Genomic DNA, 72,089 nt, shown 5'->3' with positions numbered 1-72,089 from the left:
GTTTTCCAACATGATGACAATACCACAAATGTCTAGTGCAAAAATAATTCAATATATTGTAAATCTTGTAAATCTATCATTTGAACCATTAGACTTGTGTAAATTTTTGTAACTTCGGATGAAAATGGAAAACCACAAAAAAGAAAGAAAGAGAAAAAGAAAATAAGCATAATTAACATGCCAGATATGCTGAAACAATATCTAAAATACTAACCGAGTCCCCAATCGCCTTGTTCGTAGTCCTAAAAATACAGATCTGATGAGCTTCCCAAATGAGGCTGGGTTCATTGGGTCAAGATTTTGTTCCTGACAATGCCTTAAATAATGGTTATATAGTGTACTCCGTGGTAAACTAACACCTTCTGCCGTCTCATAATTGTCAATCAGCCACTGAACCTACAACGGCAAGTAAAACAATGAATTCTCTATTATCAGTTTACTTGATGCATGCAATTATAAAACTTTAAAGGACAACTTTTAAACATTTCAAAATAATGCATCCAACAGATAATACAAATTTCTCAATCACTTCCTCTTTGTATATGAATGCTTGCAGTGAAATCTAATTCCATTGCAGTAAATCAGATATCTTATTTATGGTTCAATGTGTATTGCAAATGAAGAGGTTCTGAGAAATAAAAAATGATCAAATGTATTGCAAGTTTAATACAAATGTTAGTAATTCAGTGATGTATTTTGTTACAAAAATTAGGCAAACATGAAAAATTCTCAATATTGATTCTCAATAAAATATGTTGAAATGAAATGAAAAGAAAAATAGCATGATTTTTTTAAGGAATGAAGTTCAATTCTTAGATTTAAAGTTGTTCATAGAACAAGTGTTACATGTGAAAGAAAAAGAAAACCTTAAAACCCAATACAGTTTGGTAAAAGATCTTTATATGACACTCCTCAATCAATGGCAGTAGTATGATTATTGAACCTCTTAAGTTGCAACAAATGGATTAAATAAAATGGCAGTAAAATATATGAATTTTAATCATTTTAACACTTAATGAATCCTATTAAATCCCTTCATAACAGCAGCAAATCCCCTACATCAAAAATTCCCTTTATTTACAAAAAAAAAATTTAACAGATCAAAATTCATGTTATTTTACTGCATTTCATTTGTTACATGCAAAGAAAAACTACTTCGCTCAGAAGCAGTGAGGAGTAAACCACGTACAGCACTTACAGTAGCAGGTGAGGCCCGGGTTGTGTGAGTCAAGGGCGTGCCCTCTCCGTCCATGGTTCCCCCTTGTATGAGGTAGGTGCCACTCTGGTGTTGCAGTATCTGCCCCTGAACAGTTTGTACAGTACCAACCTGGGCTAGTCCTGTCGCAGCCACCTGACACAACAGCGGGAACATGCATTCAAATCTAACACATAGCTCTACTTCTCTGACCCAGAACTCATGCTGTCACAAACTGCTAAAGCCACAATAAATAAAACAAAAATCAAACAGTTTTTGAGCACTTTTTAAGCAAAACAAAAAATCTGTGTTGATATTTGCAATATTTGGCTAAACAATTTGAGAGGGTCAGAATGAGCACCGAGAAAATAATACCAAGTTAAGACAGGGGATTTACTTTTCATGTTTATCATACTGCTCTTGTGTATTTCTAAAACATTTAGCAGTCATCTTAGAAATAGGGTCAATATAACAAACATGCAAAGAGGACACCACACAAAGCAGACACTTTTACCAATGTAGATAGATGTAAAATACTATTAGAATAAATCATTCATGCAGAAAAAAATTGATGATGATCTGGTAGGACCATTTATTCTGTCTGCGATGATTCCTTGGCTGAAGGGGCTGTTGAAATAACCTACCTGTGCCCCGCCAGGTGTCTGGTAATATGTACCAGAAACTGGTGTATACATGGTCTGGCCATAGTCTGTTTGGTATGTTGTTTGCCTGAAGAAAGAAAATACGAGCATATACAATGACACCTAAATGATTATGATTTTTTTCTGATTCAATGAAATTTCGAACTTATGTACTGCGGTACTTTCCATTATTTACGACAAATCTAAATTTCAATATTTTCCAAGACAATGTAGCAAAGGTACCATTTTTTTCTCACAAATTTTTAAAATGATAAACCATACATTATCTTTACTTTCTACATAAAGAAAAAAAATTTCATCATGCAATAAAAACTTTTGACATAATTTTGAGTATTAGTTAAAATTAACATAAATCAAAAGAACTAGTGGTTCTAATTTAAACAATAATGAAAATTACATAAAATTTCAACACTTCATGCAAGAATTAAAATATTTGTGTTGCATTGAATATACATGATATCAATAACATTGTCTTTGAATGCAAAATAAAACTGAATCTTGGAAAGAAAAAAAAGAGAAAAACTATCATCAAAACAAACAAAAACCTCAATAAAAACAAGAGACTTGATAGTTTTACCATGGCCTGTTAACCATTTGTACTCTGCAGAAAAATAAAGAGCATTTTGAAGTAGTTAAATTCTGCTTGAAATCATCTTTTAAATACACATGGTATTTTACTTTTGTTTTTCAAATAAAGAGTGGGTGCAGTGCACAAATTGAAATAATAATGTTCCCCTTGTCACATTACTAAATTGTTAAATCAATCTTAACTACACTACCCATTTCATTCTTTTAAACACATTTTTGAACTCTGGACTTCAAATTAAATTTACTTAACATTTTCTCACAACATCCTTGAAATAAAAGTATTTTAACATATGCTGTGCATTTTGATACTTTGGAATGAAATTTACCAGTATAAAGTACTAATATCTAGCTATAAATACACTTTAAATTTAGATTTTATAAACACCAGCACAAGGATGTGAAATGTGCAATTACAAACAACACAAAACATGCAGGCACAAAAGTAAAATGACTACATAATATACACATATATCTTACCTGTTGGTAGATATGTAGGTATATGATACAGTAAATGCATAAATACACATTTAAATTAGTGATGTAATACTTAAGTTGTAAATAGAAATTATAAAACTACTCTATAAATAGATTATCCAGAAAAGAAAATAACTAACTAAATGGTGTGTGCACTAATAATATAGTCATAGAGTTCTATATGGTCAAGGCAAATGTACATCTTTTATGGCAATGATTTATCTCGGGCAATTTTGAATGGTTTTTTTTAAATTCCATTTTTCATTCTTTTTAATACAAAAATAACAATGCATGTTTTCACTGCGGCCTTTATACCTACAATATTTTGGGAACTAACATATGTTAAACTGATTTAAGATAAATAATGAACTATATATAAGTTTTAACATCATAAATCAGGATATTACCTAGGGGTTAAAAACTGCATATATTTTTCAACTTTACACAACACTACATCAATTTACAAGGTTAGACTTGGATTTCATAAATATACCTGAAATGCAGAAAAGGATACAAGCAAGGATGCTTCTGATCCTTGCCTCATTAAGAATTGGTATCTTGATGCAATTCCAAACAAAACAAAGCAAGATCAATTTTCTTTTATAGAGATAAGGCTTCATGCAAATCTACAAAATGGTTTTGCTTTCTTCTCTTTTGTCACTGGTAAAAACTTTTTTTTTATGTAAGACTGCAGATGATCGAAATGTAGGCCTCAGAAAACATGCAATTGCAGAAAAATATGGTATACATTAAAGAATTAGTGCATGGGAAAGCCACTTCACACAATGAGTTCAACCAGTGCGGCACAGATCACATCACTGCACGTCGCCAACACTTTATTATAATAGTCGTACATTTGCCCATTCGTAGATGCGTAGAGAGCAGGGTCATTGCTGTCTACGTACTGAACATGTGTTGGATAAACTGTCTGTCCTCCTTGCTGAAGGGTCACGGTGTCTTGTCCATGGTTTTGTTCATTTAGCTGCTGATCTGGAACCGAGGCTTTGAAAAAATCACATGTATTATAAACAACAACAAGAGTTTGTAATGTTTACTGTGCAGTGCTGGTCTTTGAAGAGTTGGTGGCTGTACTTCCATTTTCAGAAAATTTGAGATCATTTGAACCTGTTCTTTTAAAAGTAAAGTAAATATAAGTTTGTAAAGCAAACTTCATTTCTGTTTAGATACAATTATCCAAATTTCAATGCTTAAACAAGTGAAAGTTGTAACTATCAATTTTTTTTTTTAATGAGTTTATCTATGGTTAGGGAACTTACTGGTGACAATAAACTGCTGTGTAGTATGTGCCTGTGATGGTTGAATTATAGTTGTAGTTTGGGACTTCTGTCCTTGAGAATGCATAGTCTGGCCACTGGATTGGGTCTTCTACAAAAGCAAATAACATGAAAAAGCTGGACCAAAATGTGTAGATAGGGAAAAGATTGTTATGACAGCTTTTTTTTATAGTAATTATACATCAAAATGTTCAAATTTGTCTTGAAAATACTAATATCTATATATAAAGCAAAAGTATTTAAAAAAAATACTGAAATAATTGAGCACAGTTCAACAAACCTGTTGGACATTTAGCAGTGTAGTCGGATTCATGGCCTGAAGGTCAGTAACATAAGTCTGGGTTGCCATTTTTCAGCTGCCCCAGGGCTAAAAGAGGAAGAACAAATTTTATTGAATAAGAAAAACTGCTGATATCAAACCTCCATGTCTCCCTTAGCTAAATCTAACCTCCATGTCTCCCATGGCCTTAGCTAAATCTACAACCTCCATGTCTCCCATGGCCTTAGCTAAATCTACAACCTCCATGTCTCCGTAAGCTAAATATACAACCTCCGTGTCTTTGAATCATGAGGATAATAACATTATATATTACAATACATCATTCTCCACATACATTAACTAAGAGTTAAGATATAAATTTGATAAGAAACTGTAATAAATATTTCATTCACCCGTAGATGTTCCCATCTTTTCATAAATTAGAGAGAAAAAATACACTAACATCATCATGGCCAATAACGGTAAGGGCAAGTAATGGTGTTATTGTACCATATTGTAAGTTCTCACTCTCCTATATCAATACTTTGCCTTGAACACTAGTACTGAACACTAAAACAATGTTCTTACCAAACTTTAAAGATATGTTTACATTTACAGTCAATAATAAATCAGTATTGGGGTGGTATACAGAATCCCATCAGTCTGCCACAGAATGTTTAGTAAATGGCCAATTGCAAATTAAATACATATATATGTAAATTTATTAATATAGGTCAAGTACAGGAGAAGCTGTGTATATTTCTTTAATCACATTTGTAAACCAGGGATTGTTTGAACCAGATTTTCTGTTTCAATTGATAATGTATGTGTGCTAATGATCAGCCATTTGTATTATTTTCATGGGTATAGACAGGTAATCAGTACATTCCATTAATTCACAGGACAACAATACACCAATACCCAGAACTAGTCAGGATCACAAATGATACATTGATGCTGACTGAGAACATGCCAACACTTCCAATATGATTTTAGCTGTGTAATTTCCTTAATGACTTCATATCTTTTATGTTAACATGCAAAATTAGACTTCTAGTGAAATCAATAGAAACCTACATTTTGTAACATTTCAGTACAGTAATTCATTCACGTTGTTGGGTACATATTACACTGACTTCATTTTGTTACGCGAGGCATCTCCAACTATGATGATGTACAGGCTACAGGTAAAATCAATGCTGAGATATGTTTGGACATTTGTGTTTTGCTGAATTATATCAAAATTAAAGACAAACCTCAAAATCAGATAATATGTTCAAGTTATTGTGGAGCAACTGAATTATCTAAATGTGATGCTCCAAGTATCATCATTCACAGGAATTTTTTTTTATCAGAACATCAATTAAAACAAGAGGCCCAGAGGGCCTGTATCGCTCACCTGGATTTCATGAGATATGAAACAAGAATGATGATTAAGTATATTGTCACTGGTATTGCTATGTCAATATATCATAGGCATTTTATATGGGTACGTGAGGTTTTTATGCCAAAAATGCATTAATCCATGAAATGAAATTGACTTTTGGTGCAACCCCTGATGCTACCACACAAATGAGAGCGATATCCATTGCTTAGTTTCAGAAAAGAAGTTGTTTAAACCAATTGACCCCTTTTGACCCCGCCCTCTGCACCCTGGGGTCAGTTCCTTCCGTTATAAAATTTTGAATCCCTAACCAAAAGGATGCTACCAGTCAAATATGAGCTGTTTCATAGAAATTGTTCATATCAATTTAGCCAAATTGACCCTTTTTGGCCCCACCCCTAAGTCCCCGGGGGGGGGGGGGGGGGGGGGGGGGGGGGGGGGGGGGGGGGTGTCAACCCCAAAATTTGTACAATTTTGAATCCCCACCACATGACCATGCTACCATACAAATGTGAGTGATATATCCATTGCTTAATTTCAGAGAAGAAGTTGTTTATATCAATTCTGCCAAAATGACCCCTTTTGGCCCCGCCTCTTAGCTCCCCGGGGGTCAGCTCTGTCATTTATACAGTTTTGAATCCCTACCCCGGGGGTTGAAGCAGGCAAATATGAGCGATATCCATAGCTTAGTTTCAGAGAAGAAGTTGTTTATATCAATTTAGCCAAATTGACCCCTTTTGGCCCCGCCCCTCAGGCCCCAGGTAGGTCGGCCCCACCATTTGTACAATTTTGAATCCTGGCCCCAAAGGGATGCTCACAGTCAAATACGAGCAATATCTATTGCTTGATTTCAGAGGAGAAGTTGTTCATATCAATATAGCCAAATTGACCCTTCTTGGCCCCGCCCCTCAGGCCCCCGTGGGGTCAGCCTTACCATTTGTACAATTTTGAATCCCCACCCCATACTGATGCTACCAGGCAAATGTGAGTGATATATCCATTGCTTAGTTTCAGAGAAGAAGTTGTTTATATCAATTCTGCCAAAATGACCCCTTTTGGCCCCGCCTCTTAGCTCCCCGGGGGTCAGCTCTGTCATTTATACAGTTTTGAATCCCTACCCCGGGGGTTGAAGCAGGCAAATATGAGCGATATCCATAGCTTAGTTTCAGAGAAGAAGTTGTTTATATCAATTTAGCCAAATTGACCCCTTTTGGCCCCGCCCCTCAGGCCCCAGGTAGGTCGGCCCCACCATTTGTACAATTTTGAATCCTGGCCCCAAAGGGATGCTCACAGTCAAATACGAGCAATATCTATTGCTTGATTTCAGAGGAGAAGTTGTTCATATCAATATAGCCAAATTGACCCTTCTTGGCCCCGCCCCTCAGGCCCCCGTGGGGTCAGCCTTACCATTTGTACAATTTTGAATCCCCACCCCATACTGATGCTACCAGGCAAATATGAGCAATATCCATTGCTCGGTTTCAGAGGAGAAGTCGTTTATATCAATATAGCCCAATTGACCACATTTGGCCCCGCCCCTCAGGCCCCCATGGGGTCAGCCTCACCATTTGTACAATTTTGAATCCCCATCTCATAGTGATGCTACCAGGCAAATATGAGCAATATCCATTGCTTGGTTTCAGAGAAGAAGTCGTTGATATAAATATAGGTATATTGACCCATTTTGGCCCCGCCCTCAGGCCCCCAGGGGGGTCAGCCCCACCATTTGTACAATTTTGAATCCTCACCCCATAGTGATGCTACCAGGCAAATAGGAGCGATATCCTTTGCTTGGTTTCAGAGAAGAAGTCGTTTATATTAATATAGCCAAATTGACCCCTTTTGGCCCCGCCCCTCAGACCCCTGGGGGGTCAGCCCCACCATTTGTACAATTTTGAGTCCACACCCCATAGGGATGCTTCTGACAAAATTTCGTCAAATTCTGATCAGTGGTTATGAAGAAGAAGTCAATTGTTGACGGACGGACGGACGACGGACGGACGACGGACGCAACAGTATGGCATAAGCTCACCTTGGTCCTTCGGACCAGGTGAGCTAAAAAAGAAAAGAAATGAATACATAATGAAAGATAACAAGTAAAACACTGAAATCAATTAACTTACATCATGACTGTCAGAACTGCTAACATTTTCTTTCTTAGTTAAAAGTGGTGAACCAGTGATCAATCTATATATTTTCATTCATCCTTTTCATCTGTATTGCTAAGAACAATTAGTCCCACAATTTTAACTTTAACTTTAAGTATTTCAGGAAATTCTGTTGAAACTAGAGCTGAAACGAATGTTCGCGAATGAATACCAATTCCCCGAATATTCGAATAGTGGAATCGTATTCTAATATTCGGTACGATATTTACTTCACTTACTCTTTTGATCTGAAACATGTAAAAACGTTCCATTTGAGTTTGGGAGCATTTCCAGCTAAATTCCAATAATTCTTAAGCAGAATGTAAGCTATGCTTAGGGGTTTTAACGTACAAAGGTACTATACATCCAACATAGCAAATCATCTCCGGGCCAAACTCATTGAAAACGTGTTAAAACGTCAGATTTCCGTTCCAATCCAGATTTCAGTTTAACATAAAAATACATGTATACAACTATTTTGACATGAATAGGTTCCAAAACGCATGAATGAAAATATATAAACATTTTTCTGACATGACATCGTAAATAAGGTACAGTGCTGCTATCTTTCATATCTGTACTGCATACAGTACTGTCAACCATGTGGTGCGCCATATGCATTATGTCAGTGTCAATAAAACGCTTTGAAACAATAGCAACATTCCCGGTTACAAGCCCTCAACCGACAGAGAAAAATTTACCATGTGGACAGTTCGCGGTCGTTTTATTTCATGTTATTTTACATACGGACCCAATGTAGTAAACGTGGATTTTTTTTCATTATTTATTGGTCTTATAATGCAAATATTCCTTCTCTTGACATTGACAATATGACAGGTTTACACAAGCTCGTCAATCAGGTAGGCCAGCCATGTTTACGTTGTCGTCAATAGACAAATTTGGTGATTTTTTTACGATTATTCAAGTGAGCTTCCGACTTAGTTCTGGCCATTCTTCAGTTGTATACATCACTGTTACTTATTTAAAACTTTTCAGTCGTCTATCAAGCTTAGTAAATCAGAAATAATTACATTTTCTTAAGTATCGACTGTACACTACCGAATATTCGAATACTATTCGAATATACCAAACGAATATTCGAATGCCAAAATCTGGTATTCGTTTCAGCTCTAGTTGAAACAGAATTACATCACGTAATTATATACCTCGCCTGTCCTACTTTGTCAGTATAGTATGTAACCAAAGAACCTCCACTTGTATATGGAAGCATATGCATCCTGTTTACATTATAGACATCATGCATAAATATTAGGGATGGGTACTGCCACCTTTTACAGTTATCTATCCAATATTGCAGTAAAATGAGAAAGGATGAAAAGTAAACAAGGTTAACACCTGTCAACTATTAAAATTTTCATTTAATTCAGAATTATTAGGAAGGCATAAGGTCTTTCTGACCAAAACATTTGTCTGACTATCGTAATCAGGATACAGAAATGTCTCTTTCTCCAATTGATTACTCCAGCACAAATCGAGACCAATCATCATGATTTTGGTATTAGTTATTTGTGTTTCTAGAAAAATACCAGTATTTGAAAATCATATCAAATTATAATCTTGCCAAACAAAACAAACACAAAGTTCCGCAAAATCTCTGAATTCTCAATATTATCCTTAATATGTTATTTCACCTGACTGTCTGGAAAGTCAATCCTCAAATCAAGAACCATAAATTCTGCATGATATCCACTGTGTATCGGTTAAAGTTGGACTTCGTGGAAAGAAGACATGCATTATTGATGTTTACTAAATTTGTGTTGCAGACATGAGCAATCAATCACCAAAAAGGGAACTTCTCCATGTACAACCATGATATTCTAAAAAGTATTTGATGACATTATATTTTTTACTGCAAAATTTCAATTTCAATGATTTTTTACAAACATATCGATTTATTCAATCATTCCTCAAGTGATATTTGTATAACTTTCTTCTGCAGAATATAATACCACACTTTACAGTGCATAAATTTGTCTATTTCAGAAACTTAAGTGCAAGAAAAGTCTGTTAAAAAATATAAGGTGAAACTGAAACAGCGAATGATTATCTGCTAGTGTATGGATTTGAAAATCCACAGAAACCAGAAAAACATAGTCATACAAATTCATCAAAAATCTGCCAAAAAATATAAAGTATTAAAACACTTCTGGCACATCATCACTGTACTTTTGGCTACCATGCACTCTAATCTTTTATAAATATTGATTCCGGAGAGAAAAATAACTACAAAAAAAAAAAAAAAAGAGTCATATCAACTGTTTCATAAAAACACATCATGACCATTTAGAACAATTAACACCACTTAAAAACTGCTTTATAATAAGTCCAGATCCTAATTCCCTCAATGAATGCAAGATAGATTTTGTTTTAATAAATATATTTGAAAGTTAAAATAAACAATAATCATACTTCTGATCGATGTTTCATTCAGAATAAATTATTAGGATCTAGATCTACAACAAATTATTTAATTCAGAATGAAAAAAAATCACTAATGATAACTGGTTGCTAGGGAAACATTTTTGATAAAAATATTACCAATATCATATCAAAGGCTTAGGATTCGATTATAACTTATTAGCAATGCAAAAAAAATATGAGCAAAAGAAATGCATAAATCAATCCAATCAATATAAAACAAAATGAAGTATACAAGTTCAGTCACGTTATATAAATAAATCCTTGTCTGAACACGGGCAAACACTCGTTATTTACTCTTTAAATTTACTAGACCTTCCTATTTACATCAAAATCAAACAAATGAAGCACCCGTGACCGGTTATCAAGCATATAAATGTCTGTAACTACGTTATCTTTCCCTTCTTCGATGTTACTTAGCAACCTCTCACTGTCCCATAGTAGCAACCACACATCCATGGCATTTCGACTGCCCTAAATAACGACCCGCATGGTACACCCCAACCAAATTTATCAAACAATGCTTTCGTCATGATCTAAATCCACTTCATAATCGAAACAATACATACTTTAATACAATATCACTTTCACAGCCACGTGATGGATGCTGATGAATTCAAAAAAGCCGCCTTTTGTCCAAAAATTTACAACAAAATTGCTTGAAACACATCAACATTCGCCATTTTAGAAACATATTTGACGATAAACAACAGACAACGTATTAGATTTAAAAGACATGTTAAGCAAAATCTACAAAATGTAATTCGCCAGAAGATGTATCATCAACACATGAAGATGTGACTAAACTAACTGACCAAATGAAAAGAAAAATCACCTTAGGTTGTTGGCGGGTAACAGTCGTCACAGCTACGGTGTCTATGGCGTTTATTCCTACGGCAACTGTTGCCAGACTCTTCGCGTCAGCAATTGCATTGATTCATACGCACATTTTTTCCGGAACTATGTTTCAACATCGCTTATATGTTCATTTCTGTACTCATAGTTTCAAAAATGATAATAAGTATATGTTTTTAAACAATACAGCAAAATAACACGAATGCAACATGGTTATTACAATAGATATAAGTATATTTAACATGCACTATTTCTGTCCTCGTAGTTTCCGGTACGGGGTAATGAGGTCTACGCTTCGATTATGAAGATGAAAGACAACATGGCGGATCCCGGTAGAATGTCTATGGCGTCTTGACAACTGCGGCATGCGTTAAATTTCGTCGTTTAATTATCAACCAAGCGACATGTTTGATTAAACACAATTATTAAAACATTTATTATTTGTTATTAGAAAATAAGCAGTATTTTATTTGACATATCAAAGACTGTAAAACTCCGAAGCGAAACAAGGAGAAATCATGGTCATGGATTGGGGCCCTCGAAGGGAGATTCTGTAAAGAGGTCACATACTTTAGTTGCCAGAAACTCCATATCTTGTGTCTAAACACGTTTATAAATCTCTAGACCCAAGTGCTCTTGGAAATGATTCATGATATTTTTCGACTTTAGTACTTATCGAGGTCCACTCCGTGATTTAAATGTCAATAAAATTTAACCATTCAAATGGAATACATTTTTTTTCAAAGCAAAATCTGTACTTCAGTTCACTCATAATAATTATGTCAAACAAAAGCTCACTGCAGGTCCTTGTTGACACATTAAATTTCATGAGCGTGGAATATTTATGATATTAAATGTTACATAATATAATTTCCAGATGTTTAATAATTAAATTCAAGAGCTGTACATGCTGTTCAAATTTGCTGCGAAAGTCTTCAGACATAGGTTTCAGGTTTTGTCAATGTTCAAACATGCAGATTTTTATTGTAGTACTTGAGATAAAAAAAAAAAACTCAACATCAATGATAATTCAATAATATACGCAAAAAAAAGTTACCATCTGCAGCATTGTACAACAGGTATATGAAATGTGTTGAATTTTCTTAAGAATATTATTTGAAGATGTTTTAATTTTGGGATTAAAAACAAATATTTATGGATCTGCTGTGGATGATGTAGATTTTAGTTCAAAATAGCAATTAACGCATATATTTACTGGTTTACATCACTATCTTTAAAGCTTCGCTGAATCTACACGATTGCAGCTGCCCCTATAATAATAAGCTATACTGATGTTGAGTTATAATTGTGATTTTAAAGCAGCAGAATCCTATAAAAGCACTGAAACTATTCAGGAAAGTGGATAAGCACTTAATCATGTTAAATTTAGCCAGTAAAATGCTGATAACCTTGGTTATTGATGTGCCAATATCCTATTCATCTTCGGTCTTTCAACCAATGTTCTTGTTGCTGGCCATATTGTATTGAGAATTTAAGAGAAATGAAATTTAAGCTCTTTCTATTTTATTTTTCAACCTGATTCCATTGATGCAACTTTTGTTTTTGTATAAGCACACACACTAGTGTTCTTATTAATTAACAAGAGGCTCAGAAGGCCTGTATTGCTCACTTGGTTTATTAGAGTAAACATCAAAACAATTATGTTCCATTTGTTAAAATAAGCGTTATTTGTTGATGTCTAACAATGCTATAATATATATGATAATGAGGTGGGGATCTCAACTGCTTCAGAGATGTAACCCAGAAACAAATTCAAGATTCAACATGGTTGTGTTTAACTGTCAGTCCCTTGGTGGGGAATTAGACCCCGAGCCCATTTTTACATCAGAAATGTGTTTATCTCTTGATGCCCAGCAATGCTATATATGGTTATGGGGTGGGCATCTGAATGGTTTCAAAGATGTTACCACTGAAATAACAATGTCATACAATGCATTGCTTATAGTTAAAGAAGTCATTAATATCAATATTGCCCAATGGACCCCTTTTGGCCCTGCCCCAACATTTGTACAATTTTGAATGCCTACCCCATAAGGATGCTACCAGTCATATATGAGCGATATCCATTGCTTAGCTTAAAAAGAAGTTGTTGAAATCAATTTATCCAAATTTAGAGAAGAATTTGTTTATATCAATTTAGCAAAATTGAATCCCCATTCCATAATGATGCTACCAGACAAATATAAGCAATATCCGTTGCTTAGTTTCAGAGAAGAAGTCGTTTATATCAATGTAGCCAAATTGACCCCTTTTGGCCCTACCCTCTGGCCCCCCAGGGGGTCAGCCTCAGGATTTGTACAATTTTTTATCCCTACCCAAAAACAATGCCTCCAGTCTAATCTCAATCCCATAATGATGCTACAAGTCAAATTTTGTTCAATTCCAATCAGCGGTTATGAAGAAGTCAATTGTTGACAGACAGACGGAAGGACGACGAACGCCACGGTATGGAATAAGCTTACATTGGTCCTTCGGACTAGGTGACCTAAAAATAATTTAATTATAAAATGATAATAAAACAGATCCCAGAGCGATCTTGGCACCCACCATTGAATGATCTTTATATGTTCCATGTCAGATTGATCTTCTCTCTATTTTTCCTTTCCTCTTAATAATCTGTGTAAATTGAGAAACATCCCTCCAGGTGACCTAAAAATAATTTAATTATAAAATGATAATAAAACAGATCCCAGAGCGATCTTGGCACCCACCATTGAATGATCTTTATATGTTCCATGTCAGATTGATCTTCTCTCTATTTTTCCTTTCCTCTTAATAATCTGTGTAAATTGAGAAACATCCCTCCAGTACTTTTCAAGCAAGGGGAACCTATATATGAAATTTGAAGTTGTCTGTTGGCCATGTTGTTTTCAGATTGGTCCCAAAATGCAATACGGAGAACCAAGGGGAACCTACATATGAAATTTGAGAAAGATCCCTTCAGTACCTTCTGTAAGATAGCGATAACAAACTTCAATTGTCAAAATCCAAGATGGCTGCCTGTCGGTCATATTGTTTTCCGACTGGTCCCAAAATGAAATTTGCATAACTAGGGACAAAGGGGAAACTACATATGAAATTTCAGAAAGATCCCTTCAGTACTTTCTGAGAAATAGCGATAACAAGTATTGTTTAAGGAGGGATGGACGGACGGAAGGTCCACAGGTGCAGGGCAATTTGAATAGCCCACCATCTGATGATGGCATGTTCGTCTATCAGTCTCCATCTGGTTCATTTGACTGAAATATCATTATAATTACCAGCATTAAACATACAACAATTATGCAAACTTAGGTATGTCAAAGGTCAATATATAGGTCAGTGACCAACTTTTGATGTACATGTATATAATAATAAATAATAAAATATTTTATTAAAGTGTCCCGCATATATACATAACACACTGCCTCATCTAGGTGAACTTTTCCCCAAAGTATGAAGTACTGCAGATAATTGGTGTAGGATCTAGAGCTTGGGCAAGCTTTTTCTTTGATGTAGGTCAAAGGTCAAAAGATAGGTCAGGTAACCTAATTTCATTACATGACACCCAACCTCACCTAGGTAAACTTGTGTCCCAGCTATGAAGTTCCAGTGAGTTGAATCAAAATATGAAAATTTTGATGAAACTTATTCACCTGTAAATTATTTTGAAAAATAGTTCTACAATATGTTATGGGTAAAAACATTTTTATGTATGCACATTTCAAAAGGGAAGTTATTCCAAAACAGGTAATCTATTTAAAAGAGCTAGATGATTGTTGTGTTAAAAATCTATCATTATTCTTGTTGCTTTATACATTACCAGCTAATCTTGATGCAATTGTATGTTTGTCACTTCTAACCTTAATGGGGTTGTATTAATGTCACCACTCACAGCTGACCTTTATAGGATTGTATTAATGTCACCATCAACAGCTGACCTTTATAGGATTGTATTAATGTCACCACTCACAACTGACCTTTATAGGATTGTATTAATGTCACCACTCACAACTGACCTTTATAGGATTGTATTAATGTCACCACTCACAACTGACCTTTTTAGGATTGTATTAATGTTAACACTCACAGCTGACCATTATAGGATTGTATTAATGTCACCACTCACAGCTGACCTTTATAGGATTGTATTAATGTTAACACTCACAGCTGACCTTTATAGGATTGTATTAATGTCACCACCCACAGCTGACCTTTATAGGATTGTATTAATGTCACCACTCACAACTGACCTTTATAGGATTGTATTCATGTTAACACTCACAGCTGACCTTTATAGGATTGTATTAATGTCACCACTCACAACTGACCTTTATAGGATTGTATTAATGTCACCACTCACAGCTGACCTTTATAGGATTGTATTAATGTCATCACTCACAGCTAACCTTTATAGGATTGTATTAATGTCACCACCAACAGCTGACCTTTATAGGATTGTATTAATGTCACCACCCACAGCTGACCTTTATAGGATTGTATTAATGTCACCACTCACAACTGACCTTCAAAGGATTGTATTAATGTCACCACTCACAACTGACCTTTATAGGATTGTATTAATGTCACCACTCACAGCTGACCTTTATAGGATTGTATTAATGTCACCACCAACAGCTGACCTTTATAGGATTGTATTAATGTCAACACTCACAGCTGACCTTTATAGGATTGTATTAATGTCACCACCAACAACTGACCTTTATAGGATTGTATTAATGTCATCACTCACAGCTGACCTTTATAGGATTGTATTAATGTCATCACCCACAGCTGACCTTTATAGGATTGTATTAATGTCATCACTCACAGCTGACCTTTATAGGATTGTATTAATGTCATCACTCACAGCTGACCTTCATAGGATTGTATTAATGTCAACACTCACAGCTGACCTTATAGGATTGTTTTAATGTCACCACTCACAGCTGACCTTTATAGGATTGTATTAATGTCACCACTCACAGCTGACCTGTTTCAAATTTAAAGTCCACAAATAATGCTCAAAAATATTATTTGGTAAAATAAACCAGAGTAAATTTTACCCCCTCCCCATGATAGCTCGAGTTTCTGAGAAACTGTTTCGTCTGTGTTGTCGTTGTTGTGTCCAAGGGCAAGAAACTTAACCCAAATTGCTCTGGATTTTATGAGGCAGGCTTCTGTTTCTTGTTCAGTGAGGTAGTCGCCAATCAACTAGTTTTGTTATGAAAGCTTCATTTCCCGCAGCATGCATGGCCAATCACATTATTTACACGATTCCAATGATATTGATACTGAATTCAGCACAAGGCAAAGAATTTGTTCAGAACATTTTTCAGGTATTGTTTGTGCCCATGTTTAAAGTTCATAATTAACAGAAATCTTGCAACTTTTAACATGCCCTTAAATGCTTTAATACTTCTTACAGGTTAAAGATAGTCCTTTTAAAGCTGTGCATGAAAAATGAAAATGACAAGGAAGAGAGTTGTTACCTGTTTTTTTAAACATATTTATTTTTGTATTTTATTGATACAGCCTGACTTTCAATATCAATTCCAATTTGTGACCATCATTGGACATTTGTCCAAAATCACATCTTTACACTTTACCAGAAAGTCGAGAATTTTTTTCTTAAAAATGGCATATTACAAGGCAGATCTTATTTACACAAACACAAACTACTACTGGTGTAATCAAATCTATTACAATGATCAAATTATGTGTAATCTTCTGTCATTCCTATAAAAGTCCAACATAGGAATATCTTACATGGATGTACGCATTGTTCAGATACTGATATCGTTTTGCTTTAAGATTTTAATATCATCAACTATCAACTCTATTATCACACACATTTGAAAGCAGCACTAGTAATGGATGCCTTTACATCTTCTCAACAATTTTTATTCAGGAGCAAGCTGGACTGTCCACACTGCCTTAATAAGAGATAACATGATTCAGCATCGAGTCATTTCCATCACAAGCACCAACTGTAAAGCTAAATGTCAGAAATATCACTGATTTGATGTCCATTGGGCAAACTATTACATTTAAGTCAAGCCTTGAACATCCCCTTACCACATAGGAAGCAAACTTGTCAATAGCACTTAGACACATAAATACAACATACATATATTATGTATTTCCATAGAACATTTGCCTTGCGAAAAACTCAATTAAAATGTTCTGAAGACACATATTTGCTACAGGCAGAGCCTTTTAAGGAAGTTTAAGTTCCAGGTTATTCCTTATAATCCATAAATAATTTCAGCTTCCTCACACATTCTGGAGAAAGATTAAGACTCCTGAAATTAAAAAGAAATAACAAAAATAATTTTCCATCTTCTGAATATAAACAAAGTAATGTAATGTTTTTTTTTTAGCTGACACTAAATCATGTATGAATTAAGCTTATTTCCATAATTATCAAATTGGATATGAATAACATAATTTTATCATTTGAATAGCAAAGTAATATAAAAACAAGAGGCCCAGAAGACCTGCATCTCTTACCTGGATATTTCAGTAATTATGGCAAAATAATCTAAATCAAAATGATATTTCAAATATTTTCCTACTTTTGAACTGCCTTTCCCAACAATGGTTCAAACTAAAGCCAAAAAAAAACAAAAAAAACAATGATATTTCCCCTTTTAGGCCCCCTTTCTCCTGCTCCAAGAGTGCCACATCCTTCATTTATACAACACTAGATTTCCTTTGCCCAATAATGCTACAGACCAAATTTCATCAAATTGCATTTAGGTGCTCAGGACTAGTAGGGATATAAAGTATTTACCTCAAGGGGAGCAACTACTTCTGTTTCTAATTGTACAACATTAGATCTCCTTTGCCAAATAATGCTCCAGACGAAAATTTCTTCAATTTCCATTCAGGTGTTCAGGACTAGTAGGGATTTATATGAAATGTTGACGGACAACGGACGCTGCACCATGGCATAAGCTTACCAGCTCCTTGGGCCAGGTGAGCTAACAAAGTTTGTCAAAATTTTAATAAAAAATGCATGAGAAAAATAAATATTGTTCATAATGTCACCATGAGTGACATCATTTATTTAACATATGAAAATGATATGAAAATAAGTCTTATTACACTGCTTCTTATCCTTAATAAATGAAAGCAGAAACAATTTTTAATTGAACATGTCTACAAATACTATAAAAAAAGTTACTGCAGTTTAATTGTATTGAGACAACTTCAACATACTTACAAAATATGTTTTCCAAAAGTGTTGACTATTTTGTACATGGAGCTTTTCAGAGTTGTCTGTAGCAGATATCCTAGCTGAGTGTCGTAATGTCCCAAGTCTTTCTGATTCCGACGACTTGTTGTTGTGGCCAGTTTGAAATGTTTTTCTACATTCTGTGAATCACAAATTAAATAATATATAAACAAGGAGCCGCAAAGCTTGGCATTATCCCCCGCGCCCCGCAGTTGGTATGAAAACCCAAATACATGTTTATATCAAGCTCAAAGTAACAGTTATTAAGGAAACAGTAATTTGGTATTTTTGATTAAGTCTCCATGGTGACAGAAAAAATACCGAAAATGGAAGGTCCGCAATAGCAAAAGGCACAACTAGGGCACTAATCTGTTATATACACAAAGTTTCAAGGAGCTGCGTTGAACGGTTATGGAGTTATAGCCCGGAAAAGAATCTCGGACGGACACACAGAGCCCAATTTAATATCCCCCGCAAACGCGTTTCACGGGGGATAACAAGAGGCTTAAGTCCCGATATATATACTGACAGATGATTTTTGCTTTTAAACTAAGATTTAACACATTTGACCCCCGTGACCTTTAAAGTAGGCCAAGGTCAATTCATTTGAATAAAATTGGTAGTCCTTCATCCCAGCATGATACTGGCCTAATATCATGACCCTAGACCTAAAATGAAAAGGGCTATAACTATTATTATCAAATTGGTCCCAATGAGAAAATTGTTCTTGATCTTATTGATACTCACCGAATATTAAATTTCATCAAAATCAATTTATATTTAATCAAATTAGCATGTCCACCAGGCCCAATTGTAACAAGAGGCCCATGGGCCTTAACGGTCACCTGATTTTTGAAATATTTCAGTAAATTTGAATGAAAGAATGAATTTCAAAACAAATAAAACAAATGATAGTCAAAAATGTGATTTCCCTATAACTATAGTAAAGTTTATCCCCTCCCATGGGGCAAACGCAAGACCCCAGGGCTAGGAAATTCACAATTATGGTAAAGCACCTTAAGACCCTTCGATCTGTGAAGAGTATTTAATTCTACCTTATTTGGGCTGTAAGAAGAAGATTTTAAAAATTTCTGTTAATTTGACCCTTTTTGGCCCCGCCCATCAGCCCCTGGGGGTCAGTCAGGGCCAACATGTACATACCATCAAACTGTCATCCCAAGCTGATAATGTTAACGAAGTTAGAATGAATTCCAATAAAAATTCAACAAATAATAGTCAAAAATGTGATTTCCCTATATAAACTATAGTGAAGTTTACCCCCTCCCCAGGGGCAAACATGAGACCCTAGGGTCATGAAATTCACAATTTTGGTAAAGCACCTTAAGATCCTTCCATCTATGTAGAGTATTTGATTCTACCATATCTGAGAGTAGAGAAGAAGATTTTTGAAATTTTAGTCAATTTGACCCTTTTTGGCCCCGCCCATCAGCCCCTGGGGGTCAACTAGGGCCAACCTGTACATACCATCAAAGTGTCATCCCATGCTGATAATTTGATACAAGTTAGAATGAATTCCAATACAAATCCAACAAATAATAGTCAAAAATGTGATTTCCCTATATAAACTATAGTAAAGTTTACCCCCTCCCCAGGGGCAAACGTGAGACCCCAGGGTCATGAAATTCACAATTTTGGTAAAGCACCTTAAGATCCTTCCATCTATGAAGAGTATTTGATTCTACCATATCTGAGAGTAGAGAAGAAGATTTTTGAAATTTTTGTAAATTTTACCCTTTTTGGCCCCGCCCACCAGCCCCTGGGGGTCAACTAGGGCCAACATGTACATACCATCAAACTGTCATCCCATGCTGATAATTTGATACAAGTTAGAATGAATTCCAATACAAATCCAACAAATAATAGTCAAAAATGTGATTTCCCTATATAAACTATAGTAAAGTTTACTCCCTCCCCAGGGGCAAACATGAGACCCCAGGGTCATGAAATTCACAATTTTGGTAAAGCACCTTAAGACCCTTCCATCTATGAAGAGTATTTGATTCTACCATATCTGAGAGTAGAGAAGAAGATTTTTGAAATTTTTGTCAATTTGACCCTTTTTGGCCCCGCCCACCAGCCCCTGGGGGTCAACTAGGGCCAACATGTACATACCATCAAACTGTCATCCCATGCTGATAATTTGATACAAGTTAGAATGAATTCCAATACAAATCCAACAAATAATAGTCAAAAATGTGATTTCCCTATATAAACTATAGTAAAGTTTACCCCCTCCCCAGGGGCAAACATGAGACCCCAGGGTCATGAAATTCACAATTTTGGTAAAGCACCTTAAGACCCTTTCATCTATGAAGAGTGTTTGATTCCACCTTATCTGAGAGTAGAGAAGAAGATTTTTGAAGTTTTAGTCAATTTGACCCTTTTTGGCCCCGCCCCTCAGGCCCCTGGGGGGTGGGGACCATATAATTCACAATTTTGGTTCACCCTCAGCCATGGAAGCTTCCTGTAAAATGTCATTGAATTTAGTTCAGCAGTTTTTAAGAAGAAGTTGAAAATGTAAATTGTTTACGACGCACGACGGACGACGCACGACGCACGACGCACACTGCACGACGCCGGACAAAAGGCGATTGCAATAGGTCAACTGAGACTTCGTCTCAGGTGACCTAATAAAACTGCAAAGGGCCATTACTCTGTAAGTTATGAAGAAATCTGTCCTATTGTTGAACTTGTCTGAGATCTGATTTCTATGAAGATTTATACAATTTTTCATCAAAATCAGTTCAAATTTACTCAAGTCCAATGGCAATAACACAACCAAGGGCTATAACTCTGTAAGTAACATTTGAATTGGCCTGCTTGTCAAACTCATCTGAGATCTTATTGATCTAAGGCTGCATGCCAATGCTATCAATGCAAATTTATTCAAGTTATGGGGTTCACAAGAAAAATTTAACTCACAACTGACGACTGACAATGCATGAGGACACATAAAAGTCTATTGCCCTCCGCTCAGGTGACCTAAAAATCTTATTCAGACAAGACCAATTCTACATAAAGACTTGCCGAACTATATTTCTAAAATGTTGTGACAGAAATTTGATATGACATCCCAAAACACTTCAAAAATCTGGTTCCAAATTGTATGATTACTAAAAGGCAAACTTTGCAAATACAGTGAAACCTGACTTCAATAACATCCTGTATCATCTGACTTTATCCTGAAGAATGGTGATATACTCCACTGACAATACAGACACTGACTTAACCGACACACTATATCAGACACATTGACTCAGTCCTATACGGTGTTGGTAAAGTATGGTTTCACTGTAATCCATAATCCCTTTATACAAACTTTGTTATCACGCCTGAACAAAGTACATGTACCATAACTGTATACTTCCACACCCTGTCATCTTGAGAAACATTTGTACAAATACATAGATATGCCCCTTATAGAGTATGGTAAAAAGAAGGCCATAATAGTAGGCCACTAATCCCAGTTCAGTCTGTAACACTCAAAACAACAACGACATCACATGAAGTATTACTCACATACATAATTAAGCTTAAGCATCTCCCCTTAAAATCCTGCTATTCAGTTCCATTTAACAAGATCAGAGTACAATATGGTCAGTGTAGTGTATTTATAAGGTATTTGTGCTGTTAGATGATATTGCTTAAGAAAAAAAAAGACCTAAAAGAAGAGTGTCTATAGAACCTCACGTACAACTACACACCTTCATAGAGGTACACCAGCAGATACGAGGAGAAGCTCTGAGTGAAGCCTCCATCATATCAAAACATTCAATAGATCTATAAGCCTTATTAACATAAAGAAATTGTTACTGTCGTAGAAATCATCTTCCAATCTTAGAACTTACCTCCTGTAAATTGACAACTGCAGTTATAATTTCTGGTAAGGATCGTTGAACAACTCCATATTTATCATCAGTATAAGAGGCTGTTGCAAAGTTGGATAAGGCTGAAAATGATCGAAAATATATGTTATCTTTATATAACAAAAAAATTGTCCCTTTATCAAACAGAATCTAAAAGCATGTGTACTGTCTCGTGGATTCCTAATTACTGTAAAACTGAGTGTACTTGTCCATCACGAGCCCATTGGCTACACAAGGTAGGATTATTATATTGTTTTTAACATAGAACATAGATGGGACCATTCCAATTTGCAAATTAGGCCTATCACTGTGTAAATATCCTGTCAATTCAATGTGTCAGATTTGAACTGTGGATTTCAATTCGAAGTTGTAATGTTGCTTTGATAAATTATAGATTTTTATTGTCTCATACCAGAGTATCCAACTACCATGCAGTCCAATTTAAAACTAAAATTTCAATTTCATTTTTTCTTCTGAAAATGAAAATTAAGAGTCGTCAGAAGACAACACAGCTTATAGAGTGGGTTGAAATTTACAAAAAGGAGGTCAAAGGTCACAGTCACAACCAAACACAAACGGTTGAATTCGCAGTCCCCTAATACCCCTATAAACAAAATTTTCATTGAAATGGAACAATATGTAAATTTCTGCTAATCAGTGGCCAGTAAATGGAAGCCATTTTCTTAAAATGTGAAACTGAGGTTACAAAAGTAACCAGTGTTCCGTGGTGAACCTAAATACAAAATTTCATCAATTTCGACCATCAGAGGCAACATTTTGTTTAATGCTATACTGAGATTAGGAAAGTGACTGGTGTCCTATGGTGTACCTACATATCAATTTTCTTTAAAATCGAACAATATTTAAATTTCACCCAAGCTAATGCATTATTGGACTAAACTTATCTTCATTGATTACAAAACAAAATTGCTTAACTACATCTTGTTTAACGTTACTTTGCATAAATGTACATGTAAACTAACTTTTAACTATTCGTAAATACATGTTTAAAGGAAAAGTACCTTCAACTGCCCAAACTTGTACTTGACATGTGGCAAAAAGCTTCCTGCTTTTAGAATCAGGCAACTCTGACAAGAAGTAACTGAAAACTGGCTTCTTCTTTAGATACATAAGTGTCTGAAAAACAATATGCAGCAATACATTATACATTACCATATAAAAGCTATACAGAGACATCTGAAATGGTCTTAACTAATTGAGGATTTATGTATTTGGTAGCGGCATGACTTCAGACAAATTACACGTAATGTAATAATATCTGTTTTAGTTCAGAAATGTATTACATTCACAAATTCAGTTCTGAATAATTACTTTACTTCAAGTCTTTTAGAACCATAATGGTACCCACAATACTAACCAAATCCTTGAAGGTCTGTAGGTTAGAGGCTGGTTTATCAACAGGTGGACTAGAGGAGTTACCATTAGTCATGGTTGTAGCTCCACGGTAGGATAAGGTTGTTGTAGTTATCTCCCCTGAAAATGATACACATGTCTATAAACATTACAGATTGTACATTATATTAAACATTTATCCAAAAAAACAACAGGCCCATCTATAATAACGGAATTATGGCTAAGCACTCTAAGTTATATTTTACATACCTTTCCCATTTTGGGACCTGCCTCTCAGTACCATGTATTTGTGTCAACATTTTCGTTTAACTAAATGTAGTGTTCTTGTTCAAAAGAAAATTCAAATCAAACTAGAACACTGACAAGTCAGAAAGGGCCCATCATGTCGCTATATCTCCTGTACAATCATCAAGAAGCCATCTGCCCTATTCAGTTTGACATTTGACATTTGGACTTCAAAAGCAATTGCAAGTAGAAAGCAAAATATACATTGATGTGACTGGTTTCCTTCCACCTCCATATACTGGTACTGGTATAATACACATTTTTAAAGATGTACTTGTTCGATCTAATCCAGGATCATTGTCAAACATCAATTTGTCCTTAACTTTAAGATCCCCGTGGCCTTGACCCAGTGACTTGATCTTTGGTCAGTTGACATCTTGTTTAATCTCAATCAACCATTTATCCAAAATTGATTCCTCTCACCAAAAGATGCTTCAGGCCAAATATGAACCAAATTACTTTCACTCATAAAGAAAGACTTCACTTTATTTCCCCTATTGATCCCATCTCTCAGGCCCCTAGGGAGCCAGATCCACCATTTATACCAAATCAGTTCCCCTTCATCCAAGGATGCTTCAGACCAAATTTGGTAAAAATTGACAGACTCATCCAAGACTAGTAGAGATTTCATTTAATAGATGGACAATGGATGCATATGGCGTACCATGCCATAAGCTCATTGGTTCAGGCCAGGTGAGCTAAAAATTGCAATATGTCATAAAGGTTACAGTGCACCAGGTGAGCTAAAAATTGTAATATGTCATAAAGGTTACAGTGTACTCTTATCACTGTGTGGTCACATAATTAAGCTGGCCTACTTAGAGCACTTGAGTGGAGAATATACATGATGTAAACTATTATTGTAACTAAATCAGAGATGTCAAAATTGGACACATTTAGACAGTGAATCTTAACAACTCTTGACAGGTAAGTCAAGTTTGAACAGAGACAGGTTTAGATACTGATTCCTAATATCAAAATAATGTTTTGTTCTAGAAACATCATTCTGGCAGTTAAGTCGAGTTTGGAGAGAGAGATTTAGACAGGGATTTTTAATTTGAGTTCTGTTTACTTGGTTCTGTGATAAGGTATGCTCATCATCAGTTCACAATTTAAGTACAATGTTTTTTATTTAGTCAACTGTTATAATAATAAATTGTTAATTTTTTTTTTCTCACAGTTTTCACATTACAGATAACTAGTTTCTGTTATAATCACCTGCTGATGCTGGAGGGATGTTTTTCTCACCAGCGGCTTGTCTTACAGGAACACTAGCAAACACCTTCCAGTTGGCTTCTTGTACTTTCTGGTTGAGGGCATTAACCTCAGCTACACAAGCTGAATATAACTTGTTCCAGTTGTGAGGATGACCACCTGAAAATGTTCACATTTAGTGTTTTACTGCTGGCAAGACTTTTATTAACTTTTTGCCAAAAACTTGTATCATCATCAATTCTAGCAATAGAACAAAACTATTTTTAGAAAGTATGTACCTTCATGATATATCATTATTATCCCCCCCCCCCCCCCCCCCCCCCCCCTCCCCTTAAATACTTTAACATCAAACGAGAAAATCTGATATAATATGATATTATAGTTGTTGTTAGGAGGTAACATTCAGTAACCTACCTGGCTGACTCAGACTGAACACAACACTCCTTCTCACACCAGACTTTCTGGACAAGTGGCACACATCATAGAATCCCAGGCACTACAAAGAGGGAGAACCACTGTCAAACAGGGCATAAGAAAAGGATCACAGGGCCTGTATCGCAAACTTGTAAAGTGTGTCAGTCAGATCTAACCATACTAGTATATCCCCTGTATCATCTGTCAGTTGTCAGACAGATCTAACCATACTAGTATACCCCCGGTATCATATGTCAGTTGTCAGTCAGATCTAACCATACTAGTATCCCCCCGGTATCATCTGTCAGTTGTCAGACAGATCTAACCATACTAGTATCCCCGGTATCATCTGTCAGTTGTCAGTCAGATCTAACCATACTAGTATACCCCCGGTATCATCTGTCAGTTGTCAGTCAGATCTAACCATACTAGTATACCCCCGGTATCATCTGTCAGACAGATCTAACCACACTAGTATAACCCCCGGTATCATCTGTCAGTTGTCAGTCAGATCTAACCATACTAGTATACCCCCGGTATCATCTGTCAGTTGTCAGTCAGATCTAACCATACTAGTATACCCCCGGTATCATCTGTCAGTTGTCAGTCAGATCTAACCATACCAGTATACCCCCGGTATCACCTGTCAGTTGTCAGTCAGATCTAACCATACTAGTATACCCCCGGTAACATCTGTCAGTTGTCAGTCAGATCTAACCATACTAGTATACCCCCGGTATCATCTGTCAGTTGTCAGTCAGATCTAACCATACTAGTATACCCCCAATATCATCTGTCAGTTGTCAGACAGATCTAACCATACTAGTATACCCCCGGTATCATATGTCAGTTGTCAGTCAGATCTAACCATACTAGTATACCCCCGGTATCATCTGTCAGTTGTCAGTCAGATCTAACCATACTAGTATACCCCCGGTATCATCTGTCAGTTGTCAGTCAGATCTAACCATACCAGTATACCCCTGGTATCACCTGTCAGTTGTCAGTCAGATCTAACCATACTAGTATACCCCCGGTATCATCTGTCAGTTGTCAGTCAGATCTAACCATACTAGTATACCCCCGGTATCACCTGTCAGTTGTCAGTCAGATCTAACCATACCAGTATATATGTTCCTGTGTTAACCAGAAGTATATCCCTGGTATCGGACTACCTGGGATAATTCTACAATCACAGTAAGGTAACTTACCTGCAGTAAACTGTTAGTTTTACAAGACAGTGCATCAACCAGGCATTTGTTTTTCTGATCATCAAAGACATCTTCCACAGGAAACGCATAATGCTACAACACAGATCTGACAGTTCACATAGAGAAGATCATAACACATTTTATACCCCAAACCCAACAGTTTTGTTTTGTTTTGCTTTTTACTTTTTTTTAGCATCCTATTTATTTGAAAACTATATGAAGACATATTTTTCAAAAGTTTAGAAACAAGAGCATCAGTGAATCTAGTGTATGCTCCCCAAAAACAACTTATTGATGGCTATTCTGTGAATTTTGTAATTGGTCATATTAATGACACATTTATGGAAAAACACGTTAAAATGGAGAGTTTGGAAAAGGTAAGAATAACTTAATGCTTTCATATATTACATACATGTATATATGTGTCAGACACGTAATTGAAGCTTGAACTATGAAAGTAAGGGCATATTTGATAGTTTGTGTACATATAAGCTAGTTATGCTCTGAAAATGAATTTTAACAAAGGAAAATAACTCTGTAATTAAGAGGTTGCAGGCCCTGACTGTGTGCACTGCACATCGTCTTAGTATGACCATGTATACACAAAGTTTCATCATCCTAGCTTAAATAAAAAGTTATACTACAGACATGAATTTTTAACAAATGGCAATAGCTCTGCAAATAAGGGCTGTGGGTCTGGAATCTAGTATTCTTCATATCACCTTAGAGTTACTGGTGTACACACCAAATTTCTTGTGTGGACAAAGTTATGCTCCAGTTTAGGCAAGAATTACATGTTCCCCCAGATATGTCAAGGAGCTTATTAAAGTGTTTTCATACACTTATGGGGAAAATGGCATCAACCTTCAATACTTGATTTCATAATATCTAAGTTTGTTGTACCGTTAGAAAACATGACATACACAGTTATGAAGATTTATACTATGACCATGCCCATCTCAGTGCCAGAATGCTTAGAAAACATTACCTAGGTATTGAGTGGAAATCATTTCCACAACTCCCACATAATAATGCCAATAAATACAATTATGGTGTTTACTTTAAATAACCTCAAGTCAAATGATTTCTTTGGAAAGAAATGAGTACCTCTGTGTTGTAGATCTTGTAGAGCACGCTACTAACAGTCCAAGTGAGGTAGAGAAATACACCACACAGGATTGTCTGGTACAGGAGAAACACATCTAAAAGGCCCCACACAGAGTTCAGAGGAATCTCAGAACTGCAACCAAACACCATCATCGCTAGCATCAGTGTTAAACACTTTATTCATATTACAGCTATCTCTTCAAAGAAGTTGAATACAAGCACTATGACAAATTTGTTTGGTATTTTCAGATAGATTTGATCAATATAAATATTTAGTGAATTACATAATTGAATACATCAACAATTTAGCATCAACTGAATTAATAATTAATGAAGGCATAATAAACCAACCGACTTCGCTACCCTGGTATATCACTGTAATTGTACCTGATTATATCACTGTAATTGTACCTGATTATATCACTCCAATTGTACCTGATTATATCACTCTAATTGTACCTGATTATATCACTCTAATTGTACCTGATTATATCACCGTAATTGTACCTGATTATATCACCGTAATTGTACCTGATTATATCACTCTAATTGTACCTGATTATATCACTCTAATTGTACCTGATTATATCACTCCAATTGTACCTGATTATATCACTCTAATTGTACGTGATTACATCACTGCAATTGTACCTGATTATATCACTCTAATTGTACCTGATTATATCACTTTAATTGTACCTGATTATATCACTCTAATTGTACCTGATTATATCACTCTAATTGTACCTGATTATATCACTCTAATTGTACCTGATTATATCACCCTAATTGTACCTGATTATATCACTCTAATTGTACCTGATTATATCACTCTAATTGTACCTGATTATATCACACTAATTGTACCTGATTATATCACTCTAATTGTACCTGATTATATCACCCTAATTGTACCTGATTATATGACTATCTGATGGGTGAGAGACCACCCCACACCCTCACACTTTATCATAGTTACTACTCTCAATAACCTCTTACCCAAGTAAGGATGTGTGTTGTAAAACAAAGTCTTTAGGGATGTGACCTGAAAGAAAACCACACCATTACACATTTAACCAAAGAGAAGGAAAATATCTATTACATCTACCAGAACTATAGGGCAGGAATCTAATATTAAACTAGAATTCTACTTGTATATAAGTAGACAAGGAGTTGGTAAAGGGACATCACAGTAAAAACAATCATTTATTGATGGCATGAGTTTTATACACTTCCAGTTACGTTTCTATGCTATCCCAAGATTCACAGCAAAGATTGAAAATTGACACAGGGTTCCTACTCATAACTGTGATCCATTTTTCCGACCCACCCTCAGGTCGGCATTTGAACAACATTTACTCCCATTCCCTTCAACCTGGCATATAAAAGGTATACATCGATTAAAAGGTAAGATAATATTTTATTAGCTTACATACATACTTTACTCACTGATCATCATTCAAACAAAATGTATCCGTCCACATTCTTTTCAATCCTGTTTTCAGCATAGTTTTGAAAAGGGCCGCCATCGCCAGGACTCAAGATCTTGCGAGATTTCAATGTACTGTAAACGTGTAAATTTACGAGAGGGGGAAATTTACACTAATTACACAGAGTCCTTTTAATCGAAAAATTTCCCCCATGCGTAATATTTTGATATCAATTTGCGCAATTTCGAACTAAAAATGAATGTGGATCAATCGTGAAAATTATCCCATCATGTATAGTTTACATATCGAAATCCTGAAATTAATCCCCGCAAAAATAACCATGTTTACACTAAACAGATCGGACAAAAGTCCCTTGCGACGAGATTTGGGTCACGTGATTAGCTATGGTGTCTTACCTTTTAATCGATGTATACATTTTATGTGTTAGGTTGAAGGGAATGGGAGTAAATGTTGTTCAACCGCCAACCTGAGGGTGGGTCGGAAAACCTGCTAATTTTTTGTATGTAAGAAGTTCTGACGTATCTACAAACTTAAGATTGTCAGGAAATTCGGACTAACTGCCTGTGTAATGAGTAATGACCCCACTGTGAAAATCATCGTTTACACTGTGTACAAAGCTAGCTGTTATCGTCTGTCATAACTGAGGAAAAATTTCCTTGTCAAAGCTGGCCAGTACAAATGCTGTACAGAATCATTGAAGGCACCCCCTCTGAGGCTGCCATTATCAAATGTTAGCTAATGATGTGCACCTTCTGTTATACATAAGTATAATCAAATCATCCAGTAGAATGGATTAAAATTGTACAGAAAGGAATTTAGAATGACAAAACCAGATAAGTGCATATCTTACCAAACATCCAGTAGAAAGGGTAGAAATATGCTGTGTGCCACAGGGAATAAGAGAGTGACTTCAAAAGTTCATTGTAGAGTCTACTTCTCACTTGGAAAAACTTGGCTTGCTGTTCAAACATAAAGGAGATCTATAAATTTTCCTCTTAGATTACAGACGACATAACTGTGAAGGATTAATTTCCACTCCAATTACATTTTAGCAATTCAGATCAGCATTGTTGCTTTGTCAATGAGGATTTCCAGTATCATTAAACTACAAATCTTAATGAAAAATCGGTATATTTAAGGGTTAAACTGCCTTCATGTAAACAGGGTCTGTTAGAGCGAGGTAACTCTGAAGTATGAACAGGGTTATCTAGATAGATTTACGTACCTCCAGGACCGTGAACTGTACGAGGTTGTTCTGATGTCTGTACATGGTGACCTAGATAGATTTACGTACCTCCAGGACCGGGAACTGTACGAGGTTGTTCTGATGTATATATGTACATGGTGAACTAGATAGATTTACGTACCTCCAGGACCGGGAACTGTACGAGGTTGTTCTGATGTATGTACATGGTGACCTAGATAGATTTACGTACCTCCAGGACAGGGAACTGTACGAGGTTGTTCTGATGTATGTACATGGTGATCTAGATAGATTTACGTACCTCCAGGACCGTGAACTGTACGAGGTTGTTCTTATGTCTGTACATGGTGATCTAGATAGATTTACGTACCTCCAGGACCGGGAACTGTACGAGGTTGTTTTGATGTATGTACATGGTGATCTAGATCGATTTACGTACCTCCAGGACCGAGAACTGTACGAGGTTGTTCTGATGTATGTACATGGTGATCTAGATAGATTTACGTACCTCCAGGACCAGGAACTGTACGAGGTTGTTCTGATGTATGTACATGGTGATCTAGATAGATTTACGTACCTCCAGGATGGGGAACTGTACGAGGTTGTTCTGATGTCTGTACATGGTGACTTAGATAGATTTACGTACCTCCAGGATGGGGAACTGTACGAGGTTGTTCTGATGTATGTACATGGTGATCTAGATAGATTTACGTACCTCCAGGACCGTGAACTGTACGAGGTTGTTCCGATGTATGTACATGGTGATCTAGATAGATTTACGTACCTCCAGGACCGGGAACTGTACGAGGTTGTTCTGATGTATGTACATGGTGACCTAGATAGATTTACGTACCTCCAGTACCGGGAACTGTACGAGGTTGTTCTGATGTATGTACATGGTGACCTAGATAAATTTACGTACCTCCAGTACCGGGAACTGTACGAGGTTGTTCTGATGTATATATGTACATGGTGAACTAGATAGATTTACGTACCTCCAGGACCGGGAACTGTACAAGGTTGTTCTGATGTATATATGTACATGGTGACCTAGATAGATTTACGTACCTCCAGGACGGAGAACTGTACGAGGTTGTTCTGATGTATGTACCTGGTGATCTAGATAGATTTACGTACCTCCAGGACCGGGAACTGTACGAGGTTGTTCTGATGTATGTACACGGTGACCTAGATAGATTTACGTACCTCCAGGACGGGGAACTGTACGAGGTTGTTCTGATGTATGTACATGGTGATGTTGTACAGGACCCCACTGTACATACCATACACAACTAAGAATAAGTGGTACTCATTCAGGTAATACACTTCTCTGAAACACAAAATGAACAGGACCTTTCAACAATTGACGGTAGTTAGTTTTCTGTTTAAAATATGATCACATAACAATAAAATCAAACTTAGAAGTGTTCTGTCCAACACAGAGAAATATTCTGTAGTGATCCTGAATTAGTAATTACCTGTCAGTACCGTCTGATTTAATGAGGGAGGTGTAGCGATCGCCTATGCAGGAGGTGCAGACCCAGGCTGTCACTGCCCCAGACACAAGATACATCAGGCACCGTAGTAGACGTGTGGGCAGTAAGAGCTGGACTAGGCCATGTAGACGAGTCAAAGGAATGTCAGGAACCACTGAAAGTAAGACTTTTTGTTAACATTTTATCTGTGTAAATATATATAGACTTACGGGGACAAAGTAAAATCATAGACATTTGTGTGAATAAGTAAAGACTAACGGGGATCACCATTAACTACTGGATCCAATAAAAGACATTTGTGTGAATTAATATAGATTAACAGTGATCACAATAACCTGAGGGGGTCCAATTAAAGTCAGTTGTTACAGGAGTTTGGATACAAAACACAGGATGGTGCTTTGGAATCATTGAAAAAAATGGCTATATGTTTTTATTAGTATATGTTTGATGTTTTAATTCCTAATAATTAGTGGTTTTATGTTAATGTTAGTACATATACGAAGAGGACTTTGATACATTTAAGCATTGATGTCAATTTTGTTTGCAAACTTCAGTAAGAATCCAAAGTGGATTCTTACAGAAGTTTGCAAACAAAATTTGTTCATACCCCTATGAAACTAAAAAATAATTGACATCAACGCTTATAATTAATTTTTGAAAATAATTTTCTAATTTAAAACATGTTTTATGTACAATTTTACTGGTTTTAGTTGGGATTCTGTTTCTCAAATCAATATGCTACGTCAATTGTCATATTGTGACGTCACATTTTTCGCGCCATTCTCTTAATTTTCTTCATAGTGATATGAAAAAAAAATCTCAACCAATCAGAAAGCCGCATTCTACGTACAAACAATGGAAAATTAATTATATAACAATGCATATTGAAACTTTTAAGAGTTACCGTTGCTAGTCACATGATGCTTATTCTATATCGTCACAATCAACAATAGAATATGGCCCACATTTTTTGTATGTTAGGGGTAAAAATTGCAACAAAAATTGTCCTGAAGAAGCCCACATGTTCGGGCAATTCGGTAGAAGCATAAAAATAAAAAAAATAACCACCAATCCTGTTGCTTGTTGCGATTGAATTCTCATCTTTATTGCCCTACTTTCTCAATCTCTGCATACTCAGAGGTATCCAAGTTGGGATTACGGAACCTACAGAACCTCAACCAGCAGTACGACGTTGGCTCTATACCCCTACGATAGTATTATGTGAAATTTAATTATGATATATAGAAAATCTCAAACTTGTACATTGTCCACTTTGATTAGAAAATTGTAATTTGCCTCGACAATGACTACCTTTAAAGTAGCTCACATTCCCATTATAAGTTACTGATCATGACAAAATAGCTCACCTGCCCATTATAAGTTACTGATGACAAACTAATTAAGTGTTTTCATACCCTGAAAAATTTACCTGTATAAGAGGATGACATCACTACACCCAGCACTCCGGACACAAGTGTAAGCACCAACATCACAAACATGTAATGTGTGGAAAACAGCATTGAAAAGGAACCTGTAATTAAGAAAACAAAGAACCAATCAAGCTTATTTCCATTACTGTCAACCTTTCTCCAGTTTACAAATTTTTACTCTTTCAGTAATCACAAGAGAACTCCAGGTCATATAATACACTGTATCTATGAAATATCCATAAGAGAAAAGCGTACCTGCTATCCATGACAGAGGGTGACAAATATCCAGTGTACAAAAGACGAGATACACAGCCAAAACACAGGGTTGTAGCAGCAGGGTCCAACCCACAGCAGCTCCTGTACGCCAACTGTACACCTAAAGAAAATATGGCATCATTTGTCTTGTTTTGAAGCCCTCAAAACTTGTTAAACATAGCTTAAACTAGAGTTGAATTTACCAAAATCACTAGATACATCAGTTTACACACTGTAAATTGTGTAACCTACCAGGTAGGAACTACTAGTGGATATAAAATTTGTGAAACAGAAGAAAAATGCTTCGATCAGACCAGGACTGGAACCTGGGACCTCCGAACTCTAGATGGACGCTCTAACCATTTGAAATACATGGCCACCAGCATTCAGCCTAGTCCAGTTCTGCTATATTCCTCCCTCCTTCAAAGTCTTTGAACCAGAGGACACACACCAGACCCAGTCAGATACCACCTCTGTAGGAATTTAGTTGGGCACTAAATGTAAAAGGAGAGGGGAAATGCAGCAACTAGACTGCTGCTTAAACTTGTCACTTCAGAACTCTAGACAGTCACTTTAACCATTTAAACCATCTTGCAACTAGCATTCAGTCAATCAAATTCTGCTATATATGTACAACCCTGGTAAATACTAGCCGCAATATACCGCTTGGCTAGAGAGATCTTCTCTTTAGCTCGATCGGTTGAGCGCAAGACTAGTAAGCCAGAGGTCCCGGGTTCGATCGCTAGCGGTGGCAGTGATTTAAATTTGATTAATCATGCGCTCTGTTACATTGGCGTAGACGACCTGGTTACCTGTGCATGGGCATTGCTGTTCAGACCAAACGTTCGTTGGTTAGTCAACTTTGCAATAAATTTCTAAAATTTTCATACATAGTTTGTTGCCAATTACTGATCAACACCAGTTATTCATTGATATCAACTAATTGTTATATACTCTTTTAGCATTTCATTATTACATTTGGTGGTATTGAATATTTTTGTGATACACCAGTACTAAAGTTTATGCTGGTGTACTATACAAACAGTAGGGAATAAGTGCCATTATCCACCTTTAATAAATATTTGAGGGTACCGGTGAGGACCCAGGATCGAGTCCCGGTCTGGTGGTCATTGCATTTTCTTCTGTCATTTCCAATAAGTTAGCGACATCTGGTGATCTCGCAGTACAATTGAATCTTCCATTGTAATCAAACTCCCCGAGTTGCTCGTTCATGGAATTGTAGGCCTATACATGGATAAACCATGTTACATGGGTCCTATAATTCTTTAAAGTGAAACCAACTGAATAAGACCATAACGACGGACGACACATTGATTAAAGCTTACATAAATCGTCAAAACATATACCTCTCGTCTATACCAACTATCCAAAGACTCCATGTGAACAAATAAGACCAGAATTCTCCAAATATCGACTCGGTTCTATTCTCACATGTTTTTCAAAGAAGCCGCCATTGACAGTAAGGTATTCTCAATTAAACGAGATGTCGAAAACTTTTAATAAAGAAGTGAACATATTTCGGTGTAAGCATAAAATGGTTTTTTTTAATTATTTTTTGAAGGTAGCATATCCTTTATCGGTTAAAATATGTCCAATTTATTTTCAAAGACAAATCTTTGTCTACTCTCGCTCAGACGTTATTTTCGATATTCAACAACAAATATGGCGGGTCATAAAGCAGGTGATCCCTTGGAATGCTACAGCGTAAGTGTTTTCTGTCGTTTTACGCTGAAATGTATTTGGTAAACATCATAAAATAAACCATTTAAACACATTTTATTTAACTCTTAAACATGTTTTAATCATTGTCGAATTTTAATATTGATATGAGTCATTTGTGCTCGGAATGTGACTGCCCTGCCCAAAAAACATCGTCTGCTAGCCTACTGTAATGTCCAAGATGCGAACGTTAGTGCAGTAGGGCACGTCGCTTGAACCCCCCTCCCCTAAAGGGCAGCTTGAAATTGATATGAAATATGTGTTACCTATTCATAGGGTATTCGTGAATAGTAATATTGGAGTGTCCAATTTCATTTTGGTTTTACATTTTGATTTCATGTTAAAACCTAATGAAACATTTATTAGGAGAATCCAGAGCGTTATATACGATTTTTGATCTTTTTACGAGTATTGAACGTGTATTTACAAAGTTACATACCAACGAATGAAGTTGTGAAATTATTTCAAATCGCTGACCATAGGACCTTGTGTAACGTGCACCTGGTCCGTCCCAAGTGTCTCCTGCCTGGGATAAGCTATGCTTTCAGCGCACTTGACTGGTCAAATCTCAATAGGTATAGAATCGGTAGTATTTACAATAGATTAATTTATGTTATATATGAGAACAGAATAAACGGTCGTGCTGTTTGCCACGGGACCTCTAAAACAATGATACAGGTAAAGCAAATAAGAGGCAATGTCGCTCAAACACGCCTACCGTGCGTGCTCTTACTGGGCACTGGTACTGTACAGTGGCTGCCGTGCGCACCAGCGATGATCAACCAAGCACGTCTAGTGCAAGTGCTCCCGGCACTGGTACAGCGCTCTAGCTACCTGCGCACCAGCTTATACAGCGCAGTAGTAATGCAAGTGATCCCGGCACTTGATACGTCGCAGTGTCTGCCTTGCGCACCGGCTTATCCAGCCCTGCGCAACAGCAATACAATTGCTCCCGGCACTGGAACCTCGCAGTGGCTAATTCCTTGCGCACCAGCAATACAATTGCTCCCGGCACTTGAACCTCGTAGTGGTTAACTTGCGCACCAGCTTCCTACAGCGCAACAGCAATACAAGTGCTCCCGGCACTGTAACCTTGTGCACCGGCTTTGTACGGTGCAACAACCCGCTACCTCACGACTAATGGGCACTTATTCAGCGACCACCAATCACTACAAGAGAGACTTCTCAGTCTCTCGACAAAGACTTGCTCAGCCTTCGTAGCTACCGGGGTTTGAAACCTGCCAGTTTCAGTCAGAATCACGCCCACTTTTCAGCGGCATATTCTCTCCCCTGTGCACATTTTGTAGCTGGCTATATATGTGCCAGGCTATTCCGCGAGCCAGTAGTACTATTCACTTGCATATTGCACATTCTGCTCTAAAACCGTGTATCATCTTCATATACAAACATATTTACATGGTTTATTATCTTTCTAATCAATAAAGGTATATTTAGGAATCGTTTTCAATTTATACAATCCAACCATTCATTAGTAATCATCCGATAATCAATGAGATAAAACAGCGCTTAACAATTGTATGTAAAAGGGAGATAACTCCAACAGAAAACCTATTTTCCTTACACTTGCATGCATATCATTTATACTGTATATATATATATGTTAAGCTAAAACTCAATTGAGACATTTCTTTCCATCAATGTTTTAATTAGTCTTTTCAAGTTGACCATTATACATTACCATAAAAAGACCCAGTCAAAGTTTTAATTAGTCTTTTCAAGTTGACCATTATACATTACCATAAAAAGACCCAGTCAAGGTAAACACATAGGGTAAAACGGGTAGCTCTGGACGACGGACTGACAATTTCTGACAGATGGTCTTCGTCAGAGCTGCGATTCCCTTCCATTGACGATAGAGTTGCAAAACAATGAACCTCGAAAATTCTAAAAATAGAGGATGTCATTTTACTTTGTACTCCAATAATATTAGAGGTTAACACGACAGGAAACTTTTGACTGGCTGCCATGTCATGTCAATGTAATCACGTGGAATAAGACCTCATATACATATAGGAGTAGTTACTTTGGAGAAATATTTAGTATAATTAAACATTTAAATTTCTAATGCAATTTTAGCAATGTATTAGCCTACTGTCGCATCTTGAAATCTTTAATTCGCACATTCCAATTTCCAATATTATACTACTCAGAGTTGTAATCCCCCATGATACTTCTCGGAGAACTCTTGCGAGGATGGTAATCCGAATATGGTATACATGACTATATATGGGTGAAGCTACTACAATTAAAAAAATCATTATCAGAAATATTTACGGGTAACAAGTTTTTTGTAAGGGTTGTGAAGAAAGTACATCTTACTTTATGTAATTATTCAATTTCAGATTGAGAATGTTTCATCTTGCTCACCAAGGTATATAACTCTGAATCTGTTGAAATATCGTGGGAAATCTCATTAGCATCAATTTATTTTTATTTCCTTATAAGGAAATTGACCTTTACATTTGTATCAAAGATGGTGGTATGATTCAACTGATGTCTCTGTGTGTCTTGCTCGTTTTGTATTTTACCATTTATTGTATGAGAAATGAAATAATGTGCAGGGTTGTGGAATGAATATTGATAATAGATACCAGAATCATCAATTTACATGTGTTTTTTTATCCTGAAAAATTATAATCATAGCTAATTACTGCTCAATGTGAATCACATCGGGGCTTGCTACACTATCGGCAATGGGAGGGACTTCATACCCTGCCGAAGAGCAGAGTAGACAGGGTATGAATATTCGTTCTCCTATTACGTCTTCATGAATTCATCTGGACTTTCTAACATAGGGTGCCGAAACAAGGCTATTAATAGCTACCATGACAACCTTTTTCAATGGTTAGAGCTACAGATCTTACTGAAAAGAAAACCAAACAATGGACACTTGCTTGTAGAAATTTTCGGACAGATTGTTTATATCTTGACAGGGTATTATGAAAAACTCAATACATTACATATGTTACAAATTTACATTTTGAACAATAGATTAATGAATTTTATTTGTCTTTTAAGACACAAATTTTCCATATATATGTGATATATATGTATAAATAATGAATATCTTGAATATATAGTATAATACATCATTATCCTTTAATGAAGTACACAGATTTACCATTACCCTACATGCTACATTTTTTAACTAAAAGAAATGACAATGATTCAAAATATATACAATAACACATCTATTTCAAGTTTTTGGAAAATATCCAATATCCAAAAGAAACTGATTACCTAGATAGATTTGGTGTTAATGCACCTTCCTTCTATATTTAAATATTTGTTAAGGTTCATTTTTATTTTCCTGGTTTCCCTTTGGGTTTCCACACTTGACCCCTATCATCACTAGGTGGCAAGTCCTAGGAGGTCCAAACAGGTATGATGCAGTTTAATATTCATTATTCAGCATTATTGTATCTTTAGTTACTAAATTCATAATTACAGGTGCTATTCACCTACTTGTCTTTTGTACATTCCTTGTATACAATTGCTTGGAATTAATATGCTAACACAATTATGCTAGCAGGGTCAACCATGCCCTAGTTCGTTATATAGGGGTGGTGAAGATCTCCCTATAATAAATCAGACATGAACAGAATTATGCTGTCAATGTTGTAGGTCAAGTCCAATTTCAAATATGGTTAAATTTTATATTATCAGCATATAATGCTAACATAAGCTCTGCAAAGCAATTATGCAAATGTACCAAAATTCACAAAGTATAACAGAATGCAACTCTGCGTTAGACACTATGCTCTTTATCATCTCGAGATATGCCAATCACCACTCCATGATGTCATGGCATTATCTCGAGCAAACCCATTATCATGTCACTATAACCAACATCACACTTTGTCTCACTTAAGACAAGCTTAAGGTATACACATAACTTTAACTTGAAGTCTAAAACAGCCCCGATAACACAGCAACATACTAGTAAATAGAACAATCATCACATGTAATTATGGAACCTACTGAGACGTACACAAATTTACAAGTGGGCGTTACCTTGCAACTCTATGTAAATTTAAGGGCTGGAGATCGACTCTACTCACTTCACCTCTTATGAGTTACAACTTAGTAATGAAACCAATCAGGTATTATATTATACTAAGTAGCGACACAGTTCCTTTCACAACACTCTTTTTCCAAGTCAGTTTGTATTTAATAGAATTTCATACTTGCTATAAACAGTAAACATTTGCTATAAACAGTAAACCTAGATAATATTTACCTGAAAAGACATTGTGGTTGATCCATTGAGTGAGCAGCCCAGTCCATCCTTGAGAGCACACAAGTGTACATTTGTAGCTATAGTTCAACATCAAAATTTAGGTCTTAAATCAGTATGTACCAAATTTGCTTTAAATCCATAATTGCTCTTTTGACCATTTGAATTGATCCCAATCCCCTTTGCCCTGTAACTTAAATCCAGAATATGTCTGTTCTTTTGGAGTTTTCCCTCCAATATAACAAAGAGTTACTTCCCCTTACACAAGGTAGATTACTATATACCCGCTGTCTTTTTAATTTTCTTTTCATGATGGAGTCAAAACTAGTGTCACTTTAAAATACCTGCACATGATTAACTTACTATGCATGTATATTTTCCCAAGGCACCTGAGACAAAGTCTCAAATGGCCTTTTAACCGACTTCATGACTCATAAACAATTTACATTTTAGACTTAATTCTTCTCAATAACCAAGAGACTCACAGTCATGTATTGAATCAGTCGCGTACTGGGATGAAGGGCTATCAAAGTTGTTCAAATGAATGAACTAATTTAATGTGCTGCTTTCAAGGTCACATGGGTCAAGCATGTTAAAATCTTTGAACGTCTTCTTAATAATAACCAAGAAGGCTATATAAAAAAATAAATTATCAGTATGTATTTACGGAGTATATCTTGCCTGTAGTTATTATTTTACTATCTGATCATTTGTTACAGGATAGATAATATTAAAGTATTCACATTTTAAGACTCAATCTGTGAAATATGTTGTAGATTCCATTAGTTTTGAACAAAGATCCTGATTTAGATGATGAAGGGAACCCAGTCATAGGACAAGATGGTAACCCCAGACATCGCTGTGGATTTAAGATTGGAGGAGGTATTGACCAGGATAACACAAAATGTCCCTATGGATATCCTGACAAGGTATGCAGATTCAGCTGACTTTGTAAAGCATTCTTAGGTCACCTGAGACGAAGTCTCAAGTGACCTATTCTAATCGCCTTTTGTCCATTGTCGTCCTTCCGTAAACAATTTACATTTTCAACTTCTTCTCCAAAACCGCTTATCTAAATTCAATGAAATTTACCAGAAAGCTTCTATGGCCGAAGGTCAACCAAAATTGTGAATTATATGGTCCCCACCCCCCCCCAGGGGCCTTAGGGGTGGGGCTAAAAATGTCAAGTTGACTGAAATTTCAAAAATCTTCTTCTCTACTCTCAGATATGGTAAAATCAGACACTCGTTTGCAAAATAAAGTACACAGTGAAAAGTCACTTTTACCAGCATGTGATTTATCTATACGCAGCCGTTAAATGCAATCAATAGTTCCCCTTGGCTTAGTACAAAATTTTCAAATCTTTCTGTTTGTAACATATCATATTCTAAAAGTCACAAATTCAAACATTAAAGTATTTCAAATGATTTCCAGGCCTGATCTCGTTTTTAAAAACTATGAGAATAAACAAACTTTATCAAACGTGCTCGGTAGAAATGCCAAAAGTAGAGCTGAAAAGAAGCAGCGCTGATTACCAACACACTGGATAATGGAATGATTTATTTATAGAAAATGAGTTTACCAAATGTTTTTCTCCATGTGTCTATCATTGGTAGTGTATGATTCCATTGACGGACAACGATTTAGAGTTTACAGTATGATGTATAAATGTGGTAATATTGTATACCATCAGAGTAAAAGACATCGTCAAGTAAAACATTTTATCACAAGTTTCAGGCAGCAAACGAGTTTGGTGAAATTGTTAATTATCAGTGTTTACGGCAATGTTGTTTAATAGGCAAAAGTCGGTGTCAATCTTAACTCCGCATAAGGCATGAAAGCATTTTAATAAAGATTTCATTTTCTGTTAAAAAAAAAAAATCAAACACTCTCCATAGATGGAAGAGTCTTGTGCTTTACCAAAATTGTGAATTTCATGACCCAGGGGTCTCACGTTTGCCCCTTGTTTAAGTGTTTTACAATTACAGTTATAGAAAAAACTAAAGCATTCTGGAATAATTATTGTAATTTTACTTTTTTAGTGAAATAATATAGATGGTGACTAAGTATAGTATATACTGCTGCAAAATAAAAAATAAAGTATTTTTTCTTCTTCCAAATTTTTTTCTAGAATATCCTTAACATTTAAACCAAAATAAATTCCCAGGGCCTTTATCGAAGTTTCAGACCATACAATTCCTTCAAAATTATCTTCTATCATTACTTGATTACCAAGTATTAGACCTTTAGATTTTTCTCGATTTAATATCAGACCTGAATATGAACCGAAAGTTTCAATAATATTAAGTGCTTTTTTAATATCTCGCTTTGAGCTTAGAAATAGGGTTGTGTCATCAGCTAACTGTGAAATTTTATATGCCCTTTCTTGTTTATTGTTTATTTTTATACCATTTATTTCTTCATTTTTTTCAATAAATATATGGAAACGAAGAAAGTTATCATTTATTGGGAGGGTTCAAATAATAAAATCACTCCTAATACCAAAATTAACATTTCTTTACTCAGTTATCTATGCCCCACCACATATAATTAAAAAAGTAGAAAAACTAATACATGAATATGTATGGGAGGGAAAGAGAGAGAAAGTGAAAAGAAAAACAATTATGAGAAGTTACGCTGAAGGTGGATTAAATATGCTAGATGTAAAATCACACATAAACACAATAAGAATAAGTTGGATAAAAAGATTTTTGACAGCAGATGATGATGCCCCTTGGAAAATAATCCCTAAATTTCAACTGGACAAGTTTGGAAGTAATTTACTTATGTGTAAAATGAATCTAGATAATTTGAAAAATTTAGAAAGAACAGATGATATTAATCCTTTTTACTATGAAATAATATCAACTATAATAAAATTGAACTCCAACCCACAGAAACCAAAAGATTATAAAGACATTCTCTCTCAAATAATTTGGGGAAACAGATATATAAAGCTCAAAGGAAAATGTTTATGTTTTAATAATTGGATAAAATCTGATATTATAATAATCCATGACATCCTGGACAACAATGGTAATATAAGTGAACAGAAAATACTTCAGAAACTAAAAATTAAAACTAACTGGATAAGTGAAGTTAACAAAGTTAAAAAATCAATACTGGGTGCATGGTTAAAGAAAATAAAAGATACAAACACTAATATTGAAAATATCACTGTTAAAAAACAAAAGAAAGTAACATTAACCTTGTTAAAACAATCAAACCTAGACATAAAAAAATGCAAGAATCAAAATGTTAGTAACAATGACATCAGAAAAACCGATTGCCTATCTATATTGGTTAAATCACTTAACAATAACAGAAAATCATCTTAAAAGTGCATGTAACTTTATATTCTATAAATTAGAAGACAACAAATTAAAAGAATTCAGATGGAAATTATTAAATAAAATACTGACAACAAAACAAATACTGTTTCAATGGAAAATAACACCAGACCCTCATTGTAATTTGTGTCAAAACATTATTGAAGATTATGAACACTTTTTCATAACATGTCCATATTTAGCAAACTTCCAAAGAATCATGAATGACATTTTTTCGATATTAGGATATAATAAAAACATGTTCACACTAAACAATTTTGTCATTGGTTATAAAATACAATACCCTAAATATGATGATATCAATAGGATATTAACATACATAGGTTTTTCAATATACAAAGGATATTGTGTAAGTGAAGCAAAAACAAAACAGATAAGTCTACATTCTATATTAAAACAGCACTTATTAATGACAGAACATGTTAATGTATAAATACAGAAATAAATCCTTTACACCAATCTTCAAAACTGTTCTTCAGTCTCTTCCTGAATAGATAATGAATCCTGACTTCTAATAACCCAGTTTTGAGTAGAATATTTCAATACACTGAACTGCATCCTGTAGTAAGATACACTGTACACAGGAACACAACACTCTCCAACTGAAAATAGATTTAAAAAACAATTATTATAAATATTTTAACAAAATGTAAAATTGAATATTGAATATTTTTAATAGATCACGACCACGTGGAGTGAGAAAACAAAACGCACACGTGAAGGAAACAGACATTAGCAAATTTCAATACGATACAAATTTAATTTTAATAGTAAGTACTTACCATGAAGTTAATAAAAATAACGTTGCATCGAACTCGATAATCACTAGACGATACGTACACTGCACACACACAATCCACATGCCCAATATAAACCGGAAATGTAAGCATGGCGGGTAATGCAACGATACGGTCGTCGGATAAGCGGATTTAAAAAAAAAAAACACAAAAACTGTGTAATATATTTTTTATTTTTATTTTTTAGGCCTAGTCAATAGATATATAAGGTACAGTACACAATATGGAAACTAGTAAATTAAATCAGTGTGTGAATGAAGTATGACGAGTGAGAGCCCTCTTGTGAGAGGACAAATATTGTAATGTGTATTGCTATAAATCTGAGTGAATAAAATGTTTGTTTGAAAAAAAAAAAAAAAAAAAAAGTAGGTTTCATTTTATTATGTGTACTGTCCTCAATATTGATAAAGTTAGTGAATTCATAGGGACCTATATTCAGATAAATTTCTGGAATTTATGAATGAGCCAATCAATCCCTCCTGGACAGACCTCTTGTCTTTTGTAGGACTACTCTAATCCAAGCTACTACCTATTTGTACAGTGTAGGGTCTTGTTCAAGGACACAACAATATTGGATGCCTTTTAATGTCACCTAAAGTCTCAACTGACCTATTGCAATTCAAATCATCTTTTGTCTATCGTCCTGCGCCATTGGCCAGAAAACAATTTACATTTTTGATACTTCTCGATAACAAAGAGGCCCATGGTCATGATATTGGGCCATTGGCATGCTGGGATGAAGGGCTACCAAATTTGTTCAAATTATTGACCTTACCTACTGTCAAGGTCACAGAGTTGAGATGTGTTTGATGTTGGTTTAAAAGCAAAACATCATTTATCAGTGTACCCATCAGAATTCATGTGACCGTATACGTAAGGCCCTTGGGCCTCTTGTTATAAGAGACCTGCACTTACGACGTTTTAAACCCCCCCAAAATAAAGTAGCTGTGTTGGAGACTATGGGGAGGTATAATGAAGTCAGGTTGTCTATCCATCCATCTGTAGATAGAATCTTGTTCGGACAGCTGCAATTTTCATCTTAACTATTCAAATGTATATGACTTTTTACAGCGATTATTTTTCAAATTTTGTGTGTTTTACTGTAATGTAGTCATGGTTACTGATATAAGTATTGGCAAAACTTGACATTTTACTGGGTTCCTTGTATTCTGAGATCATAAAATTGTGTTTGATAAATTTTCAAGTGACCTATTCCGATTGCATTTGTCCATCATCCAACATCATGCGTGCATCGTCATATAGTTTACATTTTCGACTTCTTCTCAATAACTAAGAGTCCCAGGATCATGATGTTTGGCCAGTAGCATGCTGGAATAAAGGGCTAATAAGTTTGTTTAAATGAATCATTATGATCTTGACTTACTTTCAACTAAAGGTTACAGAGATCAAATGTGTCAATTTCTCTAAACAACTTTTTAAGAGTATTGATATTTGATCATTGGCATGTTGCTATTAAGTGTATGGGTGAGAGATCGGCCTCAGGCCTAGAGTTTAGACGGTGGTAATAGATGCCATGTTTGTTCAAATGAATGACCTTGATCTTTCCTGGTTATGGATTTGAAATGTGTTGAAATGTTTAAATATCTTCCCAATAACAAGATTTGTAGGGTCATGATGTTAGTCAATTGGCAGGCTGGGATGAATGCGTACCAATACAAGTTTATTCAAACAAATCTGGATCACATTTCAAGGTCACGGACCGACAAAGCCCATAGGCCTGTTGTTCTGTATTTCTGTTCTGTTGTTTTAAAAGGTAGTGGATATAAAGGTGAAGGTAGTCAAGTGCCCCTGTAAAGCAAATGACAGTTTTCTAATAAAATTGAACAAAGTACAAATTTTAGATTGTCTATATCCCTACCAAAATTCCACATCATACTGGGTTCTGATAATGTAAAATTACACAAATATTGATGGAAATATCCTTCTCCCATCAAAATTTTCAGGCTGACAGCTAAACATGCAATTATGAGGCTCCCATATTCAGCTACCAAATCCCATAATGTTGTACCAAAATTGTGATCTGAACTTTTGATGTTGACAACAATTAACAAACATGTTTGAAAGAATAACATCAACATGCATATGTCCTACTAAAAAAACCACACACAATCATTAAAATTGACAAGATTGGAATATATGACAGAAAATAGTTCAATCATTGGAATGACTTCAGAGAAGAAACAGAACAGCTTCTCATGCCCTTGTACTACTTGATTCTTTACTTGGTACAGGTTGTGGTGAAATGTGTCCCAGACCAGTTTCCTGTACCCGGATTATGAAACTTAAATCAAATTAAATAGCTTAATGAAAGAAAATCAAATTTTCTGTAAAAATACCAAGAAATATTTCAACTTTGTTGAACCTGTTGTTGAGATAAAAGCATATTTGTAGTAAAGTAATTGAAACTGATCATCCAGGATCAGTATAGCATGGTATTTTGAATCATGGTAAAATCATGTCGGCGGGTTTGTCACAGTTGACCGACTCTTTTAATTAACCCCTAGGGGTCAATTAGTGTCACTGACCATAGCTAATATGCCCTTTGTTGATTCTATATATTGGACAACGTTTTAAGACTTATATACACACTAATTTTAGTCAGAATTTGAGCGTCAAATTGACGCACGTCATGTCCGAGGGCGAGGTACTTGGGCCAAGCGGGAGCAAACTGGAGATTTAGATAAAATTCGGGACCCGCGCGGGTCATTAATTTCAAACTGGAGAATTTGATTTTTTAATTGAATATTCGGGAGTCTCCCGCCCAATGCGGGAAACTTGGCAGGTATGATGGTGATTGGGCAAGATTGAGCTGGGGATCTTTTGGCATGGACCATCTGTCATCAACTTCTCTTAAAAATCACTACTGGTCATAACAACTTTGTGATTTTTTACCAAATTTGGTCTAAAGCATCTAGGGATGGGGAGCCAAATTTGGTCCAAAGCATCTAGGGATGGGGAGCCAAATTTGGTCCAAAGCATCTAGGGATGGTATAGCTCCCCAAAATGAAAATTTTGAAGTTTTAGAATTCTATTTATTGTTTTCTTATGTTTATGTAAATTACGATCGTAATCAGAAATAAGATTGTAGAGAAGGAATTTATAGGATAATGAGAAAGGACAGTTATAAAGTGACAACATTTAAAATGATAAAATTAATGTAATATTTCATATCATTGATAGAGATGGAAGTGAAGCTGATGTAAATACACTCGTAGATAGAACTAATAGTGTCTTGATAAAGACAGCAGCTTCTATGTTTGGAATGGTAAAACCTCAAGTGTGTGGTTACTATGACTATGTTGATCAAGTCTGGGTTCAAAATATATGTATGATGTAATAAATGTTGTATAAACAGAGGGTGTGGTTGCCCTGTGGCCGAAGGGGTAGGGCCCAATAGGAGAAATAGAAGTAAATGCTTAAATTGTTTCTAGTCCTGAACAACTGGCTTGATTTTGATGAATTTTTGTCTGAATTATTATTTGGTAAAGGAGATCCAATATTGTATAAATGGAGGATGTGGTTCCCCTTTGGCCAAAGGGGTAGGGCCCAATATGGGAAATATATCAAAAGACTTGAAAATCCCTCTTCTTTACGATAATAGGATTTGGTCCAGATTTGGTTTGAAATGTTGGGAGAGACAGCTAAAAAGGAAGGAATATATTTGTATGAATACTTATATGAGAGTATTTTGCCATGATTACTGGAATATCCAGTAGGAATCTGTAGGAATGAAAGGATTTTGACTATATTCAGTCTTAAGTATCATTGAGTGAAGGGAAACCAATTCTATATAAACAGGGGGCCTGAGGGGAGGGGCCAAAAATCCTTCTACTGTAGGAATGCAAGGATTTGGTCCACATTTGATCTGAAGGATCTTTGGTGAAGGGAAACTTTTCATATGAATTCTTTAAAATCCCTCTTCTTCTGTAGGAATGAAAGGATTTGGTCTGTATTTGGCCTGAATCATCTGTTGGGGAATCAGTTTTGTCTAAAACCTTATATAATTAGCATGGAATTATACAAGTCCACTGACCAAAAGGCAATGTAAGGTCATAGGCCATGATCAGGGTAGAAGTTTTTATCCTTTAACTTGTGAATATTATGTTATAACATTATGAAGCAAAGTTGGTCAGAATTAAAGAAAGAGTCAACTGACCACAGGTCAAGGTCACTGTCAAAGGTCAAGGTAAAATTTTGTATCTTTTCACTGAGGAAACATATTTGCTATGACATTATGAAGCAAAGATGATCAGAACCAAACAGTTATCTGACCAAAGATGAAGGTCACTGAATCTTTTCACTGATGAACATAGGATGACATTACAAAGTAACAAGAAATGTGATACAATATTAATTCATTAAAACAAATTTTAAATACCCGTTACTGTTTGCTGTGTTGTCATCCCCAATTGTTTGTATGTAGTATCACAGCCAGTTACTCCATGATGTGTTCATGTACATTATGTACTCAATGCATGGAAACAAATATACCTGCCCACAAATGGGATCACCTACATTGTGTTTGGTTTGTTTGTGTTTAACGTCCTATTAACAGCCAAGGTCATTTAAGGAAGTGCCAGGTTTAGGAGGTGGAGGAAAGCCGGAGTACCCGGAGAAAAACCACCGGCCTACGGTCAGTACCTGGCAACTGCCCCATGTAGGTTTCGAACTAAGAGGTGGAGGGCTAGTGATAAAGTGTCTGGACACTTTAACCACTCGGCCACCGCGGCCCCATCACCTACATTGTGTATCCCATGGAAAGTCATAAAGACAATTAAGTTTATAGGGGCAGAGCAGGGTACAATTTCTTCAGGATACAATTTAGTGTTTTTCCAATTTAAATTTTAAAGATACAATTTGTAGCTTAAATGTTTGGAGGGTGGTAATAAAATATCTAACTTTGGGTATGGTATATATAGAAATATGCAACACCCTATTCTTGTTTTAAAGCAATCATAATTACTCATTGTTGGTGGTATAGCATCTTTAACAAGTTCTTATCCAAAATTAGATGTATCAAATTTATTTTTACTTTGAAAAAAAAAAGTTTAAATCTTTGATGTGTATTTAGACATTAGGCTTACATGGTAGAAAATTGGATAAATGGTAGGAGTACAATTATAAATAAAAATCTGCAGAAAAAGAGAGCAGAACTGCACAGATTAAGATATCAACTATTGCCATTTGGTGCAATAGGTCTACTTGGGTTTCTTTCTCCTCAGCAGAGGCCACAAAGAATACCTGTCCTTTGTATGGGTGTTATATGACATGTATAATCAACCCTTGTAGACTTCTTTTCAGGTGTGATAATAAAACAAAAGTCAAGATACTGAACTGAATGTGTGGAAGTAATCAATATGTTAATTGTGTGCAGCTGCCTTCACTTGACTCAAAGGTAAATCTATTGTATTTACCTACTGTGTGGGACGATTCTGTCCTATACCAATGCAAGCATTTGCTGCATTATATTACATGTCTTGTTATTGAAGCACAGGTGTGACATTTTAATTTTAAATGTTGCTTTCAATATAAAGGCATTCAAATATTTACATGACAAGTTATTATTGAGATTCCTTATGGAAATGAGAACAGGAATATATATATAACAAATTCACTGAAATAAAATAGCTTTTTTATTAAGGGTACTCAATTACTAATATTATTAAAAATTAAAAATTAAATAAATAAAACCAATCAATTGTACTTTGTTTTGAATAGTAACTATTTGGTGGTATATCAACTAATGAGGTTGACTTACCTCCCCTCCAATGTACCCGGGTATATGGCCCCCACTAGTACTGTATACAAACGTACTACTAGCTTACATCATTATATATGTGTAATTCTGTTTGCTGACTTTTCATGCTCACTCATTATTTTCCTTCTCTTCTAAAACATTTACTGGGTATTAAAAACTTAACAATGATAACCAAGAAAGTTACAATCCTTGCATTTTACTGTGCCTCATTGTATTTATATGTTTTGCCTTTAGAAAATTATAAATAATTATAATACATGTCAATCGAGACGAAAAAAATTCTTGGCATAATTCATGGTAATATGAATATTTTTACATAAAGCAAACATTGGTTGGTTGTTGAAAATACATTCTACTTCAAAAAAACATGTCAAACATGCCATGTGAAGTGAATAGGAAGCATCTGTAATGAAAGGACTCTGTATGTATGAATTGGACAATTTTAAGTGTAGCGCTAATCTGACATATATTTATATTGGATGTTTACATTTCGACATTCTACGTGTCATACTGAAGCTTTTAAAAAGTGTCTTTAAAATCAGCATGTTTGCTAAAACTGCAAAATTATTTGATGGCTTTGGGTTAAGTGTGTAGAAGGTGCATACAATAAGCGAGGCCCATATTTGACTTGTAAATCAGGGTGTGAGAGCTCTGTGCCAGGACTACCATCTCCACTGTGTTAGGAAAGCCTAGACACACTGATTGGGCCACTTCTGCCCAAGACTTGCCTGTAGAAAATCAAAATTTACATATGTTATTTACTTTTGACTGAAAGCCATCGTTATTTCAATGGGAGAAGAAAAAGAGCTTTATCATTCACTTGTTAGAAATGTAGAGTGTGGCAAAGAAAGCTTCAACTAGGTACAAAGTACAATCTGGGTTTAAAGTATCACTTATCAAAATGAGTTATTTACATGGTCTTGTTGTGCTGATAAAAACACATGAAATAGGGTGGTTGTAATATCTGTGTATTGAGTCTTGGAACAGTTACAAAATATTTGTGTCCTATTTGAACTTTTGAGTCCAATGTCAGACACAAGCTTGAAGGTGATCGAATATCTGTTGGTATTGAATATCGGTTCAAAAACAAGGCTCAGAAAAAAAATTCTGGCAAGAATTTATACATAAATTAATCTTAATCATAAATGGTGTCTGATGTTTAATATTTTATTTTGGAATTAAATGTTTCAAAAATAACTTCAACTATAAAGTGTCTTCAGTGACAATCAATTCAAATGTGCAAATATTGTAATACAGTAACATATTAATGACTTTGAATATATATTGTAAATAAATATATGAACACTTTCCTTTTGTATGTATTTAACATATGATAAAATGTTTATAATGAAACTAAACTGGGTAGAAATATTATTATTCCCCCACCAGAGGTGACTGTAGAGTACTTCACACACCATACTGTGCATTTTCCTTAAATCACCTTGAAGGACTCGTACGCTGTCACACAAAAAAAAAAAGCCAAATTTAGAATGCAAGTTACTCTTTTGACTGTGAGCTTCAAACTAAATAGAAGTTTTAAACCACTATGTGTGGAGTTATTGCCTTTTGCAGATCTTGTGTCTCGTTCGGGACATATTATGCATACTATAACACCAACTCTCCTGTCATTTTAAATAATGATTATGTTCCTAGAAGGATATCTTATAGTATTCAACAGAGTTCTTTCCTATGTGGTGAAAATAATGGAATATATTTGCAACAACAATTGTAAAAGTAGTGAATTAGGTCACATTGTTAAAATTATTTATCAACTGTACATGTAGAGCAAATTAACTTCAGACGTGTCATCTGTCTGATATCAATTGTTTCCTTTAGACATCTTCTCGATAGCCAAGAAGTCTTGATTCATAGCATAAGGCTAATAGCATGGTGGGATGAGTACAAGTATCTCCATCTACTTTTATAATAACCAACATGCTGGAATGAAGGGCTGTAAAGTTAAATGAAAATAATGACACTTTCCCACATTCAAGGTTCCATTTATCTATTAAAATATTTATTCAGCTCTGCCTGAGTAACCAAGAATCCAGAGAAATGATATTTGGCCACTAGAAAACTAGGATGAGCTGTTATTAAATCCTGTTTGTTATCATCTCTGCAGTCAGAGATCGTGGGGGGACATTTTAATACTGCTGCTGCTGTCCATCCCTGATTCTGTCCTTCTACATCATCATTTTCTGACATTTACTGAATTCATGTGGACCGATCAAACTCAAACATTACACACTACTACAGCTTCCTTATTGAGAGTGCTGGCTTTGGATATCGTTTATAATCAGAAGGTCAGAATCAAGGTTACTGTTACTATGATTTGAATATTGGTTTGTGGAAAATAACAAGTGAAGCAATCCATGTTGGGATGGCTGCTTAAGATTTCTTTTCAGGTGAAAAGGTCAAAGGTCAAGGCCACCATTACTATAAATTGAAAATTGGTCATTGATTTATAGTAGTATACATAAATGATGGGCGTTCAACACAAACATGCTCCTCTCAAGTTTGACCAGCTTTCAATGGTACAGCTGGTCATGATATTTTGAATTTTTTAAACTCCTTTGATTTTTTCAGATAATGTTTGTTACCTTACTTTGTCGGAGCTTTCATAGTATTTAACTTTCATGTTAAGTTTTTAAAAAGATACATATTTGTGGGGACATTCATTAATTACCTTATTGTAACAGTAATTATCAGTAGCATCCTTTCCATTGAAAAAATAAGCTATCCATGAATGAAATTGTTTTCAAAATATACAAAAATAAAGTGGTTTATTGTCATAGGTAGAGAATGATTAGTAGGAAACAGAACCAATTTTACAACATCAGTACCTCTTTGTTTTCCAGGGTATATATGTCACCTACATTCATGAGGGTGGGCCCGCTGCCAGGTGTGGACTTCAGGTTCATGACAAAATTTTACAGGTAGGTTCAGTTTTCAAATGTGATTTATTCATCAGAGATATCTCTAACACATTTTTCTGATGCATTTGAAGAGAATAAACAAATCCTTTGTTTATTTCTCAATGCTGGTCTGTACCTTTTTAAAAACAAAGTTGAAATTTTTTTATTAAGTAAGTTTTTGTATGGCTGATTTATTTTATAGAACATTTATCGATTACCAATGCCTTATCTGATATTGATTTTTGGAGTGGGTTGACAAACAATATGCTGTGTTATACCTGGTATATAAATCCCCATCACTTGTTACTTGGGCCTGGTTTAACTATTGTAACCCTTTCCACCTGTCCACACAAATCCAGTCCTCTTACCAACCTTACAGTGTCTATAAATTTTGTTTTTGGCAATCTTTATCCTATTCACGTCCATTAAGTAGTGCAAACCAATATTGAATATGTTGGTGATAAGGCTGGGTCATATCTGATGTATGAGTACAGGACGATTAACTGTGTTTGGAAAATTTCCCGACTTTTCACTCTTGTTTATTGGGTGTGTAAATTTTACCAAAATCCTTATCCTGTCATGATGAGAGATTGGTCTACAAATGAGGATAGAATGTTGCAGGTTTTAGTCCAGGTCAAATTCCACAGATAGTCCAACAGCAGTCTGGTGGAATAGTTACTGGAGTGAAAAATCTAGATCTTCAGTAAAAGATTGTCATAATTTAGAAAACAAATTGAGAAAATTGAGTTTGAATGTTTTCGATTTTAGATGGTCACTGTATAGATATGTTCATGCTTATTAAACATATAATCTCTAGGAAACACTAGACAATGCTACAGGTGACTGACTTGTGTGGATTATGTTACAAGTGACTGACTTATGTGGATAGTCTTACAGTTGACTGATTTCTAATGGATTGTGTTACAGGTGACTGATTGGTGGTGGATTGTGTTACAGGTGACTGGTTTGTGATGTGATGGATTGTGTTACAGGTGACTGATTTGTGATAGATTGTTACAGGTGATTGATTTGTGATGGATAGTCTAACAGGTGACTGATTTGTGATGGATTTTGTTACAGGTGACTGATTTGTGATGGATTGTGTTACAGGTGACTGATTTGTGATGGATTGTGTTACAGGTGACTGGTTTGTGATGGATTGTGTTACAGGTGACTGATTTGTGATGGATTGTGTTACAGGTGACTGATTTGTGATGGATTGTGTTACAGGTGACTGATTGGTGATGGATTGTGTTACAGGTGACTGATTTGTGATGGATTGTGTTACAGGTGACTGATTTGTGATGGATTGTGTTACAGGTGACTGATTTGTGGTGGATTGTGTTACAGGTGACTGATTTGTGATGGATTGTGTTACAGGTGACTGGTTTGTGGTGGATTGTGTTACAGTTGACTGATTGGTGGTGGATTGTATTACAGTTGAGTGATTTGCGGTGGATTGTGTGACAGGTGACTTGTAACATTGTACACCACAAATCAGTCACCTTAAACACAGTACACACCAAATCAGTCACCTTAACATTGCACATCAGAAACAATTCAACTGTAACATTTTGTCCACAACAAATCGGTGGCTGATTTGGGATGTACAATGTAAGTTTTGTTACATGTGATGATGTGACCGATTAGTGTGGATTATGGAACGTGTGACTAATGTGTATACACTAGTATTACACATGACTGATTTGTGATGGATTGCATTACAGGTGACTGATTTGTGATTGACAACGTTACAGGTGACTGGTTTGTGGTAGATTGTGTTACAGGTGACTGGTTTGTGGTAGATTGCATTACAGGTGACTGATTTGTGATTGACAACGTTACAGGTGACTGGTTTGTGGTAGATTGTGTTACAGGTGACTGGTTTGTGGTAGATTGCATTACAGGTGACTGATTTGTGATTGACAACGTTACAGGTGACTGGTTTGTGGTAGATTGTGTTACAGGTGACTGGTTTGTGGTAGATTGTGTTACAGGTGACTGATTTGTGGTAGATTGTGTTACAGGTGACTGATTTGTGATGGATAGTCTAACAGTTGTCTGATTTGTGATGGATTGTGTTACAGGTGACTGATTTGTGACAGATTGTGTTACAGGTGACTGATTTGTGATGGATTGTGTTACAGGTGACTGGTTTGTGGTAGATTGTGTTACAGGTGACTAATTTGTGGTGGATTGTGGTACAGGTGACTGATTTGTGATGGATAGTCTAACAGTTGACTGATTGTTGGATTGTGTTACAGATGAATGATTTGTGGTGGAATGTGTTACAGGTGACTGATTTGTGATGGATTGTGTTACAGATGAATGATTTGTGATAGATTGTGTTACAGGTGACTGATTTCAGATGGATTGTGTTACAGGTGACTGATTGTTGGAATGTGTTACAGGTGACTGGTTTGTGATGGATTGTGTTACAGGTGACTGATTTGTGATGGATTGTGTTACAGGTGACTGATTTGTGATGGATTGTGTTACAGGTGACTGATTGGTGATGGATTGTGTTACAGGTGACTGATTTGTGATGGATTGTGTTACAGGTGACTGATTTGTGATGGATTGTGTTACAGGTGACTGATTTGTGGTGGATTGTGTTACAGGTGACTGATTTGTGATGGATTGTGTTACAGGTGACTGGTTTGTGGTGGATTGTGTTACAGGTGACTGATTTGTGGTAGATTGTGTTACAGGTGACTGATTTGTGATGGATAGTCTAACAGTTGACTGATTTGTGATGGATTGTGTTACAGGTGACTGATTTGTGACAGATTGTGTTACAGGTGACTGATTTGTGATGGATTGTGTTACAGGTGACTGGTTTGTGGTAGATTGTGTTACAGGTGACTAATTTGTGGTGGATTGTGGTACAGGTGACTGATTTGTGATGGATAGTCTAACAGTTGACTGATTGTTGGATTGTGTTACAGATGAATGATTTGTGGTGGAATGTGTTACAGGTGACTGATTTCAGATGGATTGTGTTACAGGTGACTGATTGTTGGAATGTGTTACAGGTGACTGATTTGTGATGGATTGTGTTACAGGTGACTGATTTGTGATGGATTGTGTTACAGGTGACTGATTGTTGGAATGTGTTACAGGTGACTGATTGTTGGAATGTGTTACAGGTGACTGATTTGTGATGGATTGTGTTACAGGTGAATGGCCATGATATGACTGTGGTGACACACAGAAAAGCAGTAGAGTACATACAAAGGAAGCCTGTTCTAAACATGTTGGTATACAGGAAGGGTGTGCCTAACCTTGCACACCAGGAACACAACCAGCAAACCCAGTTCCAGAGTTTCAACCAGCAACAGGACTATCCCATCGCCTACCAGTAACACCAATACCTTCTACTACCCAGCTGACTAATACTTGTTACTGACCACCACACCTGGATTTCAACACATACTAAGGCAGTGTCAAAACATTATACAATAATTCTCTAAATACAAAAAAATGTATAATATTGTCCTCCATTAAAACATACATATACCTTAAATAACAATGACTTCAATAAAACATCTGCGTATATATATCATAATATTTACCTCCATTAAAACACTCACACATACAAACAACACTGACCTAGACAAAACCTCTACATATTTGGTTATAACATTGATCTCCATCCAACTTTGACATATCATTGATAACATTGACCTCCATCTGTCTTCAACCATCAAAACTTGTCTTTCATCACATTAAATTCCTGACAGAGTGGTTCCGGAAATGTGTTTGTAGTGACCAACACATATTCAGTGTTATATAACCCGTACTTATATGGTAATTGTATTAGCTATGTTTTATATACTCCTCAATGTTGTCTGTGGACCAGAGATACGCCAGTGATAAATTTTTAAATTTTAAGCACTTAATTATTGAATAATTAAGATGTATAGACATATATCTTCTCTATTGACCTGCCTTGGACTTAAAGATGTATATAATTGATAGGCTAACCATAGCTTCAGAATCTAAGGGTGACATTTCAATAAGCTATCTCTTTAGATCATACATGAATTCAGGCCCTGGACTTTGGAGGATGACTTTTATAAAGATGGTGAGCCAAACTTTTACTATGTCATATATTTACATACATATTTTTGTCATTCGATTCCTATAGTTTTACACAAATTGTTGACATGAATTGGTATTGAATAGATCAATGATCCCTTTCAAAATTTAATTCAGCAAAGACTTTTCAAATTTATTACATAGTTACCAGACTAGTATGTTCTTGCTGTAATGTAGAATGCTGGTTAAATGTTATATAAAATCAATTTTTTGTTATTACAAAAACCTTTATTTTGATATTTGTATAATGTGATGATTATTGTTGGTTTAAACTTTTGATGAACAACGAAATTTCACTTTATGTCTGATACATTGAAACCAATCTTAATACTCCCAAGTGTGATTACATGTACTTAATTTCTACTTAATATTGGTATAGGGATATCTTAATGACTCTTAGGCTTGGCAGAAAAACAATAGGAAAATTAAAGGGAAGCTGGATGAAAGTTCAATCCTCTTTATAATGTTTATGTAGGCATTTATAGCTTATTATTGTCTTATATAGGTATTTCATAGTTATTATGGAAATGAATAGAGAAATGATTTGTAGTATCTTTATCAGACTGAATATCAGTCTGGTGCCATGTGATGACAAACAATGTTTTTGACACATTTTTCTGGTGATCATTATATATTTTTCATATCTTAGAAGTAGAGATCTGTACATAATTTGTTTCAAGTGCAAATTAAATGACTGTAAATAAAGACACATTTAAAGACATCTTTTGTAGGTCCATGACCAATGATTGGCATTACAATCCGATACCTACCGGTAAATAACAACAGTTACATTAATCCGAATCTGTCTTTGGTTCAATCTTGACTAACCTCAAAGTTTAAAGCGAGAAAATTCCACATGCTATCTAAGAAGGAAGCATAAAACATGGAGTTAACAGATTGTTGATAACAATGAAATACTAATTATCAAAAATGTTATTTGGAAAATAATAATGTACACTGTTGTGCTTATAACTGTCATGCTACATATTTCCCTGATGGAAAAAAGCAGTAAATTCACAAGGAATTGTGATAGATTGTGTACTGTGGCAGGACACAGTGATCAAGCATTACATTGTACATTTGTATTACTGTAATGTCACGTTAACAGTAACTCACAGCTTCAAATCCAGCCCCATGTGTCTGTTTAGTTGATATCACATGTATTTTACATCATTACTGTAATTACTCTAATTAATCTGTTTTATATTGTCCTTCAGTAACCTTGTCCAGTCAGTACTAAAAGGCTGGTCAATACTTCTTTCTCAAGGCTTATTAATTACCACACATTTTACTAATACTAGTTTAATAACCAGGAATGAGAGCGAGGTCGGATGCTCTAGAAGAGAATGATGGAATGTGAAACAACATGATATTTATAGATTTTCAATTTGTTCATAGGCTTTGTGTCACGTTCTCTTTGTCAGTTGCACATTTGATATAGACTGTGTGTTCCTCATGTCAACTTTTACCTACTGATGAATGCCTTTGACAGTTTGGATTATAACGACTTACTGGGTTAAGGAACACTGTAATTTATGACAATATTTACGATAGACAACATCTATTTACCGCCATGTTTGTTTAGTCAACATCAAACGTTGTAGGTTGTGACATGATTACAGAGAACTGTTATAATGACTTGCTATACAAATCTTATTTTTATCATCTACCTGCTAGATTTGATTCTGTATATTTTTTGATAAATCAAATATTTAATGTGAACTTGTTTTGTGTATTTGTATACATAGTTTGCCAATATTTTGCCTTTTTCACCTTCATTCTGATGTGTATTCGTGTTTCACACTCGGTACCAGGTGGAGGTACAAGGACATTTCCAAAAACTATTACTTGGACATAGTATAAAAGTTATCCCATTTATGTCAAAGCCTTTGAGGCTAACCTCAAGCTGGGAAGTTGATCTAGTACAGTAAATAGACAGATCATCAAGTGCTGTAAGTTGACATAATAAAACGGCTGGAGTTAATTACGTACCTGTATTTGATACAAGAGTGACAGGGAGCTTCCACTGTCAGGTTGTAGGAATCTGTAGGGTATCGAGTGTTTTAGGGTTTATTATTACTATAATTTCATGGTTTTTACAATATTGGAGGTTTTATCATAACAACTTGTCTAAGATAACTTATCACTTTCATCACAACAGATGATTGATGAGAAAGACCCAGAATATCATATTTATCTATCAATTAGCTCATGCCTAGTAATAAGATCACTCATGCCTATAGCAGTGTGTTAAAATACTACCAAATGCTAATACAAAATGTATTCATTGTCCTGCAATAAGCCCACCCTCTATTTTGAGTTGAATGATATTGTTGGCCCCATTGGTTTACTACAGGATAAATACAGTATTAGATTAAGGGCAAATATCATCATCCTTTCACTGATGACATGCAAATTTGTCAATTCCAATTAATCATTCCAAGCAATTAGAAACCATATTAATTATCCTTAATACTCAGGATATGAGTGGTGTATAGTCTCTGAAGGAAGAAAGAGGAGTTTTTTATAACTTTAAATGGGTTTTGTAACAGAAATATGACAAATTTAATATTGTTTCAGTTTCATTCACTTTTTAGGTGACCTGAGCGAAGATCAGAGACATTTTCCAATCTGCCATCGTCCGTCGTCATCTGTCAGTCATTGCATCGTTAATGAACATTTCACATTTTCGACTTCCTTCTCAAAAACTCCTTAACTATTTTTGATGAAATTTTATAGAAATCTTCCTTGCAATTGGCTAAATGCCTACCAAAATTGTAAATTATATGGTCCCTAACCCCCAGGGGCCTGAGTGGCAGGGCCAAATGGGGTCAAATTGACTGATATTTCAAAAATCTTCTTTTCAAGACCCAGATATACTCTTCATGGATGGAAGGTTCTTAAGGTGCTTTATCAAAATTGTAAATTTCATTGTCCCTAGGTGTCACATTCCCCCTGGGGAGGGGGTAAATTTTACGATACTTTATATAGGAATCTCACATATTTTAGCATAATTTGTTTCATTTTCATTAGAAATTGGTTACCAGTTGGTCAGAGCTAACTTTTATCAATGACATGTTATCAGAGAATATCAAGGCTAAGGCCTTATGGCAGTCAAAAGTAGGGTAAAAATTAAAAAAGATTAGAGTAAATTTTTTCGTCTTATATGAAAGAACAAGTTTCATGTTTCTCCCTGAAAAGGTGCGAAATTTTACAGGGAAATTCCATGTTTATGGAAATTATTCAAAACTTTTAAAATTATTAGGGCGAAACTATACTACCAATACTACCTGTCTTTATTTGTGAACTGTTTAGAAATACATCGTAAATTACATAGAAGATAGTCATATGTTAAGTCTCAGGTGACTGTTAAGGACCATGGGCCTCTTGTTTGAATGTGTTCAAATTAATGAATACCACAAATATGATAGGATAGCTAAAACATCTCTCATTACTTTGGGATGTAGACTATTTTACTGTCATAGTAAGCACACATAACAATGGAGATATTACATAAAAAACAACAATGGACAGTATTTGTGTGGGGGAACTTAATTTCATTTTTGGAAAATTCCATTTTACTCTTTAAATTCTATAAAGGTTAACGTCACAAAGCTACCTCTCATAAATGAAAGGAAATTCTTTGGATATTTGCTATGATAGAATTACCTGCAATTCAATGATCGCTCTTACACAAGTGAATTGCGTTACACAAAATGTTTTTGTTTACCAAGAAAGAATGGAAATATATTGATACACAGAAAGGTGTTATTACACAAAAATTGTACAAATATTGTTAAGATAAAAGAATTGTTACTTTGACAACAAAATTGTGTTCATGGAAGGTTTGTTCAGAACAGTTTTATGTAAATGGAAAGATTTGTACATGGAAATATGTTATTATATAATAAGTACACAAAGATTTCAATTTCCTATAAACATTTATGTCTATTTATGTACACAGTAAGATAAGATGTTCAGTTTAAACAAAACTATTTTTATCATGTTATGTAATGGAGAGGTGTTATGTGCACAGAAAAGATTTCATGTACATGGAAAAGATTAAGTATTCTAAGTATTATTTACATAAAAAGGTGTCGCCTACATGGAAAGGTTGTGGTTTATATGAACATGAAATTGTATTCCACCAATAGTAGCTGTGTTATGTGTACCTAATGACGGCTGATGACCTTACTAGCTCAGGTTGGTAGGAATTTCCCCTTAGCCTACATGATGTATACTAAAGAGCATGAGGTCACTAGTTCAAGCCTTATGCGGGCAGGTTATTATAACCCACGAAATGAGTTTGTCCTTGGTTCTTAAGTCTGTCCATAAACAATCCTTGTCAATGCTTTTTCTTGAGAAGTTCCTGTTTTTTGAAACTGATCAGAACAGAAATTGGCAGGCAGGTATCCATTTTAATTACAACCTTTGAAGTTTTTTATTGCTGTTTCTCAGAATTTACTACAAGATTTATTTTGAAACTGATTGGGAAAAAAAGTTATGATAGGCATCCATCTTAATTTAGACAAATGAAATAGATCTTTCTCAAATTACACACTTATATATTCCCAGTGCTCACTAGTTGTTCATGATCAAATAAGACTAATTGAATATACAAAATGACTGTCAGGTAGCCATCTTGGATGTTGGCAGTTTAAGTTTGTTTCGAAAAAACAATTTTGAAGGAAATATGAAGTTTGATGTCACTATTTCTTTCGAATTCATTCATTGATCTTTCTCAAATTTCATATGTACTTGTAAGTTTCCGTTGGGACCTAGTAGTGCATGTCTAATTCTGAAACTGATCCAAAATCAAAATGGCAAGGGGGGTGGCCGCATCTGGACTTTGGGTCCTTGGAGTTTGTTATCGCATTATCTCTATCAATCTTCAGATTACGAAGATTTAATTGTAAGTTAAATAAGAAAAAAAATTAAGAAAAGTACAGAAATTCTCAAACTTCCAAAACCAATAAACATTATACAATGGTAGGAACCTCTTGGATCTCTTGTTATATTACTCCTTTCTGCCAGGTAGTTAACACGATGTTATATAATACCAGGTTCCGTATATATAAAGATCTGTAACTATTGTGCACATGTTATAAAATGTTGTGGAAAAATGATCAAGACACAGGGTTGTGTTATAAAACACATTTTCATATTGTTAATGAAAGATGAACATAGATGTTTGAACTAGATATTTTAGTTTTAAGATCAAGTAGACATACATATTCAGATTATGTGTTTTTACAATAATGTTAGTGCAATATTTTGCTTACAAAGTGTATTGCTGTTGCTTTTATTGTATGTATAGTAATATGTAGTATGATTGTGATCAAACCAATCTATGTATAGATCAGTGTAATCTACCCATGGACACTACTTAATGGGAGGAAATCTTCTGTTTATCTGAAGTTCTCTCCTGTGTATTCTATTATGTGGATCGACAAGGTTGTGTATCAGCAATGTGTATTGCCTTTTGTTCCGTTTGTCTTGTTGTTCTGTTAGTTAATTTTACCTCATTGAACTGTTTTTGTAGATTTTTTATCAGCAGAAAAACACTTTTCAGCTATCATCAAACAAGCCAATAATTGCTTGTCAAATAAGTGAAAAAGAACTTTCAAACAAAAATCCAAAATAGATTATGATCACCCATGCTTTTGTGTAAACTAGATAATACAGCTTGTAAGTGTATGTCTTTTTGTGATGGAAAATTTCCTAATCACAGCTCTAATTTGTCCAGTAAAACTTGTATGGCCTTTTAGCATTAACTTGGTGGATCAGAAGATCTTATCAGTGATGTTTGTTTCTGATAAAATTTATTATTTGAAAAATAAAGATTATTATTTATGAATTCATAAATTGAAAATTTATTGACACCTAACCATACATAAATAATTATAGTGATTTAATCTGGGTTAAGGTATTTACTATTTGTGAGTGTATTTTCTGTAAGTTCATTACTGTGAGTTAGTGCATATCTATTAAATGTAAGCAGACTTGAGGGAGATAACACACAGTATAGTTCATGGTGGACAAAGTGCTTACTACTGTTCGTATTACACATGGTACTACTATACACAACCACATGGTATTTAAATTTTGGTCATTCGATAGGGGAGAAATCATTCACAAACTTCAGAATCAGGTCTTGAGAATTCGGCTGGAATATATGATGAAATCATCCATTTATGAGGAATTAAATTTAGCGTAAAGGTTATTTTGATTGTTGGTACAGGTTTCTTTGACACTTTGTTTATTGTTTCCTTTTAAACACCATTGTATATTTGATTACAATTGTACTTTAAGTTTAGATATGCTTTTTTTTTCAAAAAATGCCGATGTTGTGAAAAAAAAGAGAAACTTTAAATGACTTACGAAATATTGAAATTAAAATTTGAAATTTGCATGTACTATATTTTAGATAGTGTTTTTGTTACCTAAGAAACCTAAGAAAGAAATGCAATGCATTGAACTATTGGTTTTGCTAGTTTATGTTTTGGTAATTTAGAGTGGCCTGGTTCTGTAGTCCTGTACAACACTACATACATGTTATATGTTTCCTCTTTTTTAGCAGTCAGTCTACGAAGTTAAACTTGTTTTGCTGAATAAATTTAGTTTTATTTGAGTTTGTCTATGAATTGGTTTTTAGGATAACTGGAAAAAAGTCGGTCTCAAGTGACATAATACAGTCAACTTTTACAATTCCATGGCGTCATGCATTCTCTGATCAAAAGCATTTGTTATTTTTAACTTCTACAAACCCATGATCTTATTTTGTTACGATTTTGTATGAATCTGAATTCTATGGTAAAGGATTTTGGTTTGGTTTGTTTTTGTTTAACGTCCTATTAACAGCCAGGGTCATTTAAGGACGTGCTAGGTTTTGAAGGTGGAGGAAAGCCAGAGTACCCAGAGAAAAACCATCGGCCTACAGTCAGTACCTGGCAACTGCCCCACGTAGGTTTCGAACTCGCAACCCAGAGGTGGAGGGCTAGTGATTAAGTGTCGGGACACGTAACCACTCGGCCACCGCGGCCCCTAAGGATTTACCATAAGTATGACTTCAATAATCTACCACACTTCACAACTACCAGTTTTGGTAAAGGAATCAATCCCTTGCGTAATGCTAAGATTTCTTTCACCATTCATTTGTCTCCCATTTTAGCTCATAGAGAACTTCATGTCAGCCATAAGGGATCACAGATAGCATGCGCTGGTGAAAACCACACACATTTCCCATGCATTTCTTCTTTGTTTGAAATATAGCTTTCTTGCAACTGAGGCACTTATTGTTATTTTTCTCTGCACTGTTTGTATAAAAGAATATAATATTGAAAATGAAAGTATCAAACTTAACAAATAGTTGTGAATTATTTGAGACCTACATAACCTTGCATAATGCTTGGATATGGAGATGTTAGAGAAGTGCAAGCTGGACTGCCTTCACAAGTGACATTCATATTCAATTGGAAATCACCAGGAAATTCAGTAGTGAACTTAAATAAATGGATTGGAAAAAATAGGTGCGAGAGATTATACATCTGCAACCCCAGAGCCCAGAGGAGAGGGAACAAAGGTGGCAAATGAGCTGAATTTCAATCATCTTTTAATCCAGCTATGCTTGAAAAACTTCAAATACGTAGGGTCTGAAGGTGGTTTATTGAAAACACTTTTGTTTATTTTATCAAAAGTGTGTTGGAATTACAAGCATTTTCGTAGTATGGATTTTGTTACTATTATCAACACCAGGGGTGCCTGAAGGACCAAAATGGATGAGCTTATTTAAAAAATTGATGTTCTTCAGACTCGTTTGTGCTAGATATTGGATGGGGTTATATTGTTTGGTTTTTAGGTCATCTGACCAAAAGGGCCAGGATGACCTCTAGCTATCGTGCTCCGACCATCGTCGTCAGCCTTTTACTTTCAAAATGTTACTCCTCCTACCTCCAAAGTGGACTACTACCAAATTTGGTGAGATACATCAACGGGGGAGACCAATCATATTTATATAACTGAGGCTGGTATGACCCATGGGGCCAGTGAGGTGGGGCTCCAAAAGAGGAACTTTGCTGAAATTTTGCTTTTAAAATCTTAACCCTTGGTTTGAAGCATTATTGGGAGATGGCGATCATATTGTTAGGTCAGGATGACCTACATCCATCATTCTTTGTCTGCCGTCATCCGCCATTAAACTTTTACTTTCAAAACGCTTCTCCTTCTTAACCCTAAAGCGAATTCTACCAAATGTGTGAAACATCATTTGGGGAGGGCAATCATATTTTATGTTAATGAGGCTGGTCTGACCCCTAGGGACAGAGCCCAAAAGGAGAACCGAGAAGATTAACGCAGGACAGACGAACAGACGGATACCGCTATTTCATAATAACCCCGTGTAAAAAACTGATCCGTGAAATCCATGGTATCCCCTGACGATGCACCCATCTTTTCTCCGCCGTTGTCCAGACGAAATTTAAGGTATTGTTTGAAGCTCCCACGAATCTTCAAAGGAAAAAAATCTACTACCTAGAACCCTCGCTCAAGTTTGATTGTCGTCATATTCTGCGCTTAATGAGGCTGCTGTGACCTGATTGACTGATTGATTTATGCATGATGTCTTTTGAAGGATTGATAGGATTTTTATGAAACTTGCTTGGTAGACTTGTTACAAATAGTGTTGATTACTTCACAGGAACTTGATGACTGAACACAACATGTAATGATTCTAAATGCTATGTCACGTGTTTAATATTTTTATGCATTTAATTTCATATAATACAATATTTCAATGTATTTGCATGGGCAGGGGATCTTGACGACTATGTCCTTGTATATAAATGAGACTGGTCAAATCCATAGGGCTCGAGAGGTGGGCCCCAAAGGGGAACTTTGCTGTAATTTTAATGGTTCAATTGTCAAATGACTGTAAAGACCCATGGCCCTCTTGGGACTTTTTAACAGTTTGCATCTATACCTACGTTATTCTAGGTCTTGCTATATCACATGATAATTCCCATGCCAGGTAACAACATACAAGTAGAGACACATCAGAATGTATGTGACCTTTAAGACCTGCGAATCCTGTGTACTTCTAACCTTTCGCTTAGATGTGGGGAAGCTAGTAATATCCCACTCCATCTGGCTTTCATCATCTGTTACCAAAATCATTTTTGGCTCTTGACCCAATTATTTCAAAACATAGAAATTGAACGTAAGGTAAGCACACATATGCTTTACCATAACTCAAATTGATAGAATACATCCCCAATCCTGACCGGGAATGTAGAGATGAAGTCTGCACTATATGTGGAACCATTCGAGAATGTTGGTCACCATTTCCCCAACAGGCCTTCAGTTATCAGTTATAAATTGTTATACTGTATTTGAAAACCGAGTCATTGTGACGACTATGATAACTTCGGCTCCTTTTGCAAATATGATCTCCACAACATTTTACAGTGGAGGCCACCTTATGCCCTAACTCGAATATGTTTAATAGTTAACGTCTTCATTCCTGTTAACAATTTAGTTTTATTTCATTTTCCTTACAAAGAGAATCTACATTACAATACAATAATAAACTCGAGTGACTAAATAATCAGCGGAAACATGCAAACACATGGAACCAGCAACGAATGGCCTAAGCAGCCCAAGAAAAATGTCATCACGTCGGCCATGTGGCCTGCCAGTGAGAAGTGGTGACAATGGATCGAAGATGTTAGAACCTAACGTGAGCTGCACATCAAAAGTGTCACCATCTTACAGTAGTAACTATGATGCTGAAGATCAAAATGAAAAGTAGTGAAGAATTTCGTAGCACCAAGTTGAAATGTTAAATAAAATGATCTACAGAACTATGACCACGGGTGTGGCATCACTTCTATTTACCAATAGAGAAGGAAATTTGCAGTAGAAAAATCGGCGTGTTTTAGGAAAAGAATAAGATTGATCTACCCAACATCCTTACTGGTGAATGTTTCGTCTTTATCATCGATACGTTTAGAAAAGCTGAAGACTGTTCGCCGACTTCATTGGAAACCATGGCCAGTATCCAGTATGACTCCCCACACACCCAAGATTATCTTCTGTTGAGACACTCCCAATCTGTACAACATTCAATTGTGGACAGTTTGCATTTAGGATGGAATAAGACATGGATGTAACGACTTCGCCATAATTTCCCTAAAAGTACTAGTATTTTGTTTTAACTTCAAGATAATAAACCTTAAATTTAGTGAGAGGATGTCTTTCAAAAAGTCATTAATTTCTTCAGCAAGATATACTAGCAAGAACCACATATGACGGGAACCTTAACAGAGCTCTGTCGAATAACCAAGACAGGACCATAAAAACTTGCCAACACCGTATATTATACTCCGGATAAAGTAAGTGTGACAGCGGACCCGCCGAAAGTAGCGTCCTGTGTGTGACAGCGGACCCTCCGAAGGTAGCGTCCTGTGTGTCACAGCGGACCCTCCGAAGGTAGCGTCCTGTGTGTGACAGCGGACCCTCCGAAGGTAGCGTCCGTTGTGTCACAGCGGACCCTCCGAAGGTAGCGTCCGTTGTGTCACAGCGGACCCTCCGAAGGTAGCGTCCGTTGTGTGAAAGCGGACCCTTTTGAGGTAGCGTCCTGTGTGTGTGACAGCGGACCCTTTTGAGGTAGCGTCCTGTGTGTGACAGCGGACCTCCGTAGCGTCCTGTGTGTGACAGCAGACCCTCCGAAGGTAGCGTCCTGTGTGTGACAGCGGACCGCCGACGGCAGTGTCCTGTGCGTGACAGCAGACCTTCCGAAGGTAGCGTCCTTTGTGTGACATCGGACCGTCCGAAAGTAGCGTCCTGTGTGTGACAGCAGACCCTCCGAAGGTAGCGTCCTTTGTGTGACAGCTGACCTCCGAAGGTAGCGTCCTGTGTGTGACAGCGGACCCTCCGACGGGAAGCGTCCTGTGTGTGACAGCGGACCTCCGACGGCAGTGTCCTGTGCGTGACAGCAGACCCTCCGAAGGTAGCGTCCTTTGTGTGACAGTGGAACGTCCGAAAGTAGCGTCCTTTGTGTGACACAGGACCCTCCGAAGGTAGCGTCCTGTGTGTGACAGCGGACCGCCGACGGCAGTGTCCTGTGCGTGACAGCAGACCTTCCGAAGGTAGCGTCCTTTGTGTGACATCGGACCGTCCGAAAGTAGCGTCCTGTGTGTGACAGCAGACCCTCCGAAGGTAGCGTCCTTTGTGTGACAGCTGACCTCCGAAGGTAGCGTCCTGTGTGTGACAGCGGACCCTCCGACGGGAAGCGTCCTGTGTGTGACAGCGGACCTCCGACGGCAGTGTCCTGTGCGTGACAGCAGACCCTCCGAAGGTAGCGTCCTTTGTGTGACAGTGGAACGTCCGAAAGTAGCGTCCTTTGTGTGACACAGGACCGTCCGAAGGTAGCGTCCTGTTTGTGACAGCGGACCTCCGAAGGTAGCGCCCTGTGTGTGACAGCGGACCCTCAGAAGGTAGCGTCCTGTGTGTGACAACGGACCCTCGGATGGTAGCGTCCTGTGTGTGACAGCGGACCCTTTGAGGTAGCGTCCTGTGTGTGACAGCGGACTCTCCGATGGTAGCGTCTTTTGTGTGACCTCGGACCCTTTCGAAGGTAGCGTCCTGTGTGTGACAGCAGACTCTCCGAAGGTAGCGTCCTGTTTGTGACAGTGGACCGTCCGAAGGTAGCGTCCTGTTTGTGGTGCACACGTGGGACCTCTACTCTTCGATTTCTGGACACGTTCCAATCAAAGATCTGCGGAATTCAATTAATTCACTCTCAATCTACTTATCTTCTCTACCGTTTTGAGATACGATACATAGGTTAAGACTTTCGGTTAACCATTTAACGGCTTCCAAAAATAAAGTCCAAACCAATCGTAGGTCTGATTTTTTCCTTTAAAGATTACAAGGGAGCTTAAAACAATACCTTAAATTTCGTCTGGACAACGGCGGAGAAAAGATGGTACCATGGATTTCACGGATCAGTTTTTTACACGGGGTTATTATGGAATAGCGGTATCCGTCCGTTCGTCTGTCCAGCGATAATCTTCTCTCTCAGTTTCCAACTGATATAGCTTAGATTTTATAATCATGATACGAGGATTTTTGGCTTAGTGGTCGTTTTATTCGACAATGTCTGAAAGAAATACTGCTCTCAAATTTTACCGATCTCTTTGAAAGGACTGTACTTAAGACAATTGACATTACAAACGGATCTGAAAGTTAGATACAATAAAGTGTTAATACATTGGAGGCGACATCAAAAAATAATAATCATTGTTTTCAGTTGTGTTTTCCTTTTAAGGTGTTATAACTCTTTATTTCAGGGCCTTAAACATGTTCGGATATCTCCACCCTCAGTTTTTGACCGATCTCGTTGAAGCTTTGTAGATTTTATAATCATGATGTTCAATTGTGCTATCCTGAGGTACATGTTTACATAGGTATTGTCACTTCACGACAGAAAATAAAAATATACGTTCTCACTACACAACCGTAAAATATACCACAGATGTTCGTCATACATAGTATAACATCATCACTCAGATTAAATTCGTTTCTGACAGAAATCCCTTCTATTTTATTCCGTTAATGATATACAAAACTTGTGCTATACTGAGATAGGGTGTACGTGTCTGGGGAACTGTTATTAACCTCGGAATGAGAGCCACCCTGAACCAATACACATTTTCTTGTAGCATGATAAAAGTAATCAACTCAATCTTAATTTGACATAACTGTCACATATCATTAAACCTGCATACCCTAACAGATGTAATGGAACATACCGTCGCGTTACACACAAGCTATACTATGTCAAATCCGGGGGAGATATATTTTCGGCCAAAAAGGAGAAAGTTTTGAATACTTTCTGTTCTATTGTGAAACAATAGTTTCAGTGTGAACAGAAGCTGTCGGAGTACTTTGGGACCGTTAAATATGGGACGGGATCCAAAAACTTGGGACGGCGTATCTTTGGCATGTTGATTTAAGTCCTTGCTGGACCTAAAATCCAGACATGATCCCTACATACGTTATGGGGACACGACATCGACCCATACAACCGGATCATCACACAATGCCCCTTTTTACCATACTAGTGCCAATTATCGGTTTTCGTGTTACCTTCAACACTCAAATTCAACTCACAATAACACTATTATTTTGTGTATTTTGCACTGTGTTTTAGGGTTTCTAACATTATGAATCAAAGCTAAAAGTTCGAACTGATAAAATCACACTAAAATTAAGTTGGTCGTTCATTCATTTGCTTGACTATGATTTACCGAATAAACAAGTTTGTTCATTGCTCAGAAGCTACGTAATCGTTGTCGTGGATATGGTAAGTAATTAACTGTAGAACAGGAATTACGTTGTACAAGCTGCCCTTCTCTGGCCTTTAAATCACGGAAACTGCAAACTCATCTGAATCAGACATTTATCATGATCTTTACATCGGGTTCGTGTATCTCGATATTAACAACATGTTATCAATATATTAGCAATGACTTCCAAACATTACGGTCCTCGCGATAGATGGCGACAGATAAAGGGAGACATTGGTTTGGAGACATACATACGGACTAAGACTAAGAGGAAGTCGTTTCATGTTTACAGCCATGACATCTTTGGGGGACAGAAGCTTGTAGAAGACGCTTTACCTTCCGAAACATCTAATATTAGTCTCCTTGCGCTCCCTCGAACAGTTCCATGTAAATCTTTTGTTCATGTTTAGCTGTTTTTTGTCGAATTTTGGTTAGAATAACAATATTGTTTTGATGTTTTGACAAATAACGTTTCTAAATACGGAGCTTTGAGCAGTTTTTAAATACGGAGCCTTGAGCACAAGTTGTGCGAGTAGTAAAGGCTTGTTGGACTGTTACTTTGTATGTGACCGTGTACCAAGCAGTACAATCTGTATCATTACCATTGTTTACTTCATGGTTACCGTATAACTACATGGAAACTATACTAGATATGTTGTATTTGTTAAATTCGCCATGGAAACAAACGTTCTGTTTATCGCACGCCGTCTTGCTCTTCTATCATATCTGTCAACATGTGGCCTGCTAGAATGTCAACGACTACGTCTGTCGGTGTAAATTAAGGTTCCGATCGGTGAAAACATTATCCAGGAATGACGCATTAGACACAAGATTAAAAAAAAAACTGCGAGTAGAACTAGATTTTTCCAATTCACGTTAGGTTAACCTTCGTAATCACATGTAAAGCACCACTAGATCACAGATAGTTTATCTTTAGACAGAAAGGTGTTGTAGATATCGTCCATCATGTCGTTCTGGGAAAAGAGGCTTTCCACGATACATCATTGAGCGAAATGTGAAAAAAGCAGTGTACCTCCGCGACAATACTCCTGGATTATCATAATTCATAATACCTTGCCTAAAACCACATCGAATTGCGAAAATTCTATGTTCCCATGGTAATTTAAAAAACGTCAGTTTATATAAATTTGTTATAAAAACAATAACACATAAATTCATTTTCGACTAACTAAATGAACGGGTTGTCATTTGAAATAAAAATAGCAAAGCGTGCCATACACACAAAGACAAAATGCCGACATGCAAAGCAAACCGCATTTCTTAATCAATCAAAAGGAGGAAAAATATAAACATATTTACAGGGGAAAACCCAGGTGTTCCGATAGAGTAAGCGTCTCCTGTTTCATCGCCGACACCTGTAATACCAATCTAGGTCAATCCGGGTTAAATCACATCCTTAAGAGAGCCAAGGTAATGACACATCAACTTAATAATATCACACAATATTTTCCAATGATAACGGTCGTAAAACTTTCCCATCGTCTTCCTCTACCGGTATCTCTCGAAACCCTGTGTTGTTAGGTTTTACGTCAGCAGCCGACATCATTCACAGAAATCGTGATGATTAGAACAAGAGCTTGAATATCGAATCCATTGGGACAAGTGACGCGGTTACAACGAAAGAATCTGGAACAAAAGCACGGATCAATTATTGTATGACGTCACGGGTATCGTTGTTCTGTATCCTCGGTCGTTGTCAGATATGGTAAGTTACGTCACGCTGTCTTCCTTTGTTTTGTATCCTTGGTCGTTGTCTGGTATTGTGAGTTACGTCACAATGTCTTCCCTTTGTTCTGTATCCTTGGTCGTTGTCAGGTATTGTAAGTTACGTCACAATGTCTTCCTTTGTTCTGTATCCTTGGTCGTTGTCAGATATGGTAAGTTACGTCACAATGTCTTCCTTTGTTCTGTATCC

General features: G+C 36.0%; 3 protein-coding genes across 11 annotated transcripts in view; 1 reads left to right on the top strand and 2 right to left on the bottom strand.

Moving 5' to 3' along the window:
• The window catches only part of LOC117325118 (transcription factor RFX3-like), a 25,010-nt gene extending 13,638 nt beyond the window's left edge, over positions 1-11,372 (bottom strand). For 2 of the 9 annotated variants that reach the window (XM_033881069.1, XM_033881071.1), the window contains exons 1-7: positions 11,279-11,372; positions 4,495-4,581; positions 4,197-4,305; positions 3,774-3,921; positions 1,840-1,924; positions 1,190-1,351; positions 215-396 (exon numbers count right to left, since the gene is read on the bottom strand). In XM_033881069.1, the coding sequence (XP_033736960.1) occupies positions 215-396; positions 1,190-1,351; positions 1,840-1,924; positions 3,774-3,921; positions 4,197-4,305; positions 4,495-4,563 (755 nt within the window). In that variant the 5' untranslated portion in view covers positions 4,564-4,581; positions 11,279-11,372. The other 7 variants (XM_033881070.1, XM_033881074.1, XM_033881075.1 and 4 more) reach the window with 6 other exon arrangements.
• A 5,414-nt stretch (positions 11,373-16,786) lies between these two features.
• LOC117325116 (nucleoporin NDC1-like) lies at positions 16,787-35,346 on the bottom strand. Its single transcript, XM_033881068.1, has 16 exons — positions 35,235-35,346; positions 33,868-33,988; positions 33,612-33,713; positions 32,165-32,336; positions 31,893-32,016; positions 30,333-30,441; positions 29,031-29,076; positions 28,032-28,164; positions 26,925-27,017; positions 25,714-25,795; positions 25,303-25,458; positions 23,804-23,919; positions 23,448-23,562; positions 22,408-22,508; positions 18,527-18,678; positions 16,787-17,603 (listed from the first exon to the last, which is right to left on the bottom strand). Exons 1-16 carry the CDS (start codon positions 35,265-35,267, stop codon positions 17,540-17,542), a joined length of 1,719 nt encoding a protein of 572 aa, XP_033736959.1. The 5' UTR covers positions 35,268-35,346; the 3' UTR covers positions 16,787-17,539.
• Positions 35,347-35,531: 185 nt separating this feature from the next.
• LOC117325115 (tax1-binding protein 3 homolog) lies at positions 35,532-63,438 on the top strand. The gene is made up of 4 exons (XM_033881067.1): positions 35,532-35,592; positions 40,642-40,794; positions 52,650-52,727; positions 55,886-63,438. The coding sequence occupies exons 1-4, from the start codon at positions 35,551-35,553 to the stop codon at positions 56,069-56,071; spliced, it is 459 nt and encodes a 152-aa protein (XP_033736958.1). The 5' UTR covers positions 35,532-35,550; the 3' UTR covers positions 56,072-63,438.
• The last annotated feature ends 8,651 nt before the right edge of the window (positions 63,439-72,089 follow it).

Source organism: Pecten maximus, chromosome 4 (genome assembly GCF_902652985.1).
Source record: "Pecten maximus chromosome 4, xPecMax1.1, whole genome shotgun sequence".
Classification (NCBI taxonomy): Eukaryota; Metazoa; Mollusca; class Bivalvia; order Pectinida; family Pectinidae; genus Pecten; species Pecten maximus.
Note: the sequence above shows the minus strand (reverse complement) of the source record. Positions and strands in the feature narration are given on the sequence as shown.

What these genes read in the sequence shown, in the direction of transcription:
- LOC117325116 (XM_033881068.1), bottom strand. Translation starts at nt 35,267, where the DNA reads ATGGAGTCTTTGGATAGTTGGTATAGACGAGAG. An exon ending in AAATCAGACGGTACTGACAG is followed by an intron (nt 32,017 to 32,164) that starts GTAATTACTAAT and finishes TTTGTGTTTCAG; the next exon opens with AGAAGTGTATTACCTGAATG. An exon ending in ACAAGATCTACAACACAGAG is followed by an intron (nt 27,018 to 28,031) that starts GTACTCATTTCT and finishes TCTGTGTTGTAG; the next exon opens with CATTATGCGTTTCCTGTGGA.
- LOC117325115 (XM_033881067.1), top strand. Translation starts at nt 35,551, where the DNA reads ATGGCGGGTCATAAAGCAGGTGATCCCTTGGAATGCTACAGC. An exon ending in ATCCCTTGGAATGCTACAGC is followed by an intron (nt 35,593 to 40,641) that starts GTAAGTGTTTTC and finishes AATATGTTGTAG; the next exon opens with ATTCCATTAGTTTTGAACAA. An exon ending in TTCATGACAAAATTTTACAG is followed by an intron (nt 52,728 to 55,885) that starts GTAGGTTCAGTT and finishes ATTGTGTTACAG; the next exon opens with GTGAATGGCCATGATATGAC.